This window comes from Rousettus aegyptiacus, unplaced genomic scaffold, assembly GCF_014176215.1.
Source record: "Rousettus aegyptiacus isolate mRouAeg1 unplaced genomic scaffold, mRouAeg1.p scaffold_m13_p_3, whole genome shotgun sequence".
In the NCBI taxonomy this organism is placed as follows: Eukaryota; Metazoa; Chordata; class Mammalia; order Chiroptera; family Pteropodidae; genus Rousettus; species Rousettus aegyptiacus.
The window spans coordinates 101,503,618-101,575,706 of NW_023416306.1; the positions used below are offsets into that span (position 1 = coordinate 101,503,618).

Below are 72,089 nucleotides of genomic sequence, written 5' to 3' on the forward strand. Positions count from 1 at the left end.
AAGGCAAAACAAAATCTTAAGGGTTTTCACAACAGCTTTATAAAATACAGGATCTGAAAGGGATTGTTGTAATTGCTTTTTGATATCGTGAGAGCTCACTAGTCTTACCATGAGTGCCCATGCCCAGCACGTATCTAGCACATAATAGGAACCCAGTGACTATTTCTGAATAAATATATCAATCCCAGTTGATCTTAATTCAAATAAACTGTGCATAGTTTTTATTTTATTTTTTTGATTTTCAAGTTTTTTAATTGGAAAATGTGGAAAGGGAACTAAAACTTTGAGATTCAATATAATATCTATTCTATAGGTGTATTCATAATATATAACACATTCATTTACTAACTAGCTCAATAGAGTCCTACATAGAGGGAATTCTGCATACACATAATGAATATTTCATCATGTCTTTTCCTATACATTGAACATGTGAATAATTTTTGTAATAGCTTAGATTTCCTCTTTTAAAATGCTGCAGGAAATTATACACTTTATGTTTAAAACAAAAAAAAAATATCCATACATTTTATTTTCTTCAATTTGGAATATGTTGTTCCTAAAGGCAAACAAGGTCAAGCTTATAATTTTCATAAATGTAATTTTTCAAATTTCATAAAAGCTAAAACTTCTTTTACTTAAGGTAATGAACAGGTGATGGTGACATGAATAATGCAGTTTTCACAAATGAAGGTAAATGTAAGTTCATATTTCTATATTCAATAAAAATATGAACTAATTCAATAAAGATGAGCAATATTAACCTTAAGGAGTTAATCATCAGAGTGAATGAGGGAAAATAGTATAATTAGCAATATATGAAGGTAGTCATTAAGGCGAACCAAGTCACATAATATAGTTTGCAGTATAATGTAAACAAAAGCCAAAGTTCCCATAGCAACACAAACTTTTCTTCAATATATACATACTCTATTTTGGATTACCAGTTAGAGTTCTAAATTTATAGTTTCTTATTCTTGTGTGTAATAATGGTATGTCAACATGGTTCTGAAAACAGTAAAATTTATATATTCAGATTCAGATGTATTTAAATTCGTAAGCTACACACTTAATTTTCTATATAGCTGACATTCTCTAAAATTATGCTGGCATTTCAGGTCAAAGAAATAACATGTATCTCATTTATGACAATGTCTGTAAGTACCTTTGTTTAAGCTTATATGTTTTAGGATGCATATATTTATTCTATGGTTTGTGAAATCCATTTTTTAAAACTTTCATAGTTAAATCTAATGCTGTTAAAATATAAAGTTATATAAATATTAGGCAACCTTTTTTTTTATTTCTTCCCAGAAAGAGTACCCAATATTAGTCAATCTAGTAACCAGCCCTAAAGTATTTCACATAAGCCATAAAATAGTAGACAACATAGAATGATGTTCTTAGCTTAAATGGACAATTGTATTGAGTCATCCTTTTCATAGGAAAAATGTTTTTCTTATAAAATTCTAACTCAAATAATCCACATTATAGCTATATCTTTACTTTGTTTTTCTTCTTCAAAATAAAACAGGGCTGTTTAAACATTTACATTTACAAAGTGCTTTACAATAATCTGTATACTAATTCTCATAAAATTTTTGTGACTGCGCCAGCTGTGTGATAACTACAACTACTTATATTTTACATATGGAAAAATAGGCAAATACCCAAGGATACACAACAACAACAAATTAGTAATATGGTAGTTAGCACACCAACTTTAAATCCTACGTTATTTATATAGACAGAAAAAAAAAAACTAAGGAAAACCTTGTGTTTTATTTCATATTCACATATTTTATTCAAAAACATATAAAAACATTCATTTTTATGAAGAATCAATAATCAGATGTTTAGAATATTCTGGAGAATCCTAGAATAACCTGGAAACATTGACCTTTTCAGTGTTTAAATTATTAAGAGATTTGCTCCTTGTAAAATGTAAAGAGTTTAAAAGAAAATGTAGTTTTACTAATTTATTCATCCTCGGTTCAAATACCCTCAAATATTTGTCTTTTGAATTATATTATGATAGGGACGGAAGGATCAATCTCTAAGTGAAAATTAGTGTGAAGTCTCAAAATTAAAACATTTTGGAATTGAAACTCTCAGTGACACATAACTGAATATCTGACATATGGGAGATAGTATTTTCTTATAATTCGAATAGACACAATAAAAATGTAAATATCTCACCAAACTTTCCAGAGAATATAGATTTGCATTTCCCTATTAGTTAAAATATATTGATTTGATAAATACATACATAAGAAGTCGGAGAAGCTGGATAAGGGTTAAAATAAGCATAAGGGTTAAAAATTCCTCTTCGATTAATAAAAAATAAATAAATTTTAAAAAGAAAAAATTCCTTTTCAATTAAAAATGAAACAAAATAAATGATAGAAAGGGGCATAGGTGACATTAATATTTTAGCATTTTCTAGCACCTGGAGATGTGGTATGAATATAAATGGTTTCATTTATGTTGGTATTAAAGTGAAAATAAATGTGTCAGGATATAAATTTTAAAACAAAGATGTCCAATTTCAGGGGGAAAAAATTTCTTTTGAAGATAATGATAAATATTCAAGTTTTCCACTATAAAGGTAATATTTTTTTTGTCTAAGTCAACATACTTTACCATTTTTAAACTTTTCTCATCATATCTTTGACAGCAGGTTTTCCAATTTTGACAGCTCTTTAAAAGTAATTTTAACAGCCGAGTGATTTCTCTTCTAAGCAAAGTCAGATTATGTGAAATGTCAGTGTAAAAACTATACACTCTGACACATAATCATTTTTAGCTGAATTTACTTATTAATTTTGCTTGCTATTACTAATAAAACATAAGTGCTTAGCTAATTTATTGCTTTTTGAAATGTTTTAAAGATATTAAAACTGTATCCTTTTTACTACAGAATGTCTCACTTTATCACAATTAACTGTTCTTCCAAAAATGGAGAGGAGGGAGGAGTAGCAGTGCCAGGCAGATTAAAGGCAACTGAGATACTGAGTAATGTGGCTACTGTGAAGTGAAAATACAAGTTGCTTTGGTTAAACCAGTATGAAGGTATAGCTGAATCCCCTGGGGACCTCTTGCAAATATAAGCATGTCCCATCTCCCCTAACTCACAGTCCTATCCCCCCAACTCACATTGTTGAAATTCTGGTACATTCCCAGGGTAGGAGTATTGAGAATATCTTTTAACCTGACAACCTCCCACCTCACTGAAAACCCCTGGAAATAATTTATATAAAAGCTGACAAGTTTCTTGACTGAATTAATCCAGTTAATTTCCTTAATCCTTTATTTTATAATCAGAGTGTTACAGGAGGTGAAGTAATTATCCGGTAAATATAAACAAATGGATTGTCAGTTTGAAAATTATCTTCTCTTTATAATATTTGCTCTAGTCTCCTATTTCCTGATCTCTTTACTTTGACAGTCGAAGGCCTGTTTCTCCATAGAATGAATTTGTTATAATTTTAAATAAAAAAAGTTTTACAGAAGAGTATTTTATTTTAGTTGATGATCCACCACTATGTGCTAAGTACCATCTGATCACTAAGTAGAATTAAAATGTCATTAGAAAAATTGGATTAGTTTTATTGGATAAATTTATTGAGGAATGTACGTTATCTAGACTATTAAATTGGATTCTAAACTACCCTATGTTCTTCGTCATTGTAGTAATGTTCCACTTTACATTGAATGAATAGACAGAATTGCCTTAGAGAAATTAGGAGCATCAATTACATTTAATGTACAATAAATAAACAAAAAAAGTCCAAATTACAAATAAGATTCTGTGATTCAATAGCATCACTCAATAGAAAGTGGAAAGCAATGCAGAAATGACTTACAAATTCCAAGGGAAAATTATTTTTACAGAGACAGTCAATCAAGTGTAAGAATAGAATATAGTCTTTTTAGGTAATGTCTAAATTAATTCACCTTCTAGGTAGCCTTTCTCAGGGTGCTATTAAAGGATATACTCTACCAATGCAAATAAGTAAATCAATTAAATGGTATCCAGCAATCTAGCAAACAGGGAATCAAATTCAGGAAAGAGACAAAGGTAATTTCCAGAGTGTTAAAAAATCTTTAAGAAAAATAACTATCTAGTTGGCCTGAACTGCTGATAGTGCAGTCTCATCAGAAGAATAAACATATCCAAGAAATAAATAAAAGGGAAGGAAATGAATATGTTGCCTGATGTGTTTGAATATACAAAAACAAGTTTTATAATTTTGGTAGAAAATTGGTTCTGAAATTACAATGGTCCCATAAAAAATAACAAACAAAGGTAAAGTCAATTAACTATGAACCAAACTCTGGGAAAAAGAAAAAGTTGTATAAGAAAGTTAATGTAATCAGAGGAAAGAAACACCTAAGCTAGGAAGAATATTTACAATGTTTATTAAAACAGCTTTAGTGAAATATTTGCAAACCATAAAATTCATCCTTCCAAAGTGTACAATTTAGTGTTTTTTGTATAGGCACAGAGTTGTGCAATTATTGCATTACTACTATCTAAATTTAGAGGGGAACCCCATATCCACTAGCAGTCCCTCCCTATTCCCTTCTCCCCCAACCCCAATAACCTGCTTACTATCTCTATGGATTTACCTATTCTTAACAGTTCTTATAGATGGAATCATACAATATGTGGTCTTTTGAGACTGGCTTCTTTATATTAGCATAATGCTTTTAGTATTCAGACATGTTGTAGCATGTATCAGGACTTCATTTATTTTAATTGCCCAATAATATTTTTGTATGAATATCAAATATTTTGTTTATCCAACAATCTGTAGATGGATATTTGGGTTGTTTCTACCTTTTGGTGTATAATAATAGACAATGCTGCATGAATATCTGTACACAAATTTTTGAGTAAACGTATGTTTTCATTTCTTTGAGATGTAAAGCTAGGAGCAGAATTGCTGGGTCACCTGGTAACTCTATGTTTAACGTTTGGAGGAATTGCCAAACTGTTTTTATAGATTGGCTGCACCATTTTACAATCCAGCAATGTATGAGACCTCCAATTTCTCCACATTTTTGTTAACACATTATTGTCCATCTTTTTTATTTTAGCCATCCCATGGGTATGAAGTGATATCTCATTATAGTTTTGATTTGCATTTTTCTAATGACTAATGCTGTTGGACATCTTTTCATGTGATTATTGGCTATTTTAATATCTCCTTTAGAGAAACACCTCAAATCTTTAGTTCATTTTTAAATTGGGTTACTTTTTATTATTGAGTTCTAAGAGTTCTTTACATATTCTAAATACATGTCCTTAATTGTATATATGATTTATAGATATGTTCTCCTGATCTGTGAGTCAGAATATTCTTTTAACATAAACTTTAATTATATTTTTAAGATAGAACTATGGGAAGCTATTGTGTGTATTGGTGTGTGTGTGTGTGTGTGTGTGTGTGTGTGTGTGTGTGTGTCTGTCTGTCTGTCTGTCTGTCTGTCTCTGTGTTTGTATAGGTTTGGGGAGGGGTGTTGATTCACCTGGCAATTATCTTGAATTTGAGAATATAACGAGACTAAATTCAATTCATGCAGTTGAGTAATATGCTTGTTTTCATATTACACAAATATAAAGTTGATAAAAAGAAATTTTGAGTGCTCCTCAGTTTTCCACATTCTCTACTCTGTCTCCTCCACTTTCTGCCCCTTAGTCTGTATATGCAAATAGAGAGCTGCGATAGAGAGAAATCCGACATTTATTAAAATGCTATTTATTATAATGACAAAATAACTAACACCAAAGAGGAAAAAGAAACTTGATAGATCACCCTTTCCCAAATTACTTTTGGGAAAAGAATCTTCCTCGAAATGTCTTAGAGGAATACAACTTTGTCATGAAAGATATTCTCAGGCTTTTAAAAGGAAACTAGAATCTAAAACAAATAAAGAAAATAATGATTTTTGTGACGGAAACTACCAAAAACCTAGGCTTGCTTGCTCTGTGTCAACGGAATGCATTTATCCGATGATGGTTCTTGAAACCCTCTTTTGAGTCTTACCATTATAAACAGTGAGAAGCAATGATAAGTGCATGTGTACCTATATTCGTTCCTAATTTTACTTAATTTTATTATGAAAAATTGCATTTACTTAACATCCACATATTAAGTACTTTTGCAACTAAATACAACAGTGCACAAAGCAGACACAGCCCCTGTTTTATTCTCTCGGGTCTCAATTAAACTGATTAAGTTCCCTTTCTGTGGGGCAGTGACTAATATAGTAGACCCTTATCAAATGTTTGTTCATATCTTGGCCACTGAATTATGATATGTATACAAAACAAAATAACACAATAGCCTTGCCTTCCATAAGTTTAAAGTCTATTATCAGAGACTGAAAAATAAACAGACATTTTCGCCAAAGTGCAATGTCATAATAGAGTTAAGTATGGCACTTAACCCAGTCTGCAGATATGGAAGTGGAGAAGACTTTATCAACAAATTGGCATCTGAGCTTAGACTTCAAGGAAAGAGGTTTAAGAGTTGAAAAAAGAATAAAAGTATACTGGACCAAGGGAAAAATAGGTATAAAGGTCCAGAGGGGAAAGAAACCATCGCACATTCCTTGGCTGTGAGAAGAGAAGCTTTCCCAGCAGAGGAACAGGGAATGTAAAGGTCCTGTGACAGGAACAGTTGTGGTATCTTTGAAAAACAGGAAGCTAGAGTGGCCAGAGACTGATGGAGAAAGAGAGTAAATAGGTATGAAGTTAGAGGGTAAAGAAGGACACAGGTCATGTTGAGCCTTGTATATCTTTTAAGAATATTGGCTTTTAGCCTGACTAAAATCACAATAAAAGGTTGAACAGAAAAATGAGATTACCTGAGTTAGGTTTGAGTATTTCCTTGTTATTGATTGTATAAAAGCTTAAGAGAGACAAGAGCGGAAGCAGAGGCTGTTGTAATAATCCAGGTGAGATATGAATGGCTTGGACCTGAGGTGTGGCAGTAAGGGTGGCAAAGAGCAGATGAATTTTGGATACATTTTGAAAATTGCACCAACATAAATTACTGACAAATTGGATGTTGTATGGAAAGAAAGGTAAGAGCCAAAGACAGTCCTAAGGAATTTTGTGTAATTGGAAGATTGGAATTGCCTTTTCCTGAAAAGGAAAAGACTGGATGAAGAGCAGGTTGTAGGAGAATACCAGGTTACTTTTGGACGTATTGAACTTTGAATGTCTATCTGCTGGAGATACGTTGTGGGTAGTGTAAATAATGGAATTCACAAAAGAAATATAAACTGACCATTTATATTTATATATGTATATATAGATTTATATAGTATGTATTATATTTTACATATAAATATATCATACATATTTGTATATTTTGTATTATATTAAATTTACACTTACATATTATTATAGTATATCAATGGTAATTAAAGCCTTTAGAGTGGATGAGTTCAACAAGGTAATTATTAAGGATAGAAAACAATTGATGTGAGTACTGAGCCAAGAGACATTGCAATATTTACAAGTCAGGGAAATTGGAAGGAAATAACAAAAAATTTGAGACAGAACATCCAGGGGTAGGCAAACAAAGCAAACATAAAACACAGCAACACTCTAAATTTGTTTTCTGGAAGCTGAATAAAATGTTTTATGGATATAGTAATCGATTTTGTAAAATGTTAGTGAGAGTTCAAATAAGATGAGGCCTGAGAATTAAGCATTGGATTTAGCAACATGGAGTTCATGGGTGACCTCAATAAAAAAAATTCAGTGGAGTTCTAGTGCTAAAAATATTTTCGGAATGGATTAAAGAATAGGAGGGAGAAATTGGAAACCACATGTAGAAACTCCTTTTTCAAGTTTTGCTTTAAAGGGAATGAGAGAAATGGAAGGGTTGTAAAGGGAATGAGCCAGAAGGGGAAGTAGAGTCAAAAGTGAGTTTTTTAGAAATACAAGAAAGAGCAACATGTGTGAGTGCTAACGTGAAGCATCCAGTAGCTGGGAGATGTATGTGGTACAGGAAAGAGAAGAGGCAATTGCTAGACCCACATAGTAGAGTATGTGGGAGAAGGATAGAATCTACTACACAAACAGAGGGCTAGCCTTCTCTAAGAGTAAGGCAATAAAATTTCACATAAATTTGAACAAATATAGTTAGGTCAATGGATATAGAGAGAGGAGCTCATTGAAAGCTGCTTCTGCTTGCTTCTATTTTCTGATTGGAGGAGAAATCATGGCCAAGAATTTAAGATGAGAATGTAAGAAGAAATGTTGAAGATTTGAGGAGAGAAGATGTAAAATAATCATCTAAGTCTTATGAATGAACTAGGAAAATGTAGTATGATTGCTAGACAGTATTAATGAGCCACTTGAGAAAAGTGTTCCTAAATTTAAGGTGAGATCAGTCAGCATTGTTTGTATTTTGTTTCCTCCAGCCGCATTCAATTGCAAGTGAGCAAACGTTGAGTAGATTAAGGGTTTGATTTAACAAAGGTGGTGCTTTATCCAACTGAGCACAACAAAGTACGATTAGGGCAAAGGAGTGGATGGTGTTTGCAGGTAGGTGAGTGATTTTCACTGATAGAAGGTCTTTAGTTATACCAATTTAAAGCCAAGACATATTTTAAGGATTTTTGGATGTCATAGATTGCTAAATTTTATGGTGGTCTTTGACAGTTCAGAACACTGTTTTGAGTGAATATATGTTCATTTTGTGGTTCTTAAAAAGTTGCTTTTGTTCTTTACTAGTTTTTCAACTCTATCATTTGAAAACCAGAGTATTCCATTATCAACATAAATATTTGGATGTGGGCTGCTCTAGAACAGCAAATTTTTTAAAAAAGCCTTAAAATCAAAAAAAAAAAAACAGTAATGTTAAATTATCCCTGAGCGCACATTATTTAGTTCCTCGTTAACTTAATTGTTTTCCAGTAAAAAGTGAAATGTGCAATATGCAAATTAAATAATATTACATGTCAGAGTTTGAAAGAAATATTCATTTAACATTGGAAGAGGCTTTTTTTTTCCAGGAAATCTTGTTCATTTATTTTACAAGAATTTTTGTTTGTCGCTATTTGTTCGAACATAATACAATTGTGAGACCCAGTGCCTGCTGGCAAAGTTGGAATAGCTGTCAGCAGGAAATGGCAAACTAATAATAAGTGCTGGTAAAATATTTATATTATAGTTTACTGGGAAGCTGAATGTAGTTTTGTATTTCATTATTGCTTGAGGCAGTACATAGTAACATAGTTGTGCTCCAAAGTAAGTGCATAGAATTCTAAATACTATAGTAAGTTATCTCTCAACTATGTGCTGGGGAAGAAGAGAATTAATAATAGTAAAGCCTCTCACAAGTTGAAATTTAAGAAATTTTAAACCAAGTCCGTAGGGCAGTAATTAGTAGCATCTCACATTCAGTGTTATCGGACACTAGGCTGCTGAATCAACCACTTCTGTATAAGGCCTAGTAATTTAGCTCTGGTTCATAATTTTCAATAACAGAGCTATTCAAGAGGGAGGGGTGGTCTTAAACCACCAGAGGACTCAGAAGTATGGTGATGTTCAAGTACAACACTGTGTTTATGTACTCCCCAAAGTGTATCAAAGCTCGGATCCAGAGAAATAAAAGAAAAGTCAAACAAAACAAGCATTAGACTGCGTAAAATAAGGTATGGACAAGGCAAACAGGTGAGGCATTGTTTAGGTGGCTAAGGTAGATCAATATCTATTCTTGCAAGCCAGGAATCCTGCCTGCTTTCCTCTGGTGCTCTGCAGATCATCTTACGGCTTGCAGACAGACTGTCGCCTAAACCCAACTGACAGACAACCTATTTCACCCTGTAAAAATCATACCCATCTTCTTTCTTTGTGGTTCACCGAGGGGAGAAAAAAATATAACTGCCAAAATAAAATAATACCAGATTGGTTTAACCACTCTTTAACATCCCCTTTCATTAACTTAATTATAAAAGACTGGTTCCTAATTTCTCTTTCATATATAACTTTAATCTGCTCAATAAATGTAAGTATATTGTGAGCATAACAATGTGTGTGGATGTGGAGAAGTGATCAAATTTATCCAAATGGTAAACATATATAAAGTGTCTTGTATATAATAATCAATAAATATGAGCTAATATTAATCTTCCTATCATAATATTTTTTTTAAAAAAACTAACAGAGGATATACAGAGAATCAATTAGAAACTGAAGAAATAGATTGTTTTTACCTGTAATTGTAATTCAGAGTAAGGAGGTAATATCTCAGTAATTTCAAAAACATTTAACAAGCTTACATCAACTGAACTTAGAGTAAATAACAGAAAATCAGATTGTTTACTTTTTATGGCATAGTATCATCAATTTGCCTTGTTCTGATAAACTATAAGTTCATGCATAACAGTTAGTAATCTTTTAGTTTTTTTATATAATGTTTTCATTCTTATGGGAAAAATCAAAACCAGAAATGTTTTCTCAAAAACAGGTTTATGCTATAGTCCTATCAAAAATAACCAAAATATAAAACTTGTTTACTAGTTCCATAGAACTTCAGAAAATTATACAAACTTCCTTGCAAATTGAGAATTACTTTAAATTTTTTACTTTACATATATAACTTTATTTAGGTTTTTTTTTTTTTTTACTTCATAAGTTTAAAGAGGAGAATGCCTTCTGCTTTATCAAATTCAATGGTAATTTCTTTAACAAAAGTTCCATGTAAAGGAGAAACTACAACAAAGGCAATTTAACAAAATATAAACAATAAAAATGTATACAATCCTAATTCTGCTTTAGCAAAAATAGGACACATTTTATATGTTTTACTCTTGAGATAGCATTCACTGAGATAATTTTTCATATGTGTACAGTGAACTATAGATTTCATTTCATCCAGATTTTGATATTAAAACCCCTCATGCTATATTTTACACTGTGAGTTGACTAATAGAAAGAATGACTATTTTAATATAATATTTAAAATACTAAAAGTCAAGACAAATCCTTAATTTTTGTGACTGTAGATATTTTGTTTTAATCTTAAAAGTGGAAAATGTCATATTTTGTAGACTTATGCATATCATAATTCTGAGTAATAAGAATATGTCCTTTCATCACTGCTACAGTTTTTATGGTGGAAGAAATGTAATTTACTTGTCAGATTGAAATGTTTGATATGAATCCTTATCCTATCTTTCGAACTAGCATTTCTGAAATACTATATTGTAAACAAATGGTATGTTTAATTAAACAACTGCTTTACTATTAACTGAACAAGAGAGTGTGATTATATTAATTTAATAGTAAGCCATATGACTAGAATTTAAAGAAGACATTTTCAATTCAGCAAGAAAGTATGATTATACTAATTTAAAATCAAGACATGTGATTGGAATGTAAACAAAATACTTTAAGTTCCTGTCTTCATGATACATTTTAAGTTCCTGTCTTCAGGATATCAAAATAGTTTTCTTTTAATAGTTAAAGCTAATATAACTTATAAAATATTAGTTTACATTAAAATTTCTTTAATTTACTAACCTACATACAACACAAAATTTACAAGTCAATGAACAGTTTACTATGATACTCAAAACTTATTTTAAATATAAACAACTGCGATTTTTAAAGGATTCATTTTACTTTGGTATGTGACTGCTTTTTCACAGCTACAGGTTAGCAATTCTGAAACATAGTAGCTCTATTCTAATAAGAATGAAAATATAGTGAAGTAAATTTAGCTGAATAATTACACATACAATAATGTACATGATTATGTATGTGTGCATGTTTGTTTATTTGTCTATGTATATAAAAATATATTTAAATATATAATATATGATTGTTTGGATGCCAAGCATTAATTTTACCTTTGATTTCCAAATATGAAATAATAGATTTGCTGTAATCACTCAAAGGCCTATGCTGTTGAAAGGTCAATCCAGTTTTACACATTTGTAGGAACAAAGAAAAAAAATCACTGGGTTCTGACCTAATCAAAGCCATAAGTTGTTTTTTAAAACATGCATTGTTAAGTCCTAATTATCTTATTTGTGTTTGTTTAGATAGACAAACAGATGAAACATTTCTGATCCAGATGTGACAATCTCAGCACTGTCATTTACCTTTCAAGGATCATAGAATTTTTGCTTTTAACACATTCCCTTGAGTACCTACATGTTTTCATTATAAACCAGGAGTTGAGAAAACATGTCAGATGCTAAATTCAAAATCCACTGTGCAGGAAACACGGGGAAATGTAACAACTGTTTTGGAAGAAGATGTCTTGAAGTCAACTTACATAAATTCTTAAATGATTTGTCAATGAATTATAATTAGCATTTAAGTTTCAATGGCAAATGCTAAACAATTTCTGCTTAACTACTGTAGGACTGAAATTATTTTTGTCAAATATGTGTAAAACCTTAAGCTAAAATATCTGTGTTCTATAAGCAAACTAAAAGTAATTCAAATGTAAAATTTGTAATATATCAATTTAATTATGAAACGATAGTTTAAACTCCAGAGCACTTAAACTCTTTTAATACTTAATACATTATATGAAATCTTGTGAAGAAAATGCAGAACTCAAGGTAATAATGTCTTATAGAAATATTCAAAAACTTTTATGTCCAAGTAGACTGAAAACAGAAATATTTCTGGAGGTTTACATTCGCTAGAGTAAATTAAATGAAAGTTATAGGATGCTTGTGTAAAGTTTAAAATAACTCAAGTTATTTTCTCAGTAAATGTTTTCTAATCTTCATCAACCATTAATCTAAAATATAAAGAAAATAATTTATATACCAATATAATCAAAAAAAGGCAATATGCAAAAATGGATAATGCAGGATAACTGAGCTAATGATACATATTACCTAAAATATTTAATTGTAGTTCTTATGTGACTACATACTTAATAATTCTACTTAATAAAATAGTAAAAATTCCATTTTCCACTTTTTAAAATGCATATTCACAAACATTTTTTTCTCATGGAATTGCTCAGTTTAATAATATGTATTTGAAATTAAAAACTAATGTATGCATGGATATTCATTTTTCAACATTTATTTATTTAATAAAGGCTAGACATGGTTAAGCTAGCATGGAAACAATGCTCATGACGTTATTTTGAAGTCTATAACCTCTTTTAACTTGCAAATAGATAATTATATGAAAAATTGTAAACTGCACTAGAAAAGCACTTGAAAAACAAATATTTTATGTAAGAATTATTTAGTATTATAGTTACTAAAAGCAGAAGATGCAAATAAATATATAATCATCTAAAGAATGTCAGTCTTTAACTTCGGTGAATCACTAAATGGTCATTTAAGAATGTATCTTAATGAAATTACAAATATATCTTTTAGTTAAGCATGAATAATGAATAGTTTGATTTTTAAGAAAAATATCAAAATGTAAGATCAAGTTCATATGTACATATTAATTATGAGAAAATAATTAAAATATTTATGCCTTTCAAAATAGTATCAATATAATTAAAAATACTCAGTGGAAATGAAACCATTAATACACCATAGCCAGTCTCCAACAGTTTTTTGGTATTACTAAAATGTGGATGTTGAGTGCTAGTTGCTGCTGTTTGTGATTTGTTGGGTAAAGTGTAAAATAAGCAGGATGTTTGAATCTCTTTCTTTAACCATGGTGAATAAACACCATGATGAAAACAATAAAAAATCTGTCTTTTAGAGAGTGCCTGGGAATTCATGTACTAAATGGATTTTAGTATAAAGAACCCTTTCATCGATAAAATGGAACTTTAGAAAAAGTCATATTTGGGAGTATCATAGCAAAGTGTACACTGTTCATAAAGTTTACTATCACAGCAATTCTTTCTAGAAAAAATTCTTAAATCTAAGGTTATCAATCTGCTGTTTTCTGAGTATTGTAATCATTTAGAAATAGCAGTTAATGAAAAAAACTCTTAAAAGCATTGACTTTTGTACTCTTTTCTAACAAAAAAAATCGCTATTTACTTATTTCACAGTTAATCTCCATGCTAAATCTGAAAGTATGTTCTCAATAACAACTACAATAAAAGAATGGTGGGAAAATGACACGAGATGATAAAAGCAAGGAAAATGCTCATTTGAGGATATAATCTCTTTCACATATACAAGCTTTAAGTAGAAATGCTTCAGAAAACGCTTCACAAAAAGTTACCCAGAGAATTCCTATAGAACATAAACATATCAAAAGGTGGTAGAAAAAGTCTTCCTAGCTTCCAGTCTCAGTTGACAAGTCTTTGTAATATGAGATATATAGCTCTATAAAATTATATGTGAATAAATTTTGTAGGCAAGAGTTCCTCACCATCTTTAGCTAATTAACTTAGTTTTATTGGTGGAAATGTTTGGTTCATTGCTAAGGCAGAGATAATGCTCTATGTTCAGCGATACATTATTTTTCATCCCAAATGCACAACTAAATTACATTCCCAAACCCTCCCTGCGATTAGGTTGGGCCATGTGCCTTTTGGCCAGTGGAATAAGATTCTTTCAGAATCTTCAACGAGTTTTGTACCTTCCCTATCTGATGCAGAGTATCCAGCGGAGGACTCTAGAACTCTAGAAGATGACAGAGACACCCCTGGATCCGTAAATGACTGAATGGAACTAAATGGAACAAAGACTCACCCCAACTCTCTACCTGCCTGTAATGTGACATAAAGGAGTAAGAAATCTTGATAATATTAAACGACTGAGACTTGGGAAAGGCTGTTAAGAAGAGTATTTATTTATTTATTCCTCAAATATTACAAATAATAAAGAGTTATAGGAGACAAAAATAAAACTCAGTACTTGAGAAGAAGGCTAAGGTGGTATATTACTAAATCTAGATATTAGAGTCGGAATAGTTTTTAGAAATTATATGAGTTTGTGTTCTGTCTCCAATTGGTCCCTGTTAAAGTCTTACTTCCCTAATTGTATACAGAGTTTATGTCATCTTATTAGGATATTATTAATTCTCTTAATGATAAATGAGTAAAGCATTAGCTACCATTCATTTCTTACCATACTCTGGGCCTATATTGGGCTAAGCAATATATCTTTATATGAATTATCTTTTAATTTCAAAGTGACCACATGAGGGATTTTTGACAACATACTTATTTTACAGAGGAAGCCAATATCTATGAAAGTTAAGATGATCTCACAGTTAGTAAGTGATGAATCCAGAACTTAAGAGGTCTTGTTTGAACAATGGTAATTTACTTCAACTACTCCTACCACAAACAGAACCATATAGTTGTGTGATTTTTATAGGTCACAGGAAAGGCTGAAAGGAAGGGTTGACCTTAACAAATATATTATAATCCTTGATCTGCAACTCAAAGTGGAAACCTTACACCCTGTGATCCACCTATCAAAGGTAGATACACAGTAACCACTAATGTTTTGTCACAGAAATCAAATTAAATATATTAATGATTTAATATAATGAATTATATCTATTATATCATAGTCACTGAAGTCCTGGAATATAGTAATTACCTAAAGGTAACTACCATTATAAATATTTGAAATTCACTTTAGATAAGTATATATTCTAGAAGAAGAAATACTTTGAAAGCCAAATAATCAGAACATCGAAGGACATGGATTCAAAATGAAGATATTTTTATGGATAGAATGTTTAATAACATCAGGTTTAAGCAACCTGATATTCATTCATATTAGAAATAGCCTTGTCAAAGTTCAGTGGAATTCAGTCTACTCCCTCCCCTCTAAACCATACTTGGATAGGCTTTGCCTACATTCCATTTGATTTTCTTTTATATGCTTTCATGGCTAAAATTGTTTCTGTGGATATATCAATACCTTCAACCCTTCTGCACAGGAATTTATCTGTTCTTTTAAGATAACTTTGCACATATTTGTGCTGATCTATTTTGTGTCCATCTTGAAATTTGTCAACCAAAGGCTAAGCTTATCTTGTATCCTTTATTTTTAATTTCTTGCCAACACCTTTCTCACTATAAGAACAATGAAAAGAATCAAAAGAATTAATTCCAGGATAAGATAATGCTTACTGAAAATCCTGGCTATTTATGAGAAATGAGTGAGGATAAATAATAGCAGGTGTCCTCTTTCTCTTTCACTTACGGTAGAAGTAGTATATCCACAGGATTCAGTTAATCATCTTAACACACATCTTGATTGCTAGGATAAAGCTCTCCAAACTCCTCCTACAAGAGGCACCATGTTTCTCTTTATAACGGTACCAAACCCCATGCTAAGCTAGAACTGTTGCTCTGGAAGGAGGTGTGGCCCAGAATAAATCAAAGCTGGCATACAATGTCAGGAAAAGATGGTGCTATGCCAGTTATATTCCATCAATGAAAAAACAAGCTTGTTTAAGATTTATGCTGCCATAGTGCCATGCACTTCAAGAGCAAAGTCTAATGCCACAGTCCCAGTGTTTCTTTTTCCAACTAGGCAAATGCCAAGAGGAGCATTTTCCCACAAGCAAGTGTGTGGGAGATAGTAAATGCAATAATAAGGCTAATTAACCCATCAGGGTGCTTCAAGACTGGAATGATTCAGTCAGACAGAAACAAGCGATTTTTATTCCTTTATTATTATGTCTTCTTTATTTGTAGAGCCAGAGGGTGGGAAAAGGACCAAGAATCCAGACATGGGAAAGATCTGAATGAACTTAGGAACCTATCTAGTAGTTTAGAGTCTGGAGAATACTGTAGGGAGAAGTATTCAAAAAAAAACACTGAAGCAACTTTCTCTGGAGACATATCATGCACACTTATGGAGTTCCCAGACGCTTGTCTGCCTGGATCCAGCTACCATCCATTGAGTTGGAGAACTCATATTTGGAAACCTCTGATTGATAACAGCACACTGATGAATAGTTATATTTTGATGTGACGTGGACGATCATGCCATCATCAGCCTTCATTGTACTGACCAATGAGAAATCTCTGAAAATAACGTGGAAAGGACAAAAAAATATGTGATCAGTACAGAAAAAGTAAAACATCTTAATAAGAAAGAAACAAATATAAAAGTTAAGTTATAAAAATAGTTTTAAACTATATTAATACTGTATTTGTAATTTTTTAATTATTGTGGTATTATAGTATGTTGTTAAGTTTACCAAATTTTATTTTTATTAGAGCTTATTTAATAACATGAGAGAAATTTTGTTAAAGTAAGCATTGTCTATGATGTTGTAGAAATTTGGTAAGATCTGAATATTCGAGCAAAAAAGAACACAGATGAAAACCAGTTGTGTATAATTGAGTATATGCTAAGTTACCCTCCCCAAAAATGAGTAAAGATATTAAAAGAATTTAAAAGGAAAAATGCTGAGAGTGATTTTTAAAAAAATAATTGTAACAGATCCTAAAAATCTAATTAACTTAACTCTATTCAATTCTTACCAACACTAAAAGATAAGACATAGCACACCAAACTCACCAACTATCACATGGTTTCACTTGATTCTACTTAATAACAGTTTCCTATAGTCAATAACAAGCTGAACTATATTAATGAAGAGAAATCAGAAAAAAAAAAAACCCATAAAATTCTAAAAGAAAATATTCCAAAGGGAAAAAAACTAAAGAAACATCTAATAAAACACCCAAAATAAGAGATAACTACTTTCTGGCAGAATTAATGGGGGGGGGGGGAGGCTGAATGAAAGCTTCATTACATTTCCACTGCTACTGAAGAATAGTTTGAAGTATTTGTCTAAAAGTTTTTTGGGACAATTACTTTTGGTTTGTGGGGGTTTTTTTAAACACTATATCTTGATAGTATGTACACAATAAATAAATAATGAGCTGCTAAACTTTACCTACGACTTTTAATTTTAAAAAAGGATCTCAGACCGAATTGTAATATTGGAAGAAACTTCCATATTTTGAGAATATTGTGGATTTGACTTTCAAGTCCTAAAAAGTCATTATCATGAGGCTCTACTTTAATCTTGTAACCGCAGATTGTATATGGGTATCCTTTTCTAAAAATAGGAAATCAAAAAGGATAAACTACTAACCATATTTATAATCTTTTCTTTAAACTGATGGGAGACATGTTGCCTAAGTTCATTTTGAGTGGGTCGTTTGGTTTGTTCTACAACAATTAAATAGGACAATACACAAGATGAAGCCTCATTCAAGCTCTTATATTTTTCAATCAGAAAGAGAAAATGCTCAGATCCTGTGAATTACCTGTCCTGTTTCACCTGTATTGCTGCCACACATCTGTAGAAGCACAACATCAGCCAACTGTTAATCAAGGATCACTTCCCTTCAAAGTGACTGATGATCCACTGTTAAAACAGCTTATAAAAATAACTTCTCCTTCGAAAAGGTGCTTGAGGGTTTTCAGACACATCTCACCATTCCTGCTAGCTTAATGCATGTTTGAAAGTTAATTTCTCATTAATATTTAAAGAACAAATGGCTTCAGAACAAATTTTAAATGATCCATTACATTTTAGAAATAAAATATTATTGGCATTATTTTCATCTCAATTACAAGGAATAATAATGTCCAAGATTGGCTTTTAAAACTGTTAATGAGCCCTGGCAATGTGAAAAAGATATGGATTAGGTAGATGTAATGAGATATGATTAAAGGGTGTAAGCACTGAAGGGTGTTGGAGAAATTCTTTTCAGAAAGAGTATAATTAGTGTCTGATAAAAGTACTTAGTAGATAAGATTTTTGAAGAAGAAAGGTTAAGATAAACACATACTTTATGACAAACCTGCTTAATTTTTCCCCTTTGGTTCTCTTACATACTCAATATTATGTTGAAGTTTTATATATAAATAATGTTTGTCAAATACTTGATGCAATTCTACCAGACAATTAGAGTGTTTTAATTGCCAGACACAGAGAGCAGAAAATGTGTTGAAACATCTTATTCCATTTTCAGTGTACACTTCTTTGTTGATTTATGTAATGTAGCTAATAATATGAAACATACCCTAGTTTTAAACAAACAAATGAACTTCTAAAAAGCAAGCTTCCCATGAGTTGCTAAGCAACTCCAGACACATTTTATTAATTTAATAAATAACATTTAGATGAAAAATCCTTAAAGAAGATTTCTAACTCCATATTATAAAAAATAGAAAATCTAAGCAGGTATCCTTCTGATTTTCCTGTTTCTAAGACCTCAGGGCTAAGAAGAGACACTGCCATTTTGAGCTCCATTTAACTTACTAAACAAATAAAGCATTTCTTCAATTCAAATTGTTACTATAATAGAAGTTAGGTTCTAGGACTCACTGTGTAGCTCTCCAGAGTTAGAGCTCATGCTTCATTCCCACAATTGAAGGTTTTCATCCTGGGCACTATTGACATTTTGGACTGGAAAATTCATTGGGCAAGGGACTCTCCTGTGCCTTGTAAGATATTAAGCAATATCTATCCTTGGCCTCTACTTACTAGATGCCAGTAGTGCCCCCATAGTTGTTACAACTAAACATGTCTCTGGACATTGCCAAATGTGCCCCTTGTGCGCAGTCAGTATTCAAAATCTCACCCAATTCAGAACTACTGCAACGAAATAATGGGTAAGTATGAATAACAGGTAAATGACTAACTTTAAAGTCACCATCGGTCAACACCTAATATTCTCTAGGACCACCAGCAATGAAGAATAAAGGGGTAGTACTGATTTCAGTGATACTGTGGCTCTTGTTCTACCATTTCAGTGTAATTTCCATTATATAAAAACTGGAGAGAAAGGTCCTAATGATTACTCTGTCTGTAGACAATCTCTAGTAATATCCCGATCTGGTCTCTGGTCTTTAAGGTTTCCTACAAATTACCAAACTCCATCTCATCAAACAACTTTCTCATTCTCCATGAATGCCACCTTTACCCACCCCCGAACACAAACAGCTTGCATATTCCAATCTTATGTGACACATAAACGACAAATTCTTTTCCTTCGTGAAAGATTTCCTAATTAATCCTTCCTTTATTCCTTATCAGCATCATATTTCTATTAAAAAATGACATGACTGCCAATTAATGTGAGGCAATTATTTACTGAATGTTTTCAATATGCCAGACACTAAATATTCCTTAGTAGCTGTTTCTATCAATTTACATTTACATTATTTATGCCCAACTAGATTGTAAGTTCCCAGAGGATAAGAATGAATCTGCTGCCTCTTAATAATGATGCTAATAAATATACTTTAAATTTGATTAGCAATTATAACCTTTCAAATTACTTTCATGGTTATTACCTTATTGGTTACATTTTTCACTGTTTTATAGTCAATGAAAGTGGTATAGTAAATACTCTAGGGACTAGTCTACGGGTTACACAACTTGTAATCAGTAGAATATGCATTTAATATATGTCGACAGACTGAATTCAGTCTCACAACTTCACCACTATAAAATTTATCTGCTGGAAAGTTCTTATAGTATTTAAAAACTAATGTTGTTGTAAAGAATAAAAACAGCTCAGTGATGTAGAAGACACAACACAGAAGTGAATTAGGATTGGCAAGGGTTAAACCATCACATAGCTTGAAAGCAAAAGAGAAATATTAGTTTCTCCCTCACATTGACTACAAGAGATTATAAGGCCTTGGCCTCTTATCACAGAAAATAAAACTTGGAAAAGACAGCAAAATGGAAAGGAAAAACCACAGGAGAATTAATAAACCCCCAAATGCTAAAAAGCACAGCATTTTGCCTCATACATAGAAAGTTCAAGAAAACATTTTCAACAGCTCTTAAGAGATTTCCTCCTAGATTTTTGGTGTCCCTAAAAACCATCAGAATGCCTGTAAAAACTACTTATTTAGTAACCTCGCAATTGACTTCAACAAAACACCAGAAGTCAAAGGTCAGCTGATTTCTAAGGATATCCACTAACCCTAAGCACCATGAGCCCAAAGAAGCAACATCATTTATTCAGTAATTAATTCAATTTTTACTGCACACCTACTAAATGCTGACACTGGCCTATCCCTGGAGTTAAAAAAAAAAAAAAAAAAAAAAGGCCTACCTCTCAGTTGTTAATGTGAATTTGTGCAGGGAATTCAGAAAGGGGCAGGTGATCCAAAAAGACAAATTCATATATATATTTATCTTCAATGTTCCTTAACTCTCAACCTCTGACTCTATTTCACCCCACCCCCATCCCACCCTGCCTTCCAAGTTTGAGAAAGCAAGGAAATCAAAGAAAATTTAAAATAAAGAGAAATGAAGGGAACGGGTAAAGGTCTCATCACTCATCAGAATTATATAAAAAACAGCTCTCGACGATATCCCTGGGCCACGTGACTGGGCGGAAGCGCAGGAGCCCACAGCGGCCGGAAGTGCTAAGGGTAGGGAAGGTGCAGGCCCCACAGAGGACCGGAAGTGCAGGAATCTGGAGCACGCGGGAGAGATTGGCCCTGGGCAGGTTTTTACTCCAGAACAGAGGCTGCACTAGGCATCTCAGGGTTTTCTCTAATCGCAAAGCCCTATCATAATCACAACAGGTTTTCTTCAAAATAGGGATTTTTGAGCTTTTCCGAAGACATTCCTAAATGTGGCGGGTAAGCTTGACGTGAGTTCTTCAGGGAAGGGTCTGTGCTCCTCTCCCAGCATTTTCCGAGGCTCCCTAAACCCACACGCGGAGGGAAACGGATACTTTAAAGTCGAGGGGTGTTGACCTGCCCAGCGTTTGCCGAGCGGTGCCTGCTTCCTGAGGGGGTTAAGACTGAAGTGGGAAGCGGGACGGTATCCAGAGCGGATAGGATGTTAGAAAGCGGGCACTCTGGGGTACGGGGGCTCTGATGGGGACATTGATGTATCTACGGAAAGGGGTCGCAGTGGCGGGGGCCTTTGTTCTCGCCGCTCTTCTCCGAGACCCGGCGGATTCGCCCGGGCAGCTGGTGAATTTGGCAGAGGACGGGCTCTGGCCTCTGCGGGCGCCGGGGGCTCGGGCGGCGCTTTGTGAGCCGCTGAGGGGGCGAAGGGGAGGGGTGGAGCATCGCCGGGCTCTTTTGAAATTAAATTGCTAAGAATCAGGTTGTCTCCAGGATTTTTATCTGGAGTATAGAAAAGAAGATAGAAACTCGAAGTTTGTTCCAGTTTGTTTCCCCCCTGTTCCCGAATTCCGAAGCTCTCAGCCTTGCCTGCAAATGCAGGAGCCAGAGGAGAGGGAGCGCCTCTCTTTTCCTCTCTCTTAATCTCTCTCCTCCCTCCCTCTCCCCGTGGACAGAGTCACCCCCGCCCGCACCTTCATCCCACTCACTTCATTGGACTATCTCAGGAATCCAATACGTATTCAACAAAACACTAAACGACCATTGCGCTCCACTTCACTCGTTCAGAGCATTACGCGACTAACTTACAACAAGAATAGGAGGGCTAGAGAGTGTCTTGTTGGTCTTAATATAATTAAAATGCACCGGTCCTGTTCTTTCCTAAGGATGTGAGAGGGAAAGCGTTTGGACCTGGCGCTGAAGGTCAATAAGTCAACATGTTTATGAGACCACTTTTAAGCTCTGCTCATCCCAGTCGTGACTGGGAATTCGGGTGAGAGGAAATAGCTTTCGAGATTAATTTTCATAACATTAAACATAAGACTCCTCATTCTCTACTCTCTTTAAATGGAAACGCCTACGTTAATTTCCAAAAGTCTAGTGACCCAGAGGAGCCCTAACTCCCCTTCCCTGCACTGCTTGCTCCCTACCATCCTGGGAATGGGGGAGAAACCCTGGAATCAGTGGCGGCAGAATTGAGCACCCTAACAACTTCTGATTATAGAGAGGGGGGTGGAGAGATGGAGGAGAGAAATGGAAAGAAAAAAAAACATTTGTGTTCATTTACACATTTCCTGTGCAGAACAAAAAAGTCCCACGATCAGCAAAAGAAGTCTCTTCCTCCAAAATAGCAGCCAAAGAGGGAAAATTAGAATATGCATAAATTCCTTCATTTTCATTCGCTCGGAGGATGATTTCCGGCAGATTTGTGTTTAAACTGCTCGATTAATCCCAATTTCTGAAAAAGCATTTTACTTACCATCTTCCTAAAACTCACCTAAGGAATTTTGCTCTCCTCCCACTATTCTGTTTTGAAGCTTCTCTCTTCCCTATTCTCGAACTGCCCATGAGAATTTCTTTGATAAGACTGTAACCTTACTTTTCCTGTCCATTATTTTCTTTTCAAAACTGGACTGAAGCATTGGACTATAATACAAGCTGGCTGCTGGCTGTGAAGCTATATAACCGCAAATGAGAGCCTAGTGGAAAGGACACGTTTTTGAAATGTGTACTTAAAAGAGGGTAAACATGATGGGACCAATAGACTTTTGCAGTTCCTCTCATGGCATGGAATCCTTTCCTATTCTACACAAGCCATATCCTTTCACTGTTAGCAATAGGTAGGATGCTTGGAAATGTCTACCCTCCAAACCTTCCTCCTCCACATGTTTAAGAAGCATGATAGACAATCACACAACCCTATTCGAAAGAGTATTATTATTCATAAATATTCAGTATGTCAGTCCATTAAATCCCCACACAGCCCATTACTAAAATGTTTGCTTTGCCAATTGTGCAACAGATCTGGCAGTATCTGCCTTGAAAATTCTTTATTGGGAAAAAAAAAATGTTAGCATCGTTTAAAGCCATCCCCTTTCTGAAATATCATTGCTTGACTTGGGCTTACCTCTTCTGTCTTGATATTGTATATATTTCTTTTATCTAATAGTAAGATGTTAGTATTTTAAAAATAAAGTTACTATATCATGGTTTACTAAAAATGTATATAGATCTTAAGTCCACTCACCTCTAAGTTCCTTATTCTTCTTGTATATCCCAAGAGAAAGAAACCTAGATTCGCTTCATAATAAAATCTAAACAAAATGTAGTGGTTCTGGCTTTCCTTCAGTGTTTACAGAACACAAGTAAACCCCAATTATTGGTGGTCAGAAACTTAGAAATCTTAATATTTGCTTAATATATTTAGTTCTTAGTTTCTACAAAATAAACATACAAATTTGAACTATATGCAGTATTGTATATATGAGACTTCGGATATGCATAAGCATTTAAATATCTAGTTTATGTTATTTAAAGACAAGATATTTGAATAGAGAAGCCTATTAATTTTGTTAAATGGGTGCATAAACAGTGGACATGAATGTCTGCATGACTTTTCCTACTCTATGAAATAACTTGTAATTTTTTTACTTTCTGTCAAATATTTCCATTACAAACATATTAACTTTCTTTTGGTTAAGCATGTCTCCAATGACTCAGAGTTCTCAGTTATATACAATTAAAGCCAAAGTGTTTGAAAATAAATTCTTAAAAGGTATTTGAGGGAGGTGTATAACAGGATTGAGGGCCACTTTTATTGGCATTGTTTACTTCTTTTAATTATTAAAACAAATGATAGTTTTCTTTTAATCAGAGGAAAATTGAAATGCAGAAAGAAACAATCACAATAACTGAGAAAAGTGTCCTAAAAGTATTTGAATTACAAATGGATTTTATATGGAGTGCTCCAGTTTGAGTTCAGGTTGCAGAGCTGTACTTCCAGAAGAGTTGAACTTCTTAGTTATTAATTACTATTAGTGCAGGTAGAAAGCCTGAAGAACAGAGCAATATACAAAGTCACCTTTCTTCCGTTGTAGAATGAGCATCATCTCAGTGAATTTATCCCTACAGATGAAAGTTCCGCATTCTTTGCTAATCTGTAGTGAAATAATATTCTCACGAACTGGAATATTTCCATACTTTTTAAAGTAAAAAGACTAAATCAGTGAAAGGTGAAGAGGTGGATGCACGTACAACCAGCAGGGAAGTTGCGTCCTTCTTTCACTCCCTCCTTTTCTTCAACTTCTGTTTGGTTTGTTGTGGACTACGTGTGTATGTAAGTTTGAAGATAATATCTAAAGGAAAAAGTATTCTAGAGGACAAAGATGGGTATTGACAGTTATGCCTTTTTGTAATTTGTTTTTTAACAAAGCATACAGACCTTATTTTCTCATAAATTTTCAGGGCTCCATTAATTTACAGGAAAACAGAACAAAGCAAAAAATATTTAATGGTTGTCCTTCCTTGCTCCGAAACTTTCCTGCTATAGCTAAGGGCCTTCTCCATTTGGCCTTAGCCGCTGGGCTGCCAAGGAATTTCTATCCCAGCCTCTATTCCCCTCTTATAACCGACCTTCCTCTCCTAATCAGCTTTCTTTCCTCTCCACAGTTGAAGGCAGTTATCAAACAACCTGCTTTAACTCCAAGATCTGCCTGACAAAACATTGAGTTTAGTTCCTTCCCCACCTGATTTTTATTTTCTTCCATTTCTTTTTTCTTTGTGGGGCCACTGGGGGCTCAGGAGATAGGAAGAACATTCATTGGGCTGAGAGAAGAGTTAGATTCCTAGATACCGACTCACTGGCAGATTCTTTCCAGCTCTAGCCTCGGGAACTGGTGGCTATTCTCACACCTAAAATAATAACCTTAGCATGTTTACAATTGACAGAAGCACCTGTTTCTCCTCCTAAGGTGCCAAATTTAGCTTTACTATCTAGATCACCACCACTTACATCTTCAACCTGGTCTCCTCCCTCCACTTCTACTCCCCTTCACTCTATTGTCCCCTTTCCCTAAAGAAATTAAAAGAATTCATCCTAGGGGACCTAATTCCTAAATTTTGTGTCTTGCACTATGGGCTGAGTTTCTCAAGGCCACTGTTCTCATTGGATTTACAGGAACCTCATAACTGAGGTACTTTCCTCATCTCGAACTCCTTAGCTCCAAGAACATGATTCCCAAATATGACAGCTTGCCTATTCACCAACGGAGCTCCAGCCAGAGGCATCAGGTCCTTCCACTCAAGAATCCCCTCACATTTTTGTCTCTGCTCCCAGTCTCCTTCCCAGGTTGATTTACTTCTGAATGGTGTTCAAGGGGAACATGCCCATTGCAATGAAGAGGAGTGGGTACAAAAGTACTCATTAAAAAGTACCGGTAAAAAGACCTAGCATATTACACCAAGGGAGTCTTATTAGAACACTAGAGTTAGGGCCAGAAGGATCACCCACCTACCCAGTGAAACAAGAAATCCGAGGAATGCCTAATTGTAGCTGTGAAACACAAATTTCATCATTCCGAAGCCAGAGAAATTATTTTAAAATTGTTTCTGCTATTATTGTTTGCATTATTACTATTAACATTTTATTCTTGTCATTATTGCTGCAGAATTTATTTTATTTGTGTTGTTGTTGCATCTATTATACTATTCAACAGAAGTTTAGGAACATTAGTCAGATTAATTAGTTTATCAGTAATTTAAAGCTGAAAAGTAGTAATTAAGCCAAAAACTAAAAATGACCAGGGATGATTCATATGAATGTAGGATTTGGGAGGAAGGGAATCTAAATTTTGGGTATAAAATTTGGCAGCCGTGAAATAAACAGGACTTGGGGATCAGAAATATGATATTTGAAGTATTCTTAGTCACTCACCCTCTCCCCCTCCTCCATATTTAGCTAAGATCATTCTGTGATTTTCTTGATAGAGGAAAAAAATTAAATTTGTTTTTGTTGACAGAGAACAAAGACCCCATGCTTGTTTTTCATGTGATTTGCATTTGCACGTGGATTCCCTCTGCTTTGGATCATCCAAATGTCTAAGATCTTTCCCCTCCAAGTTTGCCTCCTTCATCTTTTTGCTCTTTTTACGCACCTCACTGAAGAGGGTGCATCATATAAGACAGGTATACAATTTCAGCCCTCTCCACAGACAAGTTCCATAGAATATAAATTCAATAATGCAATTCTCTCCACAACAAGCTCTCTGCTCTCTTTCAAATATAATTAATGTTTTGATAGTGTAGTTCTTTAACTACATATATATACACAAAAACAGACGCACCCTCTAGCTTTGCTGTTTATGCATCTAAAACAAATGGATGTGGTTCTTTCACTGACTCCTAAAATTCCTCAACTTAGCCCACAGAGAAGAAATCTGTTTAGGGAATAACTACACAGTCTGTTGTGTGCCCAAAAATATTTAAAACAATAAAAAATGCAAGCCCCTACTTTTTGATAGCCATTTTTTGTCAAATTTCCTAGAAAATAAAGGCTATTTTGAATTGATATTCTGACACAGACATTCACTAGAAAGCAGTTAAAATCAACAAAATCACTGTCCTAAACTATTGGTTGTTTTTTCCAAGTGTTGATGATGGAAACTGAATTTCAATACTTTCCATTTTAAAAGTCAGTTGGGGCTAAACTGACACAGATGTGTAAAAACCAGCAACCATAATAACAAAACTATGACTTCCATTAGAAATTGCTTACTCCATCAAATACTTCAGTTATATGTTTTAGGTGGATTAATTCATTTAATTGTAATCAATTGTATATTGACATTCTTATGTAAAATAGATGGTCAAAAAGACTGACAGATATGTAGACGACAATATGGCCAGTAGGAACTGAGTGATCAAATGCTGTTGAGCTTCCATATTCAAGTGTACCCTACTCTTAATATTTCTACAAGCTGATTACAATTATCAGAGGACAAATAACCTTTCAGACTGTAGGATGTGATATGTTTTTAGTCTTTGATAAAGAAAATACATAATCTATAATACTTAATTCAATCAAAATATAAACCTTAATCTTCCTATATTGTTTTTTTAGTTAAAGAAGCCAGATATTTGGAACTAACACACTGATTTTAAAGTATCTTGGTCAAATTGTTTGATTTGTGAATGTAGAAAGGTGCTAGCAGGGGAAATATTTTATATATCTCTACACAAATTTTTTAGAGGAGACATGTAAAAGGGATTTTTTAAAAAATCTATCGAGGTTTTATTTTTTGACTCTTCATGTGGTTTTTGATGTTTGGAGTTATAAAAGAAGATTAAAAATGAGCAAGGAAAGAGCACATGTCGCTGACTTTAAGTAGATCTTTTAACTGGATGGGAAAGAAGCAGAAATATTTCCCCAGTGCGGTTGTGCAAAAAAAAAAAAGGGGGGGGGTAAGAGACTGATTTGTGAAGAACTCACTTGTACTTTTTGTTATTGTTTTAGATGGCGGCTCATCAGGGTTCCTTCCCCATTACTTTCCTCCAAACGGTTTTCCTTGAAAGCATAAATGTGGAAACTACTTATCCATTCATTCCCTCAGAGGCTAACATCAACAGCAAATATTTTAGTTAAAGTCAGAGATTGTCTTAGTACAGAACCAAATTACCAATCCTAGTTGATTAAATACAGTTAACTTCACATTTGCCTCTATTGAGCTATAAAATACATATATAAAGGTAAGATTTTTACAATATTGATCAGCAGCGGTGTGTGAGCTATCAAAAAAAAATTTTTCAGACTTTTAATATTTGTTCTGATTTCTTCCTTGTTTTCCTTTTTCTTCCATTCGTTTTTGAGGCAATGACACGACTGCTTCTCTGGTTCTCAAATGAGGTTCTGTTTGGCTCAGATTAATGTTAAAGAAGATCACATATATGGTTAGAAAATATTGTTATTTTTCTTTAATGGGGAAAATTGGACTCCCGCGTGTTAGATCTGTGGTTTTCCGAAGGGCAATGGAAATGGTACTGACATCACTTTGCACTTTAACAATCGGATTTGGTCAGAGTACAAGTTGTTTGTTTAACCCGACAGCTCGGTGCACCCCGTCGCACGCTTTGCACACTCATTAAAACGATTATTCACGACCTGTCGAGTGTTTTCGGGTTCATTCACAGGAAAGGCTTGGTGCAAGCAAGAGCAATTCAAGTCAGCACTGTCCACTACCCTGATGCACATGAGGACGAGCTGGTGCGTGCGTAAAAAGATGGAGGGAGGGGTGGAGGAAGCGCGCCCTAGCTATAAATCCTGTTCGTCCGATGCTCTGGAATCTCAAACCCGAAAGAATGCCAAGTGCTTGGTCCTAAAAGGCCATGGTCCTGTGCTAACTTCAAGGGCTTGACTTAGGACACAAAATAAACTCAAAGCTCTCCTCCCTCCGGTTCATCCTTTCAACGCTCTGCAAAGCTTGAGGTCCCCGGGCTTGCGCACCTTCTGTCAGCAGCCACGGGACTGCGAGGCTCCACCTCTCACAGCGCAGATGCTGAGGTTAAGGAGTTTCAGGAAAACTCGCCAGGGTGAGGAGATTAATTCCTTTCCCATCTCCCAAGACCCTTTCGTCTTCAAGAAAGAATTCAGTTAATTTCCCTCCCAATATTCCTCTCAAATACTAGAGGTGTGGAGGAGCTCAAGAAATGGTAAATAGAACTATAAACTGTCTTTGGTAGATGTATTCCAAATTATTAGCAGGGAAATATTCATCACCCAAACTGTAAGAAAACTCTTACAAAATGAGGAGTAAATAGCCCTTGACAAATTAAGCTACTTTTATTTTTTCAATTTCCAAGTCACCTTTCAACATTTTGTAATGACAATAAGAGAAGCACAAATTCAAATGCTTGGCAATCTCCCACTATTGCCTTGTACTTATAAGACACACCCTGTGGTCTTTAGTTGTCATATTTATTCAAATGAGCCCTGATACATAACATTCGCATATGAGCTATTCAAGAGAAATGCCTATCCTTATAAGGTATGATGGTACATGTACACGAAATAATAGACTAGATGAGTGTATGTATTTAATATGTACCGAAGAACTGTGGAATATCCTGTTCAGCATAAGTACCCCTAGCATAACTTAAGAGTCGACAGATTTTAAAACAAGGTCATTTCTATATTTGAATCCTGCTGCTTCTTGATTTTTCATCTACAGCATTAGTAAACCCAGGGACCACCTTATTCTTATAAGGGTAACCTAGTCGTGCCAATGGAAAAAGACAACAAGGGCTTATTCATCAGTTTTATTCTGTCATATCTGATATCATAAAATTATGTTTTTCTATTTTATTGAAACACATCAATACGATATATGAAGAAAGAATGGAAATTTTCAAGTAGCATGAGGTTTTAATCAGAAACAATTTCCTAATTGCTAAAAAGCAAGTGCGAATAAGTAATTTTGAAAACTCTTTGGGTTGCCATAATTCACTACCTGATTTACTTAAAATTGATCTGTCAAGTGTGTTTCCTATAAAAGCGCTTTCATTAAAGCCAACCTGTGATAATAATCAAGAGGCAGATGCTGAAATATGTAAGTAAATAACTGAAAGCCTCTGCATAAATAAACAAATCAATGCAGTAATAGACAACACTATCGATGTAGGAATGATCGATTTTAGTCTTCTAACCTGCAATCAGAGCTCAAAATGCATAATTAAAAGTATATATTTCAACTCTACTAATACTACTACTACTACTGGAATAAATAATGAACAAGCTCTGCTGCCAGTTCTACCTGATTCTATTTCGTTCTATCTAAAGTACTTTGATGGGGTGGGAGGAGTACTCTACTTTTTCTAAGAAAGCTTTGCCAACTTTAAAGCTACATCACTAATTATAAAAATTATAAAAAGTATTAAATAATAAAATTATTACCTTATTCTTGATCTGAATTTTCAACCTTCATCATAGCCTCTAATTATTCATTCAGCACATTTTAATAGGAAAAACACACAATAGTGCTCATTATTTTTAAAGATTTTTTTCAACTACCATAATATCTTCAGGTTTAAAGATTCTTTGGGCCTTTTGTTAAAACAAATGAGAAAAGTGTCATTTCCTTACTATACCCTGGAAGCTCTCAAGCCTATGGCTGCATATGCAAGCAATCTGAAACAAGGGGCGGGGAGAGCATCTGCGCTATTCCAAAATTGTTTCATATAATGATTGCAAAACAAACAAGTGTCTGACTCAAAGAAATAAATATACTTTGGATTTCTAGATTCATATCTAAAGCAACATTTCAGATTTTGCTTAAAGTTAAATTTCCTTTTTGAGAATATTTATCCCTGGAGGACAGAATTAATTTAGATTAGCAAGCACCGGTATATGATGAGTTTGAGTATTTAGGTTTTGTAGAGTAATGAAAATATGGTGTTCATATTTTTTTCTTAATCAACAAAGATGCTTATTTACATTCATCTTTGAATTAGTGTGGTCCTCTGAAGCGCAGGCCTCTACAAGAATTTGTTTATGAAATTCAGCTTCTTTGAAAGTGATTTCTCTTACTTATCACCAGCACATAAATATTGATTTTGATTATTTTCACATTTTTATGTGACCAAGCATTCTCTTTAACACTTCTCCTTCCCATCTAGAGAAAAGAATTCAGGGGCAACCAGACCAAAATAGAAAATATCATCAGTTATTGTTTAGGGCTAATTTAACAGGTAATTTAACTTCCAACAACAATGATCAGGTCACTGTTTCAGAGCAGTGAGGAAATAAAAGACCTGAGACAACTCTTCCTAACCCCACTACAGTTTTTAGTCTTCCTGCTCAATCAATGGAATCAACAAAGCCAGGCCATACAGAAGTGGAGGAATATATGTTAGCACCTTAAATGCATTCTATTCAAAGAATAAGACAATAAAAGGGGAAGGGAAGTGGGAATAAAACTGAAGAAGACGGCCCCAATGCGGTAGTGCTACCTGGGTAGGAAAATTAAGCCTAAAACAAAAATGAATATCCAAACATGTCTGGCAACCGAACACTCTTTTCACTGAGACACAGAAGCGAATCTCCAAATCTTGCAAGTGAAATGTGCTTTCCTCCCGAGCAGCTCTTCAGAAAGAAGGGATACCAGGGCAAGAAGATCATATATGTCAGGTAACAGACCATGAAAAGAACATGGGGCATTTTATCTTCCCTTTTACCCCCACAAACATAATTTTGAGTATAAATGACTTCTCTGATTACAACAATTTCAAAATTGCTGCCTACCTCAAGTTTTGATAGAGGGCCAAATGAGGATGAGGTCGAAGCATCAAATTGGGTCTTATGGGGATGGGGGACCGTCGGAAGTGGATGAGCTCTATTCTGCATCGTCCTTTCCTTCCCGTTGTCTTTCCAAGATTGAAGACCACCACCTGAGAATCTACAGCCGCGGAAGGCTCTGCCCACCTAAACCCCTGCCTCTCTTTCCTCAACGCAGAGACACCCTTTGTGCTAAAAGAGCTCCTACATGAAGGCTAACTCTTCTAAACACTTCACCTTGGACCACAGGCTTGGGAAGAAAAGGAAAATGGGGTCGAAAGCGAAATGGAAGTGTAAAGGAGAAAAGATGTCTATTACAGAGAAAACAGTTTTATCAACTAATAGATAAGTGCTGAGATCTGAAACCGTACCAAAACTGTAAACGAAAGAAACAAAAGAAACAACTTTTAGGGAAAAGGGAAGTGGGGAGAGAATACAGAAGAATAAGAAGAAAAGAAAAAGGTGGGGAAGCGCGCCAGCCAAGGTTCTGAAGTCAGTTTTCGTGGCATCAGCCAGGGTGAGATACCGAACTCAAAGCTCTGCTTGTCCTGGGCAAGAGCGCCCTCACCTTGCTGCTCCCTGCGCAGCGCCGGCCTTCCCCTCCGCTCGAATCTCAGCCGCAACGTCCGGAGAGCGCCTCTCCACCCCGGCTGCAACGCCGCCAACACCGCCCAGACTCAGCAGCCGAAGTCACTTTCCTACATGATTCCAAAACTCAGGAAAACAACGCTGCTGGGTCCCTTCCTCCACGACATCAAGTCCTGCCTTCGGGCTCCTCTCTGACTTCACCCAGGAGTCCCTCAGGCGCCAGGAAGGCTAATATGAAACCACAGCGGGGGCCCCAAATTCGCTTCGGACCAAGCCAACCTGTGTCTGGTGCGCTCGCAGCCACTCTTGGGACAGCCAGGCTCTCGAGCTTACACCGTTGTCCCCTAAGTGTGCATTAAGAATCAATTATTTGCCTGAGATTCCCAAAGCCAGGAACAGGGATATTCCCAGCAGGGACGAAGTCAAACCCAGAACAGTGCTCATTTCCCTACTCCTTCGAACAAGCAGAAGAGAAGCCTTCCACCCCCGTCCCACACCGCATTCTACCTAAAGCAGTTCCGCTAAATCCCGCGGGGAGTGGGGTGTTGGGGGGCGGGGCTCTCCTGATTCAGGCCACAGAGCTGCAGGCGGAGGGCCAGCTCTGGGAAAGGTTGGTGATATTAGTGTGAAAACGGAGAGAAGGGGCGTCCTAGCCTCCACCCACCCACCTCTCACCCCCCAAAAAAGGAAAGGAAAAAGAACTTTAGAATGGGACAAGTCCTTGGCTCGGGAGCAAAGAGCTTTTTCTCAAAAAGGGAGAGCAAATACCTATGGGTTTGAATGTTAAGAAAGTCCAGTTAGGATATTCTTGCAGCTACGGTTAGACTCATAAATCATATTTCCACGAAAAAAAAATTACTTTGCACTTTGAGACCTATTTCAGTCTCTCACTGTTCCTTTTCTATATAAATTCATCTCGTTTCCCTTCATCACTCTTTCCAAGTCCCTCTTTGCCATGTGTACATCTCTTTACTTAGGGATCCACTGTGACTGTCTGCCAACCTGAAAAAAGCATGCATTCCTTCAGCTACTTCCGTTGATAGCACGCCCCACTAAGGAAATTTTTCAAAAAAAAAAAAAAAAAAAAAAAGGAAAAAAGGAGCACTTTAGCCCCGGACCTCAAAGTTGCGGTTTAAGCCTCAGTCAAAAGCAGTCAGACGTAGCCCTCCTCCCCTCCGAAAATCACTTTCACTTACCCATCTTGGGGTAAGAGCGCTTCCAGTCCTTGTCTTTTTCCTCAGCATCCTTCGGACAACCTCAGGCAGTCTTGTGTGGAGGGAAAAAACAGATAGAAATCGGAAGGGAGAAAACAGACTCAAAACGTAGCACACTACATATTCCCGGATCCACCTTGGCCTACATCCTCAGGATAAGGTCCCGGTGAACCGACTGCTACAGTAGGGTAAAGGTCGGTTTGGGGGCCGAAAACTAAGAGGCGGATTAGTTTAACTTCTGGTGGTTGGGGGAGCGGAGGCTCTGGAGAGGGGGTAGTGAAGGGGTGATGATTGAGATGAGAAAAAGAAAGCCTTAAAGGGGGGGGGGAGGGTGAAGCACGCAAAAGGAAATCGAGAATGAAGTACTGTGAAAGATAGCGCCTTTGAACTCTTACAGGTTGGTAGTTCTTAGAATGCAGACGTGTGTGCGCGCGAAAGGAGAATCTAGATGACCCCCATCCTTTCCATATCTCCAGGATCTGACTTCAAATAGAAAAAAAAAAAAGACAGGAGAATTTTAATTCAAGTCTCACCTACCCCGTTTGTTGGAATGGCTGAGCAGATTTTCATGTTGGAGAGTTCCATCTGTCTGGCAGAAGCTGGAGTGGTGTTGGGGGCAGGTTATCTGGTGAAGTAGGAATGTACAGGAACCCCGCCCTCTAGGCACAGTTACACAACCCCAGCAACCCGTCTCAGCCAGCTCTAATGATCTTCACCTTCACCCTTTGTTAGCCTATTTCTCCAACTGGCATTTAGTCCTAAACACAACCAGCCACTTTAGCTATTCATAAAATTAATTTCTCCAAAGCAAAATTACTTCAATACATTCAAATTCCTCAACAATGCTGTAGAAAATACTTTAAAATATATTTACAGTTCTAAATATACTTGATTTATCCACCTGCTTGGGTGAAATATCCACCAACTTAAATATATTATTAATCAATATACTACAAGACTCATTTTTTTGGTACCTCTCTATCCTTAATTTTATGCAAGTCATAGAAACCACATGAAATCTTCCACGATCATATTTGTATTAAATCTTTTTAGTTCTGGACTTTGTTCACTTGGTTTTCAATTCTGTAACAAGCTGAAGAAACATATTTGGAAGACTCCTTCCACTGCTGTATTTTAACTAAATCACTTTCTCAACGTTTTATATTAATAATTTGTATTAACTTTATACCAAATTCAAGTAAAGTACTTTAAACCTGGAATAAACCATAATTTGGGATTTCAAGTTTAAGTCATGATCACTTTCAGTTCCAAAATCTCAAAAAGAGCAACCTTCATCTCATTAAAAAGTTATAAGTATGAAAGAAGAAAAGCTTCAAAAAGTTTTGAAGTATTTTTCTAGCATAAGCTAATTTTAACTGGCAAAGATTAGTGACAACATATATCAACACAACATTACAACCAGTTTGTTGCAAAAAAAAAAAAAATCTATTAAATGCCATGCTAGACTGTCGTGTGTTTTTGAAGAAGATAATTTAAGGGATGATAGGACAGATTGAGATAAATAAAATGTTCATATTGGGCTGCTGGAGGCCTTCACAAAGTTCTTTCTCTGTTTATACCCCTTTGTACCTAATATGCCTATTAAACAAGCTATTTTTACTTCTAATTACATGCGTTATACATGTACCTTGGACGTGTATCCGAGAATTTCCATTCCAGTCCTTAGTTCCTATGAATTTAAAGAAGTAAATTTTACTCTTGACCTCAAAGTATGACGTTTGCCACTGAAATTCTATTTCTTGATCATGTAAATAAACCCTTATCACAAATAAAATATAGTTATTTAATATGGCCAGAAAAAAAAAACACTCAATGGGGAAAATTTTCTGCTGTATCTATGTTCCTTTATCTCAATATGAATTCAACTTTCTTTTCAACTTCTGATAGGCAAAAAACTATATTTCTTTTGTGCCAGTACATTCTCATTCCACAAATAAAATCTATGGTAAAAGCAAACAATACATGACCTTTTTCAGTCAAAACATGCATTTCTTTGAGCTGTTTGGGTTCACACATGTGTAGAGGGGCTCTCCTTTGCCTACCCTCAGCCACTTGGATTCTATCACTATTTTTAATACCAGCCATAAATTTTGCTTCTAAACCAATTTATTCGCGGCATTTTCTTTCACGCTTCATTCTGAAAAACTGTTAAATTTCATGAAACTTTGACCTTTGGTGAAACTGCTCTCATGTGAAGAAAATAAAATAATACTAACTGCTTAAAGGAAATAATTAAACTAGCTGTCTTAGTCTATTTTGGTCTATTCCCTATTTGTGTATATTTGGTTCCAGGTCTTTTAATTTTCCCTTACCTTTCTTTCTTAGCACGCTCGCTCTAGCGCTCGCGCTCTTGCGCTTGCGCTCGCTCTCTCTCTCTCTCTCTCTCTCTCTCTCTCTCTCTCTCTCTCTCTCTCTCCCCCCTCAGTTCAAAGATCCTTTTTCCTTTCCTCTCCTTCTTCTCTATCTCTCCATTCACAAGCCGTCCATACCCATGTTAAAATATTAACAATTTTCTATTTTTATTTCAAATCTATTTGAGTCACCTTGCTTCTCTCCTAGGCTTTTTTTTTCCCCCTCAGCAACTCTCTAAGTGTTTGCCGATAACATCTTGGAGACAGATTATTTTTCATTGGGCCCATTGTAAGAAGTAGCCAGCTTATTGCATTACTGCAGAACACATTTCAGACTATACAATTGTAACAAATGAACAACTTGTCCTCCACGGACTAACCATAGGATCCAATTAGTTACTAAACCTTTTACTTAGGTTTTCTAATTATTTTCTGGAGTCATAGCAATTGGGCTGCTAAAATAATTAAAAAATGTTTTCATTTTGTTTTAGATTTATATATATATGCATATATATGCATGTATATGTATATTGCAAGTGAAAATGACTGTAAGCAAAAGAAACAAATCCCTAGATTATACATACATATGTAAAAGGGAATCGAATACCTCTAAATTGTAAAATTGAAAGAAAATGAGAGAGGCATTTTACTTCTTCTGAACATCTAGAATTTTAAATTGTTATAATTTAAAAATAAAATATAAACATTGATCTGCAAGTCATTACAACAGGTGACCACTTCAGCAAAATCTATATTGCAACTTCAGCACATCTTTATTAGAACTCTTTCATTGTGGGTAAACAGCCACAAAAATAAATGCTGACTTAGAAAGTATAAATACAAATATTTAAACAAAAATATTTGCAGCATTCATAGCGCAAATAGTACCTGAACTGAAGGGCTCTGTGTGTCTATATATATTACATATGAGTGCATTATATTCGCTTCTATCTAACCATATACATATATTTACTTATAATTTTCCAAGTGCTATAAACAAGATACCTGAAACAAAATATATAAAAAGCATTCTATTAACTGATTTGAAAATAATCACAAGGTAAATAGCTATGCACATAAAATTATCTTTTTGCTGTACATCTACAGAAACTTAAAGATATCAGCTGAAAAGCCTATGCTTTATTTAAAGTTAGTGTTTATTAAATAGCCTGCTCCTTGTAAAATTTGATTCCACAATGGAAGAAAATACTATTTTCATTTTTAAAGTCTCAATTCAAATGAAAGGAGCAGTTTAAATTTTAGTGGGCTGAAAAAGCCTTTGAGTTCCCTGTAACTTGAATGGTCTTTTAAAAATTAGCTCTACTTAATAAAAGAGACAAAAGTATCAAGATATATATGAATTTAGCCTATTTTTTATTTCTGTGTGTTCATAGTAAACATTTTTGTAAGTGACAAACACGGGCATATGACCACAGTATCACAATCAAGAAATTTTAAGACAACATTAACAATCACTCAAATTTATGCGGCATTTGCGCAACACAGGTTACATATTTGCAAGGTTTACCTATAAGTACAATAGGTATTAACATTTCACTACATTTAGAAAAAATAAAAGTGACCTGTTAGTGACCACATACATCAAAATATACACAACACAAACTGAAGGCAATCATTAATTTTGTCCCCTTCCAATTCATTTGAATGGGCAGTGCTGCCAACTGAAACAACTTTCCTTTTTTTGTTTGTCTGTTTGTTTTTTTAATACTTAGTATACCAAGTGCATTTTCCTAGAACCCAATCTTTGGTCTAAAAGTAAACAAAAGAAAAAAAACAGTTTTTTAAAGAAAAGGACAAAACAATAAATGGCCAAAATAATTCCTTGGGCACCTTTACTACGAATGCTTCTTAAATACAAATTACAGTTTAACATTTAAAAACTCTCCCCATAATTTAGGTTGTTCTCAAGGTCTGCGTCCACCATCTAGATCCATGATAACTTATAATACTGCACACATGGAAATCTGGTGGCTCTTAGAAATAGACTCGTCAGGTTTGAATGAAATGGTAAAGCAGTCACTATTTAGATACACATTCTACTATAATTTTGACTTCCAAACCTCATATTCTACAATGTATTCTCCCCACATTGCACCTCGCTGACACTCCACACCTTGTTAGAATAATAAACAACCCTAAAGACTGAACAAACGTACAGAAATGGGGGGGGGCTTAATAAAAAATACCTGGACTTATTTTTTAATTATCATTTACAATGCAAATGTGTGTAAAACGTTCACTTACAGTCTGGTCCCAGGGATGTTAATGTATTAAAGGGTTGGAAGAAGACCCCTGATTTTGATGTGTGAAATAATCAGACAGTCCCCCGGACAGTCCCGTGGTGAAACTTGGCAAAGAGGGTCTTAAAGACTCACAGGGCAGGGTCGAGGGGGCCTGCGGAGACGTGGAGGAGGACGCGGCCCGGGCGCTCATGGACGTGCTGCTCTGCGAAGTCATTGACGGGTGCGGGACATGGGGGAAAAAGTAACTGGTCTGGCCCGCAAGCAGGTTGACCGAGCAGGGGTTGAGGGAGTAGGTCCCGGAGCAGGGCACCGACAGGCCGCAGGGCACCGAGGCCGCGAGTGCGGCGGCCGTGAGGTGGTGCGTGGCGTACGGGATCTCCCCGTTGACCAGCCGGTCCACGCTCAGGCCGTTGGCCGTGGAGAAGGAGTGGTTGTTGCCCAGCGAGTTCTGAGTCAACACGGAGCTGTAGGGCATGGGGTGGCTGGGGTAGGCCGACGTGGTGCCGTTGTAACTCAAAGTGCTGCTGGCGCGGGGGTGGTGCAGGGACAGGAAGGGCGACATGGGCCAGTAGAGGGAGCCGGCGCGGTCCATGAAGGTGAGGCCGGTGGAGGTGAGGCGCGCCCCGCGCTTGAAGGCCAGCTTGGCCCGCGACGTGGTGGAGCGGCGCCGCAGCTTGCCGGTGGTGCCGCCGATGAACACGTCGTCGCTCGACGGGTCCAGCATCCAGTAGTTGCCCTTGCCCGGGTCGTCGTAGTGGCGCGGCACCTTCACGAAGCACTTGTTGAGGGACAGGTTGTGGCGGATGGAGTTCTGCCAGCCCTGCTTGTTCTCGCGGTAGTAGGGGAAGTTCTTCATGATGAACTCGTAGATGCCGTTGAGCGTGAGCCGCTTCTCGGGGCTCTGCCGGATGGCCATCATGATGAGCGCGTTGTAGCTGAACGGAGGCTTCTCGTACTTGCCGTTCTTCTTCTCGCCCTCCTTGCCCCCCTCCCCGTCCTTGCCGCCCTCGCCCGCCCCCTTCTTCTCCTCCCCCCCGGCGCCGGCGCCCTTCTCTTTCTCGTCCGGCCCGACGGGCGCCAGCTCCCCGGGCCCGCCGCCGCCAGGTTCGCCCTTGCCGCCCAGCGCGTCCGCTTTGGCCCCGTCCAGGGCGGCGGCCGGCGGCGGCGGCGGCGGGAGGAGCAGCTGCTGGGGGCCCTTGTCGTCGTCAGCGGCCGGGGCGCCCCGAGCCTGGGGGGGCTGCGGTGCCTGGGGCGGCGGCGGCGGCGGCTGCTGCTGCGGCGGCGGCGGCGGTTGCGGGGCGGGCGGTGGCGGGTGGTGGTGGTGGTGATGGTGGTGGTGGTGCTGGGGGTGGTGGCTGTTGTGGTGGCCGTGACTCGCGTGGTGGTTGTCGTTCTGGACCGCCTCTGGCACCAGGCTGTTGATGCTGAACGAGGACTTGGGGATCATTTTCACCTCTTTCCTATCTCCCATGTCCAGCATCACCCAGTCGTCGAGGGGAAACGGCGGCGACGGCGGCGCGGGAGTGGGGCAGCGGCGCGGCGGGCGGCAGCGACCGGTGGGTGCCGAGCAGGTCGCGGGCGGCGCGGGCGGCGGCAGCGGCACTGAGCGCTCCGGCAGCAGCGCAGTTGGACCGCAGGCTCCGGCGCTGGCAAGTCATGTAGCAAAAGCAGCAACCACCCCTCAGGAATTAGAAGAAGAAAAAAAAAAAAAAGGAAAAGAAAAAAAGAAAGAAAGAGAAAAAAGAAACAACCACCGCCCCGGGGGTGAAGCTCCCTCGCTCCCAACTCTACTTCTTGGTCTCCCCCCCACCCCCCGCTCCCCCCCCCCCTGCTGCTTCCTCCTCCTCCTCCTCTCGCAGCAGCAGTCACAGCAGCAGCAGCAGCAGCCCAAAGGGGGGGAGAGCCGGGCGGCGGGCGGGCGCGTCCCGGAGCGGCCGCGGCGAGGCTTGGGAGACAGCGATCGAGGCGGCTATAGCCACAATTAATTTTCCGAGCTACAGGCGCACACTAGGGCTGTAAAAAAATTTTTGGTTTAACCTTTCCTACGGCTGGGCCAATCAGAGCCGGCGGCGTGCGGGAGCGTCTCTCCCGCCGTCGACCAATCGGCGGGCCCAGGCCCGCCCACCCCCGCCCCGCCCTCCGGCTCCCGCCCCCTCTGGTGCTCGCCTCCCCCTTTCCGCGGGCCTCGGCCTCGCGGCCGCGCGGAGCCACGTAAGGATACGCCGGCGGGAGCACGCTGCGCCGCGGCCCTTCTGTGCGCCCCCTGCGCCCCCTCGGCCCCGCGGGGCCGCTCAACCGAAATTCCCCTCTCAGGGCCGATATCGCCCATTGCCGCCTCCCTTCTCACTGCGTCGGGTCATTTTCGTTTGCGCGTCTGTGTCTGTCCTTATTAAAGTTGGTATCCAATTTGATTTTTAAAAGCGGGGGCGGCGGCGGCGACGGTGGTGGAGAGGAGAGTGGGAGCGCAGGGAGGGGATGCAAGGAGAGGGCAGGAAATGGAGGAGGAAGAGGCGAGGCACTACTTTCCCGGGTCGGCTCTGCAGGCCGGGTCCGGCATTTCTGAGCCCGCAGGAAAAACTGTGCCCCTTGTAGGTAACACTCCAGCGAGGCTCCGGGTGGCTGGGGAGGGAAGGCCCACCCCTGGCATGGGGAGGGGTGCCCTGTACCTGGGGGGAGGAGGGTCTGGAAGAGGTCTGAAACGATGGGGTGAGGAGGAGGAAGTGGGCTGGCGAGCGCGGGGCCAAACCGGGATTACTTACTCGGTTCCTGCGGCCTGGGCGGCGGCGAGCTCGGGACTCGGGCCCCGCGGAGAAGCCGGGCCTGGGGCTCGCAGCGCTGCGGCGGCGGGCGGGGGCGGCTCAGTGGTGGGCGCGTATGATGGCCTTCCGAAATGAGGGGTGCTCAGGGAGAAAACAGTACCAAACAATCTCGAAATAAACCAGGTAACACATGCTGTATATAAGTGTGTCTCTTCCTTCCTCCTCTCTTCTGCTCCGGACCGTCGCTCACGCGCTGGGTGACTCGTGGTCGTTTTTCTCCTCGCCGCTCCAGCGTCTCCTCAGTTTCTAATCCGAATTGGAAGCGAGTAGCCGCGAGCGATCACCCTGGAAATGTTTTCGTTTTGCTTGTTGACATTGGAGGGAAAATAAGGGTGGGCGTCTATTTCTTTCCGGTTTTTTTAAAGCCTTCCTATTTTCGCTCCTTTTTTTCCTTTCCGTTTCCGAAATGCTTTTAATTTGTGCGGGCCTTAATCCTGAGATAAGCAGATGCTGAGGTCAGCCCCTTCCCACCCTGAATGCTGGGAGCCTAGGGAACGTGGGTCCCACAATCCCAGCTTCCTGGGCTTCAGTACTGGGACGGTTCGGTTGAGGGCTGAAGTGAGTGGGGAGATTGTGATTCGGGGGCTTTAAAAGGATCCCGTGGCCAGGGGCAGGGCTAAGGCCCAGCATTTCCCAGGGATTGGAATTTGGTGCGGAGCACACTGATCAAAGGCTGCTTCATCCCACATGAGCACGAAACATACCACATTTTATGGAGGATGTAGCCCGAGAGAAGAGGGATGTACAAGAGAAGCATAAATGAAAAGCACCGTTTTCCTCCTCTGTAAGGTAATTCATCATAAAATGTAAACATTTCTTCACCTTTGATAAACTCAGCTAAATTACCTGGCAGATTTGGTATTTAAGACAACGAAGGAAGAAACAACGGTGCCTATGTGTGACGTTAAATTTCAATTCTAATATAAAGAATACAATTGAGGAATACCCGAGTTAATAGGGAGTTATCCCATGCTCCCCACTCCACCCCACCCCCATCTTGAAATTCTGAGGGAGGAGAGTAAACTTGAAGAGATTAACAGACAATTAGAAATAGCTAGTGATTTTTAAGTATTTCTATTAGGAATGCCATAAAGGAGCTTTGAACATTGGATTAACCTCATGTATCCTTGCACTGTATATGTTTACCCCCTACTTCTACATATTTTCTTTAAAACAAACTATTTACATGTGGGAAAATTCAAGGGTTTCAGCTATCAACGTTGATAATGACATGGCCCCCAACATTGACTTCTAAGCTCTGATTTCTTACAGAGTCCGGTGAGCTAATGGGCTTTTCGGACCAGGCTGGAGAGATCTATGGGCCTTCCTCTTCCTGCTCACTTTTCCTCCTCCCACTCTTCTCCCCTTCTCAGGCTTGTTATTCCTACTTTTCCTCAACTCGCTTTCCTCCCTCCTCCCCTCTTCTTCCCACCTCCCCCTCACTTCCCCACCCCCTCTCCTCCCTCTATTCCTCTCCCTCACTCCATTCCTGCACCTACTCCTCCCCACTTGTGCCCCCTACAACCCCCCTTCTCATTGCCACTTATAATGGCACACAAGGGCTCCCTCTGAGGTGGACGGCCCGGTACGTTTTCGTAGTCGGTCTAGCGTGAAATGATTCGGTGTAACCGGATTCTTGGGAAAGGACAGGTTACGTAAACATTTACTGATGTGGAGTAACTATACTATTTGTACTCTGATATGCAGGAAGGAAAGTGTTGATTAACACAGAAGAAAAAAAAAGCGAAATTAGCTGATTGCATGCTCATAAGTGCAAGCTGTCATTGAACTGCTTTTAAAATAGACACAGCTGGGTGTTTGTGTTGAAAAATTTCTTGTGTTTTTGCTAATACTGAAATAAGCATGATTTTGTATACCAAACATTTTCAGATCATTAAAATTTGTAATCTGTGCTGGTTTTAAACACAAAGAAAAGAAACAGAATCATTTCGATGTAAAATTTGCTGATATTATATTAACTCAATCAGGTCTGTACAAATTGTGCATTGTGCCTCCTAAAATCTGTTTGATCAATTTAATACACAAAGTGCCAAACGTGGGTATTGTTTGTTAACATTGGGCATTTTATTCAAATCCAAGCTCAGCAGCAAACTAGAGGAGCATTCCTTGAATACAACACCAGCACTGACTGATGAATTTTTAATGTTTTAAGGTGTTTCTCTAGGTCAAAGCTGAGTGTGCATTGTTTTGTAATCCTGCATAAAATTTTAGCAGGTGAAAATAAGTTTTTCTTCTGTTTACTTTCAAATAGCAAAAACTGAGGTTTGCTAATGAGAGTTGTAACGTTCTGATTTTATGTGCCATGAGCTTATATTGACTGGAAAAATGTTTTGCATGCAAATTAAGAACGTGTTATATTATTTTCAGGATTTCATGAATGCAAGTCTCCCCAAATAGGATATTTGTGTAGGAATAAATAGAATATAGTTTAATATAATCGTATTAAAGATCTATTCTTCCTGATGAAAAAGGTCATTTGCAATTTTGGGAAAGTGAGTTTGAATTCCTGTTAATAATTTTAATTAGACTTTATGGTGAGATACTGCCATATATAGGTGTGGGGGTAGGCTTGTTCAACAAAACATGCACTGTTTACTCAGCAGCCCACATTTGTCTCAGCAATGGCTTCTTTTTAGAACTGCTACTAGATGAAATGGAGGGGGAGGGGGTTCTTGGACAGAGTATTGTGCAAGTTGAAAGTCCCTGGATGGAGCTTTGTATATCCTACCGGCCAATTTGGGTACAAATTGGATTTGAGGGACTGCCCACGTCTACTTCGGGCCTCCTTCTAAACACATGAAGCCTTAACACTGTATTTCTACCTCACTCAGTCTTAGTGATTACCTTCAGAAGCCAGGGGGCATCCAGTAGTCTCAGATCTGAAACAGAATTCATTCTAATATTTTCTCATCGGCAGCTTAATATTAATATCTCACAGATATCTATAAATCTATCAGTTTATACATCTATAAATACACACTGTGAACAAATCTGAATAAGTCAGAGCAAATGTAATTTTCTGGCAACTTCTTTCCTCTTCTTTCTGCCGTCTCTCCCGGCCACCCCAAAAGAGTACAGGCCTTGTTAAGAGTGAGCAGTTCCAAAGGAAGAATTGCTTGCAAAATGAATTAGATTATTCCATCTTTAGTTGTAATTAATAATCAAGGCTCGACAAACCTATTGCATCTGAGTAGGGAGCAGCACGTTTACTTTTTTCCATTTGGCGATATTACAGTAAGTCTTCCTTAGGACCCATTTTCCGCTTTCGGTCTGTGCTTCTCTTCTTTTTCCCTTGCTACCTGCTGGTTAAGGGAGAGCGGTCCATTTCTACTTAAAATCCACTCCACTGTTGGCTCCCTGGACAGGGTCTCCTTGAAGCAGCGCGCCCAGCTCCAAGCTCTGGCTAAAGCTCTCTTTCTGCAGATGCATAGGGAGTCCCTGACCCAGTGACGTTTGGGAGCCTGCGGAACCCGTGCAGAGGCATCTAGGTATTTCCAGAGATCCTGTAACAAGCTAGATCCACCCTCGCTTGAGCCAGCTCTTCTGTAATCCCTTCCTAACAGCAGGTAATGATGCTAACATTTAGTGATTATAAGTTACTCTTTAGCGCGTTGTATCCTTGTTCTGTAAGTTTTGGTTACAGGTTATACGATTAGGTTTGCGAGAACAGTAGTGAACTAAACTTCTCAGTAAGAGGTCTTCACACCTGGGAAGTGTTACTTTTCTGCTGCAGCCTTGCCTCATCACTCATTAGGGAGCTGCAGGTTGTCAAGCGGCAGCTCTGCGCGCACACGCACCCCTCAACATCCCCGGCGACGCGCACATATATGTGTGTGTGTATGCGCGCGCATACACACACACACACACACACACACACACACTCATTCCCCACACTAAAACTAAATTAAGAAGCCGATGATTAAGACAAGCGTCTACTAGGCCTGTCATTTCAGCATCCTTCCATCATAACATTGTGGCAACGGCAATTTTGCTTGAGAACCTCAAGAAAAAAATCTATGGGAGAGCCTCGTATTTGAGAGTTGAAATGTTTAACTTGTATAAGTGAGGGAGCCACCTCGGAAGCGAGAAAGTCCAAAGTATATTTCAAAAAGAAAAAAGAAAAGAAAAGAAAGAAGGCCTGGATAGAGACCCCTGGGACTGCTCAAGCAGGTTTCTGTGATGCTGCCAATGGTTCTAAGCTCTGAAGGCAAGTGCATACTCATGCAAAGGAACCATCCTGAGACCTGCAACAAAGTAGACTCTGGGAGAAGTTTCTTCATGATATTCCCGATATTAGATATTACCTCGCATAGAGCTAGGCGTAGAGAGATAGATGAAATATTACCACTCCATAGTCTAAGGACCTTTAAAAAGTCTCTCTGAATAACCTCTCAGTTGAATACTCTGCACACACATCTCTTATAAATGTAAAATGCTTACTACCCTCTTACTTACTTCCTGTCATTTGCGAGTGCACCTGGGACTTTTGAGAGTGGACAATTTGAGGAAAGAGTTGAGTCCCTAATAGGGTGAGGGCAGGCCTTCTACTATCCCCCATCCTTGACCCCATCCAACCATGAGAAATGGCCCCAATACCTTTTGAGCAAGCACACACTGAGAAGCCAATTCCTTTTTTCCCCTCTGGTTTCCCAAGGAAATGGCAAAGCCCATCCTTCAAAAGTGTCAGAAAATGTTAAAGAAACAAAGAATTAGAAGGGCGATATGGTAAAGGAGAATGAAGTAGGCTAGAGATACGGTCCTCAGCTTTAATCCTTGAGTTTATCTGAAAAGGGAGGAAGTGAGACTTGGCAAAAGTCAGCACACAAGACAACACTACCTTGTATTTTTCATCATTGACCCACCAAAAGAGAGGGAAAAAAGACTTCATAAATACATATCAGGTTAAAAGAAGAGCTTAGAGGCCTCAAAATGCTGAGCTGCTAAGAGTTGGCGCTTCCAACTATCCCATCACTGTTCTTAATTAGTTGGAGCTTCAATTCGATTTCCCATAGCAGCCTGAATAATGTACTTTGGGAAGTGTTATAACACTTTTCAGAGAATGTGGGGCATCGATTTTCTCTTATTTTAAAGCACCCTTCCAAAAGGTCCCCTAAATTCCCGTCATACGGAGAGATGGAACGAGTGTGACTTAGTCGCAATTATTAGGCAGTCAGCTCTGAACCAGCCATCTTCTCAATAGTTAAAACTACACGAAGAGCACTGAACAGCCCAAGGTCCGTCTAGAAGATAAGTATGTTTTAGAAAATGCTCTCACCCACCGATGGTCTGTAAAGGAATGAGAAGAGAGAAAGCTGCATGGGGCGAGCAGTTCAGAAGACACACAGAGAGAGAACCATCCATCCCAATGTCCCCCTTTGAATGGGGAAAGCTATATAAGAGAAAGACTATTTACTAGTCAAATACATTTGCTTCCTTTCTAAAAACCCAGGTGGACGAACCAATGAACCAGTTTTTACTTCGTGCCTATGTCACACTCACCTGCCTCCTCACTCTTGAACTGTGGTTCCTGGAGGTCTTCCCCCTCCCCCTCCAAATCGAAGCAGTAGAAAATCTCTGGGAGCAGCATTTGCCAAAAGGTCCTGATCTCCCTCCCTCCCCCGCTCACCCTCAAGGCTATAACCGCGACAGTTCCCGGCGAGGAACGTCGGGGAGCCCCCGCTCCTCCCTGCGCACACCCGCGCGCTTGCCCCGCGCTCCTTTGTCGCCCGCGCCTGCTGAGCGTAATCAAGCTAGAAGACTTGCTTTTAGGTTTCATTTCCGGATTTTCCCCCCTTAAAGTTACCTTTTCAGCCGAGAAGTCTGATGTTTGTACATCACACCGGAAGCGCGCACACAGATCAATATTTTTGGGCTAAGAGGTCATCTGCCACGGTGAATGCGGAAAAAAAAAATAGAGACCAGTTAAAGGTTTTTGGCTTATTATTTACATAAAGCACAGCTCAGAGTTAATAGACTGGGGTGCGTGCGGGAGAAGTTAACTCGAATATTCAATTACATAAAAGGGAAGTTGAACCCAGTGGAGGAAGAGCACTTATACCCCTATTTCTCTCCTGCCCTTTGGAAGGAGCTGCGTTCAGGGAGGAGAGGACCGGCCAGGATAAGCTACATGCAGAATGGCGTCAGGAACGAGTTACCGTTATGATGTGAAAACAAAACAACCGGACTCCTCCATTTCAAAATCTACAACAAAGGTAGTGGGGTAAGGGGAAGCTTCAATTTTAAAAAGCAATCCTAGATAGATTCTTGTTTACCAATTTTAGTATCTTCCTTCTTGGTTTGTACACATGAGAGAAAGTAACGTTCAGAAGAAGGCGGCGCGGTCGGCAAGTTTGACTCCCGTGCGTGAGAGAACTGTGGATCACTACGGTGAAGGGGGTTCTTTTTATTTTCACCCTTTTCTTTTCTCCCGGAACGTGAACTTGTTAGATGAGATAGAAGAGGCCACAAGGAAATGGAAACGCTGAAAAAGCCCGGCTCCTTTGGAGAGCGGCCTGTGAGGCCGGCAGACTGCATGCAGCTGCGTGCTGTCTGAGAGGTGAGGGGCGCCGGGCTCGCTCCGGAGCTGTCCCCACTCACGCCTCCGCGCTCGCCCGCAGAGCCAAGACGCCTCGTTCGGATCGCTGCCCACGCAGCCTACCCTTTGGCCTGAGCGTAAGCACCCCAGAAGATGACAGAATGACCCCAAACTGGACTAAGTATCTTCTCTCCGGCCGGGAGCACACAAAACGCGGCCCTCAGGTTTTACTGGAGGAAGTTCGAAGTCCCGACTACAAAACAATCGGGGGATGTGAGACACTGGATTTTAAAGAAATCTGGAATCACACATGAAACATTTTTTTCATTAATTAGAATTCTCTTTCCCTATTTATATGTATGTACATGCTATTGATTACACTCCGCGATTTACTTGAAAACATGCTTAGAGTATCTTTAGCACACACTCCTCATTCTTTGTCCCCTCAAACATTTTCAGCTGATAATGTGGCTGGTTTGGGATCAATTAGTGCTGGATTTTGCCCCAGTATTGCTCCCCAGGGCGGATAAATGGAGCCAACTCATTTCCAGCGACTTTTTTTTTTTTTTTTTTTTTTTTGCCCACGTGTGTATCCTCGCCAGGGCTTTAGAAGCAGTTCAAAATCCCCAGCCTTGGTTTCACTTGATTTTGTTGTTGTTGTTATTGATAAATATTGGGTCATACACAAGCCACTTGTCAGAGCCTTTGGCTCCATCTCGCAGCTGCAGCTCCTAGCGGGTCGTTGGAGTCGTGTCCTAGAAATTGGAAGGATTCATTGGGAAAAGAATTGCACAATCTTACTCCTTCAGTTGCGGAGGGATGGTCCCTTAAAATCCTATGTCTTCTCCGTTTGCTATCACGTTTATGTCTTAATTAGCTCAGATATGTGAACACTGAGTAGATAGATGTGTGTGACTTTCCCCCAGGATCTTTTTTATTGAAATTGTTTTTTCTTTTTTAAGAGGAGGAGGAGGAGGAGGAGGAGGAGGAGGAGGAGGAGGAGGAGGAGGAGAGAGAGAGAGAGAGAGAGAGAGAGAGAGAGAGAGAGAGAAGCTATTGATCCCAGTTTTCTGTGTATATTTGAAACCAAAAAGAACAGGCGAGCAGACAGATAATTGTTGTAATTGCGCAGGGGTGGGTAGGTAGATCGTTCAGGGGTTGTGTAATTGGAGTAATATATACAGTTTATCTTTTGGCTGCGCTGTGTATACTCTTTCCCTTGATACATATTGCACATGAACTGAACCTATGGTCAGCTTGTCTTGGCATGTTTAAAGCCCCAGACACCCAACAGTATAATTACAGGAAAGAGCCAAAATCCCAAAGATTCGAGGCAGGGAGGCGACTGCCTTTGAGGTGAATGGAGAGTTTGTCTTGGCGTTGGACTTTTCCGGTAAGCGCACCCAGCAGCTCAGACGGCCTGGCAGCACAGAGTTCAGGTCTTCCCTGTGCTTAAGTGCAGGGAGAGGGTGGGGAAAAAAACAGCTGATTTTCGACATTTCTAAGGGACTCTTTCTATTTATCACTGTTACCGAAGTGTACGTTACTGGAGAAACAACAAAACAAGCATAGAGCTGCAATTTTCAAGAAAATAGGATACCCAAATATAAAAATAAAAAAGTAGCAGATAAGATGTATAATTCAATCAAATTACACAAAATTGCTTCAAAATCCAGAACAGTAGCGATCCATTATGCTTCTGTTTTATTAGTGACAAGTACAATTACTCTAAAATAAAGAACACTGTTGAATATATAATTGGCTGTAATCATGTTAGTGTTTGAATAAAAATGACGGGAACATTTAACACTTTGACAACAAAATGTTCAGAAATAACTTATTTATTCAAACAGTTTTTATTTTCCACCAAGTGAAGGAGAAACACAGTTTGCTTAGGAAAATCAATGACTTTTCCCTGCAATAAATAAATATCCAAAAGGGGAAAAAACAGCCCCACACCTCTATATTATTACTATTATTATTTTTAACCAGCAAGAAGCTTATCCTGTGTTTGGAGTCAGCACCCGCCTAACGGTTGTTGGTACCAACGTCCGCCACCTAGAGGAAGAGCTCTGCAGCTCACCCAACGCCAACCCTGTTTCCGGCGGTGACCTCCCGAATCAAAGTTAATATTCTTTTGCAAATTGCTCTCCAAACTAACTCCCTCCTCCCCTACCTCAGCACATCCCCACCCGTAAACGTCGTCACAATATTTTCTTAGTAATTGCTCTGTGCAGTTGACGGAAGCCCCGAGACTCTGGCAACGCGGTGCTCTCTCAGCGAAGCGCTGGGGGAGCGGGTCAGGAGATATTTGGGTCTGGGGAGATAATCCATTTTCATCCAAAATTGTCTAGAGCAGCCTGAATTCGGGTCTATAAAGCAATGGCTGATGCCAGAACCACCACATTCCAGTGCTTTTCAGGGCTTTCTTGGAGAAAACACCGCCCCCGATCTCTGTGGGCCAGTTACTTACGGGGACTTTTCCCGGCTTTTCCCCAACCCACACTCCCCTCCTCTCCTCCAAACACGAAGGTCTGCGAACCCGGCTCTCTCTAATCAATTCTTCGAACACAACGGGTCTTTTGACTTTCCTAAATAGGTCGCTCGAAGTACTGAGGCGAAGGCATTAAGGGGGAGGCCGTGTTTGGACGGATCATCCCTGTGGCCCAGGACGCCCACCCAGGAGAAATCCCAGGTCTTTACACTGAGTTCTGGAGTTTCAAGAAACTCCCAAAGTGTGGGGGCGATTTGGGACTGGGTCCGAAGGGACTAGTAGCCTTATCTCATTTTAGTCTCGTGTCTCTCATGGGCTCCTCACTTTCCAATCTTGCCTAGCCGCTCTCAAGCAAATCTTTGGAAACAGGAGATGCTAAGCCAGGGTGAAGCTGTCGTGGAAAGAGAAGGAACGATGGTACTCGGTGCGCTCAGTGGCTGGGTGATACCCGGGTGGCCGACAGTCGACATCTGCGCGCCGGCCCCACAGGCATTTCTCCCCGCCCCATTCGTCCAGTTTTGCTTTAATTCACTTCAAACACTGTTTAAACTGAAAGTTTGCTAGAAAATTAAGGAAGTTGCACAAGCAGGTTAAATTTGAGGGGGAGGGGAGGGAGTGAGGTGATAAGTAATTGGACTTCAAATGAGTTTTCTTCCTGCAGTTTTCTCTTCCCTCTCTTCCTCCCTCCCCTTAGCTTTTCCTTCCTTTTCCATCCACAGTTTCTCACTTCACGCTCCCTCCCTCTTCCCTCTTCTCTTTTCGGTCCCCTTTTCTCCCTGTCTCTCTCAATCTCTCTCTCTCTCTCTCTCTCTCTCAAAAAAAAAAAAAAAAATCTGCCTCTCTCCATAAGTGTAAGAGAAAAGAAGCAGCAGGAGGGGCGTGGAGGTAACTGTTTTTATCCTGGGACAGGGAACCTTTCCATTTGTGGATTCTCAGTCCCAATGCAGGAGTTTAAAGAAGACATTCCAAAGATGACTCTTCCTGTTGTTCTTCCCATAGGCGACCTCAGAACCATGGACTAAGCAGCTCTTTTCATATTGTAGAATTTTTTTTTTAAGCTGGAAGAAATGCGTGTGTATGTATGTATGTATGTATATGTACATACACACATAACTGATGTCCCAGTACATGCCTCCCCTCTGGAATGAGGCCCGCCCTAAACTCGCACCACCCAACCTCCCCACTCCTTCCCCCTCCCCCCGCCCCTAAGAACTTAGGTCCTCAGAAATGTTTCATTTTGTTTTATGTAAAACTAGCTCTTACACTCTCGACTCCCAGGTCTATCATTCCTCTCTCGCATTATATTAACAGGCGACGTTAGCCTTCCCCTACGTGTTTAGGCTGCTAATGCGGGCCACTTAATGCAACAAAAATGCTCATCTGTGGAGATTTTCCCAAGGCTAGCCTTGATGCTGGCTCCTTTTTGCCTTTCTTTTTCTGGCATGTCCATTCCCCTCTCGTCCTCCCTCCCCCCTTTTTTTCTGGAGGTAGGGACTGAAAAGGGGGTTCGACAACTTTGAGCCAGTGTGTGAGAGCTCCCTCCTCTATCTCCTGCCTGCCAATCCACCCAAGAGGTAGTGAATTTTTGGTTTTCCCTTGGGAGCAGGAATATCTGGAAGCTTCAGCCATTGCATTTGGTTGCCTCACGCAGTTAACTTGCCTCCCTCTCTCCTTCAGTCATTCCTTTCTTCTCACCTCAGTCTGTGAAAGCAGTTTCAGGGTTGCTCTCACAGCCTTCTCTGCAGCCTTCTTAGCTCTAGCCTTGTAAAGAAAACTCCACTGGCTTTCTTTTCTGTCCGCAGGAAAGCTGAGTTGGAGGTGCTCTCTGTATAGGATTGTTTGTGTGTTGTGTATGTTTGTCTCATTTTAATAACTTTACAGAGGAGACTCTCCTGGTTTTACTGCCCCCTGCCCCCCGCCCAATTGAGGAGACTTTCTGGAGAAAGAATCACCTGAACTTATATGATAATCTTTTGTCAGGTTCCCTTCCTCTTTAAAATCTGGCCTAGTGATTCACGTGTATCCAGTTTTCAAGAAGAAGGCCATCAGGAGAAAGCAAAATAAAGCTAATTTAATATGTAATAAGTATTATCCAGTGGATTTTGGTTTTAAAAGATGATTGCCTCATTGCTTCCATCTGGAACACTTGTTTTTTAAAAGTATAACCATGAGAACAGTTTCCAACTGGCTTTCCTCTATTGATCCTTAGGAAAGTTATTTCACCTTTCTAGTTATTTCTTCATAAGAAAAATAAGGGATATACATTTATTAATATACAAAATACCATCCACTCACAAAAATTTTAACAATAATAAAAAACAATTCCCAAAACCGTAAGAATCTTTTTTTTTTAATGGAAGCTAGCTGAAAATCTCATTCAAACGGCAGCAGCGACATCTAGTGACCATACTGCTCAATAACAGAGATCAAGATAGTTTACTTAGATTTTTAGAGAGAGACATCTTGGTTTTTCTAATAAATACTGTTTGTCTGGCAAACAGTACTCTTTTGATATCAAAGGGCATTTTACTAAGTTTGGATTATGTTGGAGAAAAGAAAATGTGGTTAACTACCTCAAGGCTGTACACAGGGCAATTAAAATTGGTAAGAACATTCTAGTATCTAAAATTCCATGTGAAGAGACTAAAAATAATTTTGTGGGTTCTGCTTTATTTAACTAATTTCCCAAATTAAAATAAAATGTATTATTGCACAAACACTTAAAACTGGAAAAGGTAGAAATTTCAGACATTTCCTTTTGTCTGGACCAAACATTTAGTTGATTTGAGATTGCCGTATAGTCAATATCAGAGAACATACTAAAAATAACCCCCTCCTTAAACTCACCACGTATATACTCGGTCTCTATCACCTTCGCTCAAAATATTTTGAAATTCAAAGAAATGGGATTCCCATTCCTGGATGATCTCTACCTCTTCTTTTTATAGCAAAGATCATATGGAAGATGTGGGCACAGTAAAATCTTAGCAATGGCAGCAAGACATATAGCTGGGGACTTTTCAAAATAAAAATTTCTGCATTTTCTTGGCATTTAACACTTTAGATAGAGGTAAAAAAGAATTCGTCTCATTCTCTGTGACGATAAGCTGGCCATGTTGCGGGTATAGTTTTTACATGAACTTGCTGAAGCATGTGTTTCATTTCCTATTAGCAAAACAACTGATAACTACCGATGACCCACGTTTTGTAACTTGAAAGGAAGCTAATTTTCTATTTCTTTTTGACTAATATTTTCTGTGGTTTTACTATAGATTTGGCTACTGATTGGAATACTAACTAGTTTAGCCAGAGAATTTTTATTTATGCTGTTTTATTTATTTATTAAGTTTATTAGGGTAACATTGGTCAATACAATTATATAATTTTCAAGTATACATTATAATTTGATATCTGTATATTCTATTGTGTGTTTACCACCCAAAGTCCAGTTTCCTTTGGCTACCATATATTCGATCCCCTTTACCCACTTCACCCTACCCCTACCCCACTATATTTGGCCTGCTTTACCCCATCTACCTCCCCCCTCTTCCCTTATCACCTACCCTCTGATAACCACTAATGTACAGTCCATGTCCATGAGTCTCTGTTTGTTTGTCCTGCTCATTTGTTGCTTTTAGGTTTATATCCCCCATATAAGTCATTTTTAACTTTTTCTGTCTGACTTATTTCGCTTAGCATAATTTTCTTGAGGTCCATCCATGTTGTCACAAATGGCAGTATTTCATCTCTTCTTATGGCTGAGTAATATTCCATTGTATATATGTACCACAGCTTCTTTATCCAATCATCTATCTAGAACACTTCAGTTGCTTCCATGTCCTGGCCACTGTGATAGTGCTGCTATGAACATCAGTGTGCAAATATCTTTTTGGATGTGGGCTTTCATGTCTTTAGGATAAATACCCAGTAGAGAGATTGCTGGATCATATATGGTAAATCAATTCTTAATTTTTTTGAGGAAACTTCATAATGTTTTCCATAGCAGCTGTACCAATTTTCAGTCCCACCAACAGTGTATGAGGGTTCCTTTTTCTCCACACCCTCTCCAACATTTATTACTTGTCCTGTTGATTATAGCTATTCTAACATGTGTGAGATGGTATCTAGCCAGAGAGTATTCTAGAGCAATAAGATAACCTGACTTGTTGTTGATGCAGGGGAGGATTTGAGCTAGTCACACCACTTCCTTAGACCTTAGTTCCCTTATATACAAAATGAGGAAGTTGATCTCTCCACTGTCCCTTATGGTTCAAAAGTTCTATAAATCATCAGTCCTCATGTGGGAAGATCCTCTTCTGGTGCCTCTGTTGTCATTTGTGACTATTCAATGTCAATTCTGAATTCTCCAGTTAGGCATCTCATCGGAAATAAGAACTGAAAGAATTGACAAATCCTTTTTTATGTTGCATCCATCTCCCCTTTGTCTGATTTAAAAAGTGACAAAAATCTTAATTTTTCAGTTCACATTCACTAATTCATCAGCGTTCTCTCAACTGTCTCTTGCTGTCCATCCAGAAAAATCACAGTGTGGGAACGGCACTAAACTGAACACAATGCTGAGGCAGCTGTATTCGAGTTTCTCTAACATGTTCCCATACTCTCGGTAATAACTTTACTATTACTATTACAATTATGATTACTATTACTATTAATCAGAGCCAATGTATTTGGACAGCAAACAGTCCATATTTCTTCTTTGCTTCTGTGAATAAATTCCTTCAGGAGATGGCAGTAAAATGTCTTCCCCTTCTGGCTGGCTTGGGACATTACACACATTTAGCAAGGAGAAGCCTGCTTACAGGAGGTAAATATTGCTCCATGATGCAAATATGCTCCGTATTTAATATAGGCCCCAGTGAGATTGACAACATATACAAGGAGAATCAGAGCTGTACTGACCTGGATTAATAGATGAACTAGGTTAATTGCCAAGAAAATTCTGAATCAGTCAAAGGTTTATTTTTTAGATGCTCTTCTGTTGTTCCCTTGATATCTTCTTGCTCTTCCTATTACTCAGACTTGTAGTAAAAATACCCCATACTTGTATAAACTTAACAAGGCATGTTTTCTCTTGTGAATTCCTCTCAGACCCAATAGAAGCAGGTATTAATTTATTTCAGAAGTGAGGAAACTGACATGGAGAGGCTAAATGACTCACCTCAGCTCATACCACTAGGAAGACACAGAAAAGGAGCGTGAATCCAATTCTTAGGCTGTATCTCACTCCTGATTGTCCTCAGGGGTGGGGTCCTCACATTGGGCACCTGGGTTACTGACTGACCCCGCAGATGTTCATTAGACCTCTCACCAAGATTCCATCACACGTATTTGAGAAGTCTCAACATTTAGAGGATGCTGGGGACCCTTTGTAAAATGGTAGAGTCAGTGCTTGCTACTGTTCATTCATGTATGATTCTCTCCTCTTAATGCTAACAATTTTATATTCTTTCTACAGGAGGGATAATCTTTGCCAAAGATCGTACTCAAAACATGTTGTTAATGATCTTGGTATTCAGAATTTTGGAGTTGGGATGAATGTAAGGCTTCATCTGATTCAGCAGCTCTAGCGACAGCAGCTCTGTCTAAATCAATGTTCCTAGGAGTTGTGCTGAGTCAGAGTCTGGATTAATCTGAATATTCTGGAATTGTTTCCTGCTATCTTCCTCTTGCTTCTTGGCTTCATACATTAATGTCTTTGGGAACTCGATTCTTGCTAACTACCCTCTGGACTGATTTTCCAAACGGGCTGCCTCTTTATTAGCACACTGTAGATCTGGCTAAGGACCGTACTCTCAGCAGGGAGCTAAAGCTTCCTCTTGAATGTATTTTCTTTCAAGTAGCTCTCTGCTACCCTCTACTGGGCATTCAGCCACCAGAGCTAGCTAGCCTTCTGCATCCCTGGCTCCAAATGAGATACAGGAGCATTATTAACCAAACTATGTATTTTCTATATAGCATGGAAAAATAGAACTGAGTCTCCCTCATGTACACTATGATCTCACTTCCTATGAGTTTGAGGCTGGGCTGTGAAGAGGTGTAGCTGATTTCACTATTTTCAAGTATTTGTGGTAGAGTATTTGGAAGTACTTACTTGAAAGTGTAAACCTTCTATTGAATTATCGAATACATTTCAGCTGACACGATACTATGTCACAAATTTCTGAACTTGTTATACTTAGTCATAAAGAATATTAGACATTTTATTTTTAATGGTATAAAGATATAGTGGATTATATGAAGTCCTTTAATGATATATATATTTTTTCATTTATTCAACAAATGTATATCAGGCACATGTTATATGCCAGAAACTATTCTTGATGCTGAGAATACAGCATTGGATAAAGGAGACAAAAACAAACAAAAATTCCCTCTGCCTGTATTGAGCTTGTTTCCTAGTTGAGAAAGATAAACATTAAGCAGATTAATAGCAAAATGCCCTTTAAGGGAATATGGCATTACCATATCTATTTTGTACCACAGATCCACTGTAATGATACCATGTTTTTAAGAATGTAGTATTAAGGTTAAGAGAGGTGTAACCAGAGGTTAGATGGGGACTATGTACCCTACAAATATTCATTGTGTTATTCATTCATTTATAAATTTATCGTGGCTATAGTATGGTCCTATAATTAAAAGCGATTGATGCGGTTGAATATATGAATCCCTTAGCTGCAGAGATGTTTCATCTTTTGATTCTATCACAATCTTTTCTCTTGGTAATTGCCACCTTATTGCTCCCTGTAAGAGCTATCATGGAAGCCCTTGCTATTATAGTCCTCAGTAATGGTCTCTGTTACTATTCTTTGCTCTTTGTTTTTATTTTGTTCTCTTCCTGTGGTTTTTTTTTTTTCCTAAAGATGAACTCTAATAGAAATCACTAGCCAAATGGAATAAATTTTTATTTTCCTATATGACAGAACTACCAATCATAACTAAGCAGGTGTAATCACCTGCTCTTCTCTACCAAGTCTGTTTGAAATGCTTGAAACACAGTTGGCTTGGAAAACAAACAAACAAACAAACAAACAAAACAAAGTAACAAAGTACTATTGGTGTTAATTACAGATACAATTTTTTTTTTAAATGCTTTATTGGTTAAAGTGTTCTTTCGAGTGTGATATCTGGGATTCAGGGATACAATAAGCTTCCTGTCCTTCCTCAGGAATAATGCCATAGCCCTCATCCAGGTTGCAAGCCATCTGCCAGAGATGTTTAAATTACTTGTCAGAAAAGCATTTTGTAACTCTCCTAGTTGAGTAGGGAGCTTAGATGGTTTCGTACCCTTCTTTCTGAGTGAGCTTAGCTGTTCGTCTTCAGAGTTCCAGCCTGAGCTGGTCCTGACACATATGCAATGTCTTTGGCCATAGGTGTCAATAGTTTATTTACATGTCATTTGTGGTGAACTTGAAAAGATCATGTAATATGTTTATAGAGCAGCATGGATACTTGCACAGAGTTTATGAAACAACACATTTATGTATGTCCTCCCTGTCTTTTGCACCGGAAACCAATTCCTGTTGGCCAGGATAAGTGATTTGTTATTTTTTAGAGAATTGCTCTGAACTTAGAAGATATTCTTAAAATTTTAGAGTTTGAGTGTTTGGTGTTTAGGTAATCAAGGTTTAGCATTATTGATTTGAAATGATCAAATGGAAGAGGTGAGGGGTTAGTATGTTTTTTTTTTTTTTAAATGTCAGTAACCACAGTGGCTGCAGTCAATTTTAATACCAGTTAGCTGCAGTGGGTGGCCTTTTAACAAATGTTGCCTTTTATAATGTTGTTTTCATGGGTTTTCTGACATGTAAAATCAATACATGTGTAGCAAAATCTTTCGATCTGTATATTGAAATGATATATAGGGATTATCAATCAAATTTTACATCACACAATGTACTGTTTACAAGAATATTAGTTTTTTTTTTTTACAGAAAACTATAGTGAGGCATGACAGTGTTAGAATTTGTAACAGATGTCTAACCCTGCAGCATAAAATATGTAAGATATCTATATGATGGAACACAATATGTCTTGTTAGTAACATTTATACTTTGACCACATGTAGAAATCATTTAAAGAATTTCTTACAATCATAAATGTTAATAATATATGAGGTAAAATTACATTATAGAGCTCAATGATGATAAAAAAGACTATACTGATCTTAGAAAATATAGATACTGTAACTAATGGAAATAAAATATTTAGAGTGTCACTTCAAGAAAAAAACACATTTTACATTTTTTTCCTTTTTAAAAAATTACTATTTATGCCTATAGCACAGGGTCTTCCTGGGTGGTCTCCCATCCAAGTACTAACCAGGCCTGGCTCTTCTTAGCTTCTGAGATCAGATATCAAGCTTGTTCAGGGTAGCATGGCCATAGATGGGTTAGTACATTTAATTGTATTGAATACACTGTCCATTGTAAGCTGCACCATTATTTTATACACCATGAAGAAAGAAAAAAAATGCAGGAATTTATCTATGACATGCTATAAATTGTGAAGTGCATCTATACTTCAGAGATGTTAAAATACGTACATCTCACAATCACATAAAATATGTTATTTATCATCTTTGAGATGGATTCAAGTATAGCATAGCTTCTCGGGAAAACACATCTATCAATAAATTGATATTGACAATTGTAAATGAAGAACCATAAATGATGGCAGTAAAAATTCTTAATACAACAATTACATATTTCGGTGTGGTCTCAGATCTTTTAAAAATAATTGCTGAAAATGCTTTAATTCTTATAAGAATTCTAAGAAATCTCAGGTTTCCAAGTAATATGTTTGTATTAAAAGAAAAAATAATTTATAAAATAATAATAATGCAAAAATAATAAATAATAAAAATAATCAAAAAAAATAATCCAAAAACCTTCATAATATAAAGCTAATTCTGGGTTATTGATCAAAATGTTTTATTCTTTCTTTGGAGGATTTTTCTGTGTGGAACTTTCTAGTTATGTTTTATGGTTTAGTCCTATGATATGGTCTTCTACTCGGCAAACGTGCCATCATCTTACTGAAACATGTGGGTCAGGGCAGCAGGTAAGAATCAGTAGACCAATCTGTTCTTACACATGAATTAGAAGTTTATATTTTTAATAATAAATTATAAAATATCTATAATTTCTACTTTTGATTTTGGCTTAACACAAACTTTCTGTAAAAAAAAATTCTGATACGTGATAAAGAAGGAAATAAATATAAATCACCTGTTGAAAGAAAACCAGAGGTAATGTCAGTTAACATTTTACATAATTTTAAATACCCAGTCCTTTTCCTATGCACAAATATACACATACTACATAGTACATTTTAAATAATTTGCATTATCCTGAGAGTATGCTGTGTTCTCTCTTTTTTCATTTAGTATTTTACCATGGACATTTCCTTATCGCTATTTTAATTTTTCAAAATTTTTATTACAAGTGTCTATACAAGTGTCTATATTAATTTATGGATTACCAATGAACAATATAACCATTGTCCATTAAACAGTTTCACATTTAGATTGTTTATAATTTTTTATAATTAAAATGACCTGAGATGTACATCTTTGCACATAGATGTATTTCCCCGCCTCTGATTATTTCCTTTTAATAGACTTTTTAGGGAAAGAATTTTTGGAGTAGCCTAGTATACATTTTTAAAAGACAGTTACCACACATTGTTGAATTGTATTTTATTAAGATTGTACTAATATTGCTTACACTAGCAATCTATGAAAGTGCCTGTCTGATTGCACCCTCACCAAAAATTAAATTTTCTTTTGCTAGTGTAAGAGGAGAAAATAATATCTAAAACTTGCTTTAATGTATATTTCTTTATCTACTTGCAAGATTGAATACATTTTTCAAATATTATTCACATTTTAAACTTCTTCTGTGATATTTGTTGTCTTTTGCCTATTTTTAATTAGAATACTATCCTTTTCTTATTAAATTTTAAGGACTTTTCTGTGTAATAATATTGACCCTTTGTCATCTGGTTCAAATATCCTTGACAGTTTTTAATTGCACTTGAGTTTGAATTTGATTCCATCACTTTCTTGCTATGTCAACTTGGATAAGTTATTAAACCTCTCTGTGCTTTAGTTTCACTAAGTTTGAAATGGGAATAATGATAGTAATTATCTCATAATGCTTTTATGAGGATAAAATGATTTAAACTTGTAAGAAAGATACTTGAAGAGTAATAAGCAAATAGTAGGCCCAAAGTAAAGACATATCACTTCTATTATTGCTTACAGTATTTGCATTTATGAATTTTAAAGTTTTATCATTGCTTTTAATAATAAAATAATACTTTATCAAGAGATAAATATTAACATCTATTAACTAAACCAGATTTAGATAAGATTTTGGATATATAGTCTTATAAATTAAATAAATAATGAATTTGATTATTCTGAGGGAAATAATCGAATTATTTAGTAATAGTGTATCTAATAGTTTTATTTATTCAACAGATATTCATTGAACTACTATTACATGTCAGGAACTGTAGTTGAACAGGGAACAAAACAGATTAAAATCTTTGCTCTTGTGGAACTTATATTCCATTTTGGAAGAGGCAATGAACAAAAAAACACCTAAATTAATGACATGAAAAAAATAATGGCGGAAAATAAAGGGGATAAGGAATGCAAAATAGAGTGCTTACAATTCCTAATAGCTTAGCCAGTAGAGGCTGCTGATTGTATTAGTTTTCTACTGCTGCCAAAAAAATTACCATTAACTTAGAGGCTTAAAATAACAGAAATTTATTATTTTACTTTTTATGTGGTCAGGTCAAGAGTCCAGGCATAAGCTACCTTTCAGTCTCATGAGGCTGAAATCAAGGTGTTGTCTGTGTTCTGGTTCTCATGATTTTCATATAGAGCTTGGGGTCATCTGCCAAAGTCAATCAGGTTATTCATTCAGTTCCTTTTGGTTGTAGGACTGAGGTCCCTGTTTCTTGCTAGCTTGTGGCAGAGGTCAGTCTCAGCTCCTCTAGGTCACCTGTATTTCATTGGCATGTGACCCTCGTAAGCAAAGCACAGCATGGTGGTTTGTGTTTTCTTTGAGGTAACCTAATGTGTTTCTCTGATAGTTTACCTTCTTTAAAAGCCTTCTCTGATTACATCAAGTCCACCCATCATAATCTGAATAATCACCCTTTTGATGAACTGACAGTCAATGCTTAGTAAGTTAAACGCAAGTGATATTTCATTATATTTACAAGTCCACCCACACTCAAAGCAAGGGAGATATACACAGTGTGTGTACACCAGGGGCCAGCAATCTCAGGGCCTTCTTCGAATCCTGCCATAGCAAAGAAAGTAGTATTTGAACAGATATCAAATGATTGAGTGAGCGAGCCATGTAGGTATCTGGGGGAAGAGCATTACAGGCAGAAGAAACAGCCCTTGAAAGGCCTGTTAAAGTATTTGGCATGTGTAAATAACAGGAAGATAGGGAAGGAGGACTCCATAGCAGAATAGAAACACTGAAGGGATTAAAAGATAGAATTAGAGACATAAACAAAGGCAAGGTGTTATGTAGTTTCTTGTAGGTCATTGTAAAGACTTTGACTTTAGTATGAGTGAAATCCATACATGGATGGGGCCATTATGGAAGATTTTGAGCAGATGAGTAATATAATCTAACACTTTAAAGTAATTCCTCCTGCCATCCTCCTGAAAATAAACTATTGAGGGTCACAGTGGGAAGCTAGTAGACAAGTCAGAAGGCTATTGTAGAAGTTCAGCTGAGAGATAAAGGGGTTAGGTCATTAGCAGTGGAGGTAGTAAGAAAAGGTTGTACTTTTTAGGTATTTTGAAGGTCAAACTTTTAGGTTTGTCTAAAAAGATAAACATGAGATGTAAAAGAGAGGAGTCAACATTGATTAGAAAACCTTTGGCCTGAACAACAGGAAAACCAGAGTTTCAGTTTACTGAGCAGGGGGAGACTTTAGGTGGACCGGATCTGGACATGATATCAGAGTTAAGTTTAAGAGATCTAGTTGACATCCAAGTGGAAATGTCAAGTGTAAAGTTGGATATGCAAATCTAGAGTTCAGAAGATAAATCTAGGCTGGAGTACAAATTTGTAAGTTATCAGCAGAAAGAGAAGATATTTAAAGCTAGCAAGGCCAGATGAGATCACAGAGTAGTATATAGGAAAGAGGACCAAGGACCGAGTTCAATGGATTCCAATATTAAGAAGTTGAGGAGAAGAGGAGGATAAACAGGGAAACTGAGAAGGAGCAGTGACTGAGGTTAGAAGGAAACCAAGAGTGTATGGTAACCTGGAAGTCAAGGAAAAGAGTGTTGGTAATCACTTGTGTCGAATGCCGCTGATGGGCCAAGTAGTTTGAAAACAGGATATTGATTGTATTTTACAATATGGAGGTCATTGGTAACTATGTGGAGAACAGTTTCATTTTAATAGTGGAGATGAAAGTCTCTTGGGTGATAATTCAAGTGGATGGGAAGAAAAGAATTTGAGAGAGAGAATATAGACAATTCATTGAACAGTTTTGCTAAAAAAGAAGTGATAAAAGAGGCATTAGTTAGGAGAAGGTGCAGCCAGAGAGTGTTTTGGGAGAAAAAGCATGTTTAATTGCTGATAGAAGTGATCCAGCAGAGATGGAGAATTTGATGATATAATGATATAGGAGAGAAAGGAAGGAACTGCTAAAAGCCAGTCCTTGAGTGGAGAGGTGAGTTGGGATCAAGGTCACAAGATGGGAGGGGTTGGAATTAGGTGGAAATGTCAGTAGCCATCTTTCATTACAGGAAGAACAGCAAGCGCGTGGGTACAGAAAGATTTTTTTTTTTGAATTGCTTTAATTTTCTCAATGGACTAGGAAGCAAGGTCAATTAAGACAGGATGACAATAGAAGTGCTTGAAGTGTGAGGAGGAAGAATAAGTTATAAAATATAAAATACTTGTCTGGGAGAGCTGGAGACAGGTAAATGCAACATAATTACCAAGCAGCATTAGGGATCTACCTAAGATTCATGTTCATGAATTTAAATGAGACTAGTTTACATGCTGTATATTTTCTCTAGCTATGTAAGTTGTAGAGGTTCCAGAACTAGCAACGCAGCAAAGGACACATAACCAGTATTGTGATTCAGCCAAACTGAGTACTGAGAGAGAGAGGAAAAGGAACTTGGGCTGTAAAAAAGTAGTGATTGTAAAAATTGGTCATAGAATTTAAACTGGTAAGAAGGGAAATGAGTGCATCAGGGAGGAGAGAAAAGTGAAAAGTACATATTGAAGACCAGCATGTACTGTGGTGAATTTTTAGAATAAATTGATACAAGCCTTTCTTTAAAACTCCCATTTTGATGATCTCAAGGCTATGCAGTATTAAATGCTGGTGGGAGGTCAAGTGATTCTCATCTCCAGCTCTTTGGGCAGAAGGTAACTCTCATGCAATGTATTTTGATACACTGAAAGCACCTTCGTAGCTCTTATCCTCTGGTAAACCTATGAGGGAGAAAAGGGCAGTAGGTATAGAAGGAGAGCCCATGACAAAGTTGTAAAACAAAGTTGAAATTTATTGTTCCTGCCACTATTTCTTTGTATGACTTTTAGCTTCCTCAGTTCAGCTCAGCAGCCTTTGCTGCCTCATGGTTGTTCCATGTTCCGCACTGCAGCTTCCTTCCCCAATTCACAGGCAGCACCATGTCCCATAATTTTCTCTTCTCTCAGTCTTCCTTCATTAAAACCTGAATGTAAGATATTCACTCCTACAGAGTAACCCATTAACTACTTTGGTAAACTAATTCCAATTTGGGTTAAGTTCTCAATGTTATTTATTATCACTTTTAGAGTGATTGTTTTCAGAATGCTTTTCCCTCAACCTATAGTAAGAAATATAATTTACATCATGAATCAGATCACGAATAGACAGACATATGCAACTGAAACAAAAGATTTATGAAATTATAGCCTTACTACTCGTGATGCACTCTGAAATTTTTTGTTCTCTTGTATTCTACTTAAAAACTTACAAGTTGGGACCCACTAAGTGATGTACCAACTACTAATGGGTTGATGGACTTCAGTTTGACAATAAGAGGGGCTTTTTATGCTTCAATGCAGGTAGGTTATAATCATGGGTGAGATTTAAAGCGTGTTCCAGCTGGGGGCATTTTTGGAGAAAAAAAAAGGCTTATTGATTTTTCTCAAATTATACCAAATTTATGGCAATGCAAAAAATGGTCTTAGGTAATATGTTAGTAAATAGTAAATATACTTAGGAGAAATAGATTGTGATCTTAGTTCCACCAAATAGATGGAAAAGATACCAAAGAATAAATAAGTTGCGCTGTATCTAATCTTGAAAAAGAAATTTATGAAGTATGCTAAGAATAACAATTAAGAACATATTTACTAACTTGGATCACTAATTTCTCTAAGACACTGATACTCTTACTTATTTATTAATTTAAAAAAGTAAGTACCAATTAGTGTTTGAAAAGCTTGAGGAGAGAGCAATTCACTCTCTCCTCAAAGTAATTCCATATTGTTGTTGCTTTATAGTTCGTATTCTACAGATTAGAAAACTGAGGCACAGAGTTTAAGTAATTTGTCCTAGGTTCCTGGTAGGGAAAAGTATTAGGAAGTTTGGTTCTCAAGTCTACGCTCTTAACCACTCTCATATGGCTACTACCACTATTTAGCAGGGACTATGTCAGTGTTTTGTTCTTTTCCTGAATCAGTTGTGTCATGTATCCTAGATTTCTTATTAAGCAACAAGGGACTCAATGATTTCTGCCTTTTATAGAGTGCACTGTGCTAATTAACTATTTTATTATCTCTATTAAAACCTGTGGCACTCATAAAGTAAATGCTTTTATTATTTTCTCATTTTTTTTTTGTGCTGGACTACAGGTGAGAAAACTGAGACTGTGTACCCCCCAAATCTGAGAAAGATCACAAAACTCACAGATGAGGGAGCTAGGTGTCAAGTGCAGGTCTCTGTACTCTAGGACTGGGGTATTACTTGATTACTCCCAAAGCTTGATGCTCACTTTATCTTACCTTGTTTCTGGGACACCATATTTACAATGTAGTTTCTGGATTCTCTGTATGTTGAGAAACACCAGGCTGCCTTTCTATTTCCTTTGCTTTTCTCCTCTGCTTTCTGTTTTAAACCTTTAACTAGTTCACCGTGACTTTCCACTGCCGCTGTTATTCTACCATTAAACTCACAGCTCTGTGTGGCAAGTGTCTGTACTGAGGCCATCACGTTGCCTGCTTTAATGATTACATAACTGGTTCTTTTGAAACTGTTTTTCGATATAATTGAAGGGGCTATTTATTTCCACTATGGGTTGGAAGTCTTGGCTTTTTATCAAAGTGCTGACAGCAAGATCTTTCCTTTACCCTGGAAAACGGGAACACACTTTTTCTGCAATGGTTCCTATTTTTCTATTATAAATCTTCCCCCAGATGCAGAAGAACATCTGTTCTTACTGTTCACCATGCATGGATTATGGGTTGATGTTTTCGGAATGACTTGATGGATGTGAAGTATTAATATTAAGGCCCACAGTGATGAAAAAACACAGTCCAAATGCCTGCCCGCTTGGTGGCATGGGTTACATGGGTTTTAGCATACCTGAACTTCTTGGATTAAAGATACTAGATAGCTTACAACTCAGTCAGAAATGCTGATTTTGTTCTGCTTTGTTCTAATATTCCTAGGATATAGTTAGAGAAAAATTATTTTAGGGTAAAGTAAAGTATATTCTTTTGAAGAGATATAAGTCAAAAATACAACCAAAAATATATATATATATATGTATGTATGTATGTACGTACGTATGTATGTATGTATAGAAGCTTGTTAAATGTAATACACAGAGTTACATTTGTGTTTTCTCAAATTGTTCAAAAAGGTAGTTTTAAACCTAAGGATATAGTACACAGCCTTCTAAATGTAGCTTATAAAAATACATGTTTGTTAAACTTCTTTTACAATCTATTAGAACTCGGTCATCCCTAACCGCTTTATTGGACAAGGATAAATACTTCTGTAGGGTTCATATGAAGTTTCTATCATTTCTCCCATTTACTCTACCTGTGGTGAATTGTTTCTTGGGATGGGGAAGAGGGGCAGTAGGAGAGGCTTTAAAAATTACTTAGTTTAGAAATGGTTCATCACGAGTTTCATTATTTTACAAAATAAGCAACACCTGATAGGACATGTGTGTTTTAGTAGCTGAAATGGCCTGAAAATCAGCATTTAGTGGAAAGATCATTGAACATTAGAAGACTCAAATCCTAGACTCCCTTCTATTAATAACTGTATGGTATTGGGCTTCTCATTCTAATCTCTCTTGTTCTCTATATCAAAAATGGAATTCGATAGGAGATCTAACTCTGAAATTTATTCTTAAGAGCAAGTGAGACATTAAGAAAGGGAAGTTTATACATAGAAAATGCAATATTCTGATTTTATTTCTGGATTTGGTTTATGTTGAAACTCTGAAAATCACACAAACCCTCCAAAACATAAGAATATTCATTGTCACAAACTACTACCTACTTAATTGATCTAAAGTCCTTATATATTCTACAAATAGGTTGAATTGTCTGAATATTATACTGTTCCTTAAGTATTTAAAATAAATATCACCAGAAAATATTTGCAGCTTAAAAAAATGTGTATACATGATATAGTACCCAAAACTTTTAGGCATTTTGGTAAAAAATGAATCATATGGTTTTTTTATTTTTTATTTGAGGTTTCAGTATAAATCCACACATCAACTTGGAAGGCATAGTTTACTGCAGCTCCTGTACATTTTCTACACAGCTTATTTGTAATATCATTAGTCATTGTTAGGTCTATTAGTCAGAAGTTTCAAATCTATAATGTGATTGTCATTTTTAGTAATTATTTTTTGAAATGCTGACATAAAGCTTAGTATGTTGAACTTCAGCTTTTTTCACAGATTTCTTCTGTTCTTTTGTAAATCAATGTGAATAATCTCAAAATAACAGTTCCTCTCTACACTTTAAGCATTTTAGATCATATTAATGTTTTGCCCTTTACTATTTCCATTAATTAATTTTGCCCTTTAACTTTTGCTGATCAATGTGGACTAAATTGTAATTGCAACATTTCTATGAAATAATACCAAATTAAGGCTGATGGTGGCATGCTGTGAGTTGGTGTGGAGTATTAACATTTGAACTTGGTAAGTTGATTTAAAACAAGATAGATTTTTGATTTATGTTTAAATTCTAGGTATTAAGAATTTTGAATGTTATATTATAATTAAAATTTCCTTGTAGTGTCTGCTAAATACTGGTGGTTTGGATAACATGTAGCTTTATATCATCTCTAGCTCTTCTACAGTCATTAGAAGGTTAAAATATCCAATGAGGTAAGAAAGGAATTAAATATCTCATGAATGTCTTTATTAATTCCCATAAATTAATTGAAATATTAATTTTAGGTTACCCAATATTGTTGATTTTTTATTCATTAAGTCAACATATAATCATTTCCTACTCGGTACCAGATAATGTACTAGGTGATGAGGATAGAGTGATGAATAAAATTTGGTTTCTATTCCGAAAGAACTCAGATTCCTGGGGAAGAGATGAACACATATTTGTATGTGTACAATAAAAGAAGTGCCATATTGGAGGTGTGCATTGGGGGCCATGGAAGCACAGGGAAAAGCCACTTAGATCTTGAGGTTTAGGAAAAGCTTTCTGGAAGAGATGCCACCTAAGCTTTCTCTTCAAAAAGTTTTTTTAATTGTAAATGAAATATATGAACATATGACAATAATAAAATAATTTAGAAAGATTTATGATGAAAGTAACAGAACCATTTCTATTCAACAGCAATTTGGCTTCCTAGAGGCAAACTCTTTTAAAGATTTTTGCTTGCATTTCTTTTGGTGGTTCCTCCATAATGCTAAATTATATGATTATACCTCTTATATGTATTTTAGAGTTATTTATCATTTTTTACTTCTATAGGTTCTATTGTGTTAATAAATAATACCCACTACATTATTAAGATATGACATTATCACCTCTACTGTTTCCTCCACGTTTTTACCTCTGCTACTCTCTACTATTCATCAGCTACTCCATTTTTATTTTGTTAAGATTGTTATCATTTGTAACTTGATATGAAACAGCAACCAGATGTTTCACTTTCTTCATAAATTATCTCTGACAGTTTATATTTTTATGACTATGCTGGATCGGGTCCTGTGCTATGATAGAATTAATTCCCTTTTCTTAATATCAATTGCTTAAAATTATGCCAAAGATTTATTTTCTCCACATTTGAATCATGGCTTTTTAAACAACTTTGTTCCCTCCCCACTTTGGGTTAGTAATTGGTATTTCTCTCCTGTCTTAAAAAAATAATGTGCATCTTACATTTTCACATACTTTCCCCATATATTCTCATATTTTTGATACATATTTTTATTCTTCTTAAAGAAGTACCTTCAGCATTTCCTGTAATACTGACCTGGTGGTCATGAACTCCTTTAGCTTTTTCTTGTCTGGGAGGCTCTTCCTCTGTCATTTGACTCTGAATGATAAAGCTTTGCTGGATAAAGTAATCTTGGTTATAGATCCTGGGTTTTCATTTTATCACTTTGAATATTTTGTGCTAAGCCCTTCTGTCCTGCAAAGTTTCTTTTGAGAAATAAGCTGCCAATCTATGGGAGCTCCCTTGTAGATAACTAACTGCTTTTTTCTTGCTGCTTTTAAAGTTCTTTCTTTGTATTTAACCTTTGGCATTTTAATGATAATATATATTGGTGTGGGCCTTTTTGGGTTCGTTTCATTTAGAACTGAGTTTCCAAGGGTTGTATGTCTCCCTTCACCAGGTTCAGTAAATTTTCCATCATTATTTCTTCAACTAGGTGTTTTCAACTTCTTGCTCTCTCTCTTCTTTTGGTACCCCGATGATGCGAACGTCGTTATGCTTGATGTTGTCCCATAGTCTCCTTAAATTATCTTCATTTTTTTTTGGATTTTGTTGTTGTTGCTGTTCTGATTGGGTATCCTCTGCTACCACATCCTCTATATTGGCGGTTCAATCCTCTTCCTCCACTCTGTTAAGTCCCTCTAATGTACTCTTCATCTCAGATATTGTATTCTTCATTTCTGACTAGTTCTCTATTTTAATTTCCATCTCCATTTTTGTTTTTTCTTAAATCTCTTTGTTAAATTCTCATTGAGTTCATCTACTCTTCCCCTAACTTCATTGAGTGTCCTTTATAATAAAACCAGTGTTCCGCATTCTGCTTTTGTTACATTGCTTGATTCCATTTTGTTTAGATCTTTTTCTGGAGCTCTGTTCTGTTCTTTCATGTGGGACATTCTTCTTTATCATCCCATTTTGGCTACCATTCTGTGTCTGTTTCTATGTACTATGTAAAGCTCCTGAGTCTCCCAGTTCTAGTAGAATAGTTTTGTGGGGCCCAATGGCACAGTCCTGAGAGGGGTCCAGCTGCAGGCCAAGTTTAGCGCCAGCCAGTGCCCCTCTAGGGCCACCTGGTAGGACTCAGCAAGCAATCCACAGATGGCTGCCATCTGTGCTATGCTTATAGTTACCTCAAGAGGCCACACTGGAAATTGAGGCCAGCTGCCATCAGTGTGGGGCTTGGAGCTGCTCAGCAAGGGGCACAGGACATACTGAAGACAACAATGGATGTGGCTTGGGTGGGGCTGCAAGTTAGGAGAGGCGGAGTTCCAGGGAATCCTCTGGGGCAGAGGGACCTCTGATATCCAGTTTGATGATGACTCAGCTATGGCAGTGTTGCATCTGCACATTGGGAGGGGAGAGAGCCCAACCAAGGATCAATGGATAACACCAGCTCTTCTGTTTAGGAGAAAGCCACACCTCTGGCCCTTGTCCTAAAGCCCTACAACTCAGTGTCCCCCTGTATGTCCCTGGCACCCCCTCTAGAAGCCACCCCAATGCTGGAGCTCAGAGCAAGAGAGTTTGTCACTGCTTAAGTCTGGTCGTGGTTGTGGCCTCTTTAAGAGGAGCGTCTGCATCTGCCGCCTGGACCGGGCAGCCTCGTGTTTCCTCTTCCCACGTTCGAAGGTGCTTTCTTAATTCTCTCCCTAGTTGTAGGGCTTATGTTCATCAAAGCCCCTCAGACCCCCAGGTGACTCTGCTTGCTCTTTGCTCCATCGTTTTGTCACAATTTTGGTGTCGTTGCAAAAGAAGATGTACAAAGCCTCTACCCTCTACACCGTCTTCACTGGAACCCCTTCCCCAACACCCCTTCTCCATTCCCCATTCCCCATATATTCTCAAACTGAGATCTTTTCCCAAATGACTTCCTGGCACCATCCATTCTTCTGCTCTAATCTGAGTCAATTGCTTTCTAGAATTGCTTTCTAGGACCACTATACAATCTCTCTCTAAGAATTTCCTTCACTGCTTTCCTGGATGGGATCCATATTTTCTAAATCCCATATCTCCTCTTCTTCTTTCTCTGTCCCTTATTTTTCTAGTCAGCCCCATAAAGTAACTGTTTAAGAAAAGATACATGGTAAATACATATCGAATAAGCAAATACCTTTATTCTGCTCTCTCTGTGTGTGCTTGTGTGCGTGAGATTGGACTGGGTATATCATTCTAGGGTCAAAAAATTTCTCAGTAAACTGGAAGGCATCGATCTCCTTTTTTTAGTACTCAGTGTTGGTGATAAGTCTAAGTCAATTCATTCTCATTTTTCAAAGATAATCTGTTTTTAATCTTGGAAGATTTTATGATCGTCTTAACGTGGATCTTAATTACAATCGTTCCGCTTGCCACTTTGTTCTTGAAACGTTCGTATATTTGAAATCTGATCAATTTGGTCTATTATTTCCCTTTTAATTTCTTCTCTATTTTCTGTGTCATTCTTTTACGAATTTCTATATTTCAGATATTGTACCGTTACACTAGTCTCCTATAACTTATCTTTTCCCTCATGCTTTCTGATTTTTTGCATTTCTGCCTTACACTCTAGGTGAGTTCCTTGATGTTTTTTCCTAGGCTTCTATTTTTTAAATTCCATTTAGTTAATTGTCTGTTTTGCATTTTCTAGCCTCCATAAGTCCATTGATATCTTTAATTTGCTGATCATTGCTCCCCTACATCCTTCTCAGTTATATACCAATTCATTTTTATGAATTTCTGTTTTTATTTTAGTGGAATCTCAGGAGAGATGAAAAGAAAAATGTATCAATGAGACCTGGTATGACTTTTTGGGGAATTGCAAGCAGTTACAGGTTGCTCAAAAAGTATTAAACTAGGAATAGTCAGGCACATGACTAAAATAATTGCTAGGTAACATATCATGAGGCCCTTGTAGATACACTCTGCTAAGAATATTAGACTTTCTCTTATAGACACTTAGTGTTTTAATCATGAAAGTAGTATGATTATGTAAGGAAGATGTATTTAAAGAGTAGAGGCAGGGAGGAAAGTTTGTTGAAAGAGTTTATAGTGGTAATTAAGACCTGATCAAAGGCAGAAAGATCAGAGCAAAGATGAGGCAGAAATAATAGATGGTACAGAAGAAATTCCAAAATTGATTAAGACTATCAAGGGAAGCAATGCTCAGAACCCCACATAGGATAAATGTAAAGAAAACTACCAGGCAAATCCAAATAAAACTTCTGAAAATCAAAGACAAAAATAAACTCTTCAAAGCAGCTGGGGAAAAAAAAAGGTATAGTACCTTCAAAGTTTCTAATAAAGGCAAAGTAAGAGTGTGAGCTATTGTCTCAAAATAAACAGTGGAATCTAGAAAATAATGGAACGATAATCTTTAAAACACTAAAATAAAATATGTCAGCTTATAATTAA

At 37.6% G+C, this 72,089-nt stretch overlaps 1 protein-coding gene and 1 long non-coding RNA gene across 2 annotated transcripts; both read right to left on the minus strand.

Moving 5' to 3' along the window:
* Nucleotides 1-14,289: 14,289 nt before the first annotated feature.
* On the minus strand, nucleotides 14,290-35,998 carry LOC107513524. Its single transcript, XR_001597567.2, has 3 exons — nucleotides 34,231-35,998; nucleotides 33,676-33,745; nucleotides 14,290-16,973 (listed from the first exon to the last, which is right to left on the minus strand). It is a non-coding gene; the product is annotated as an uncharacterized LOC107513524 (long non-coding RNA).
* Nucleotides 35,999-36,815: 817 nt separating this feature from the next.
* Nucleotides 36,816-40,104, minus strand: FOXG1 (forkhead box G1). Its single transcript, XM_016150301.2, has one exon. It carries the CDS (start codon nucleotides 39,807-39,809, stop codon nucleotides 38,349-38,351), a length of 1,461 nt encoding a protein of 486 aa, XP_016005787.2. The 5' UTR covers nucleotides 39,810-40,104; the 3' UTR covers nucleotides 36,816-38,348.
* Between the last annotated feature and the right edge of the window lie 31,985 nt (nucleotides 40,105-72,089).

Bases quoted from the DNA above. Each gene is read 5' to 3' on its own strand.
- FOXG1 (XM_016150301.2), bottom strand. From the start codon at position 39,809: ATGCTGGACATGGGAGATAGGAAAGAGGTGAAAATGATCCCCAAGTCC.